At 43.4% G+C, this 72089-nt stretch overlaps 1 protein-coding gene across 1 annotated transcript; it reads right to left on the bottom strand.

Moving 5' to 3' along the window:
* Positions 1-29618: 29618 nt before the first annotated feature.
* On the bottom strand, positions 29619-30516 carry LOC147985572 (uncharacterized). Its single transcript, XM_087539901.1, has 2 exons — positions 30351-30516; positions 29619-30271 (listed from the first exon to the last, which is right to left on the bottom strand). The coding sequence occupies exons 1-2, from the start codon at positions 30514-30516 to the stop codon at positions 29619-29621; spliced, it is 819 nt and encodes a 272-aa protein (XP_087396027.1).
* Positions 30517-72089: the final 41573 nt, after the last annotated feature.

Below are 72089 nucleotides of genomic sequence, written 5' to 3'. Positions count from 1 at the left end.
AAATCTTATGCCTAGCTAAAAGGTTTTAAAGAAAAGCGCTTGTTGGGAGACAACCCAATATTTTTCCTTGCTGTTATACAATAAATAATTCATCTAGACTCTGTTTAGATGTGGTTTTATGCTTTTAATTAGTGTTTGTGCCAAGTAGAACCTTTGGGAAGACTTGGGGGAAGTTTTTGCGATCTTGCTGTGAAAAACAGAAACTTTAGCGCTCACGAGATTTGCTGCCATTTTTTACTGGAGAGTGAGATTAGGTTGATTATTTTTGAAGATGATTAATAGACAAATTACTCACGTCCACAATTTATCTCAGAATTTTTGGGGTTATATAAGTAATCTAAACATACAGATTACTACAGACCGTTCTGTTTTTGACAGATTCTATTTTTCGTGTGTTGTTTGCTTATTTTGATGAATCTATGGCTAGTATCGGAGGGTATGAACCATAGAGAAGTTGGAATACAGTAGGTTTAACACCAATATAAATAAATAATGATTTCATTACAGTACCTTAAGTGGTGGTTTGTTTTCTTATACTAACGGAGCTCATGAGATTTTCTGTTGAGTTTTGTGTTGTGAAGTTTTCAAGTTTTGGGTAAAGATTTGATGGATTATGGAATAAGGAGTGGCAAGAGCCTAAGCTTGGGGATGCCCAAGTAACCCCAAGGTAGAATTCAAGGACAACCAAAAGCCTAAGCTTGGGGATGCCCCGGAAGGCATCCCCTCTTTCGTCTTCGTCCATCGGTAACTTTACTTGAGGCTATATTTTTATTCACCACATGATATGTGTTTTGCTTGGAGCGTATTCTATGATTTGAGTCTTTGAATTTCAGTGTAACACAATCATACTTGCTGTACACACCTTTTGGGAGAGACACACATGAATTGGAATTTATTAGAATACTCTATGTGCTTCACTTATATATTTTGAGCTAGATAATTTTGCTCTAGCGCTTCACTTATATCTTTTAGAGCACGGTGGTGGTTTTATTTTATAGAAATTGTTGATATCTCATGCTTCTCTTATATTATTTTGAGAGTCCTTTAGAACAGCCTGGTAATTTGCTTTGGCTATAAAATTGGTCCTAATATGATAGCCATCCAAGATTGGTATAATAAAAACTTTCATAAAAAGGTGCATTGAATACTATGAGAAGTTTGATACTTGATAATTGTTTTGAGATATAAAGATGGTGATATTAGAGTTGTGCTAGTTGAGTAGTTGTGAATTTGAGAAATACTTGTGTTGAAGATTTCAAGTCCCGTAGCATGCACGTATGGTAACCGTTGTGTAACAAATTTGAAACATGAGGTGTTCTTTGATTGTCTTCCTTAGGAGTGGCGGTCGGGGACGAGCGATGGTCTTTTCCTACCAATCTACCTCCCTAGGAGCAAGCGCATAATGCTTGGTTTTTTATGACTTGTAGATTTTTGCAACAAGTATGTGAGTTCTTTATGACTAATGTTGAGTCCATGGATTATACACACTCTCACCTTTCCATCATTGCTAGCATCTTCGGTACCGTGCATTGCCCTTTCTCACCTTGAGAGTTGGTGCAATCTTCGCCGGTGCATCCAAACCCCGTGATATGATACACTCTATCACACATAAACCTCCTTATATCTTCCTCAAAACAGCCACCATACCTACCTATTATGGCATTTCCATAGCCATTCTGAGATATATTGCTATGCAACTTTCCACCGTTTCATTTATTATGACACGCTCCATCATTGTCATATTGCCTTGCATGATCATGTAGTTGACATCGTATTTGTGGCAAAGCCATCATGCATAATTTATCATACATGTCACTCTTGATTCATTGCCCTTCCCGGTACACCACCGGAGGCATTCATATAGAGTCATATTCTATTCTAGTATCGAGTTGTAATAAATAGATGTGTGATGATCATCATTAATAGAGCATTGTCCCAAATAAAAGAAGGGGAAGGCCAAATAAATAAGAAAGGCCCAAAAAAAGAAATAAAAATAGGCAATGCTACTATCATTTTTCCACACTTGTGCTTCAAAGTAACACCATGATCTTTATGATAGAGAGTCTTGTGTTTTGTCACTTTCATACACCAGTGGGAATTTTTCATTATAGAACTTGGCTTGTATATTCCAACGATGGGCTTCATCAAATGCCCTAGGTCTTCGTGAGCAAGCAAGTTGGATGCACACCCACTTAGTTTCTTTTGTTGAGCTTTCATACATTTATAGCTCTAGTGAATCCATTGCATGGCAATCCCTACTCCTTGCATTGACATCAATAGATGGGCATCTCCCTAGCCCGTTGATTAGCCACGTCGATGTGAGACTTTCTCCTTTTTTGTCTTCTCCACATAACCCCCATCATTATATTCTATTCCACCCATAGTGTTATATCCATGGCTCACGCTCACGTATTGCATGAAAATTGAAAACAGTTTGAGATTACTAAAGTATGAAACAATTGCTTGGCTTGTCATCGGGGTTGTGCATGACGAGAGCATTCTTGTGTGACAAAAATGGAGCATGGCCAAACTATATGATTTTGTAGGGATGAACTTTCTTTGGCCATGTTATTTTGAGAAGACATGATTGCTTAGTTAGTATGCTTGAAGTATTATTATTTTTATGTCAATATTAAACTTTTGTCTTGAATCTTTCAGATCTAAATATTCATGCCACAATAAATAAAATTACATTGAGAATTATGCTTGGTAGCATTCCACATCAAAAATTACGTTTTTATCATTTACCTACTCGAGGACGAGCAGGAATTAAGCTTGGGATGCTTGATACGTCTCCAACGTATCAATAATTTTTTATTGTTCCATGCTATTATATTATCTATTTTGGATGTTTAATGGGCTTTATTATACACTTTTATATTATTTTTGGGACTAACCTACTAACCCAAGGCCCAGTGCAAATTGATGTTTTTTGCCTATTTCAGTGTTTCGCAGAAAAGGAATATCAAACAGAATCCAAATGGAATGAAACCTTTGGGAGAGTTATTTTGGGAACAAACGTGATCCAGGGGACTTGGAGTAGACATCAAGAAAGGAGCGAGGAGGCCACGAGGCAGGGAGGCACGCCCCCACCCTCGTGGGCCCCTCGCAGCTCCACCGACCTACTTCTTCCTCCTATATATATCCACATACCCCAAAGACATCCAGGAGCACCACGAAACCCTATTTCCACCGCCGCAACCTTCTGTACCCAAGAGATCCCATCTGGGGCCTTTCCGGAGCTCCCCCGGAGGGGGAATCGATCACGGAGGGCTTCTACATCAACACCATAGCCTCTCCGATGATGTGTGAGTAGTTTACCACAGACCTTAGGGTCCATAGTTATTAGCTAGATGGCTTCTTCTCTATCTTTGGATCTCAATACAAAGTTCTCCTCGATCTTCTTGGAGATCTATTCGATGTAATTCTTTTTGCGGTGTGTTTGTCGAGATCCGATGAATTGTGGGTTTATGGTCAAGATTATCTATGAACAATAATTGATTCTTCTGTGAAATCTTTTATGTATGATTTATTATCTTTGCAAGTCTCTTCGAATTATCAGTTTGGTTTGGCCTACTAGATTGATCTTTCTTGCAATGGGAGAAGTGCTTAGCTTTGGGTTCAATCTTGCGGTGCTCGATCCCAGTGACAGAAAGGGAAACGACGCATATTATATTGTTGCCATCGAGGATAAAAAGATGGGGTTTATATCATATTGCTTGAGTTTATCCCTCTACATCATGTCATCTTGCCTAATATGTTACTCTATTCTTATGAACTTAATACTCTAGATGCATGCTGGATAGCGGTCGATGTGTGGAGTAATAGTAGTAGATGCATAATCGTTTCGGTCTACTTGTCGCGGATGTGATGCCTAGATATTCTCATAATTATGCACTTTTCTATCAATTGCTCGACAGTAATTTGTTTACCCACCGTAATACTTATGCTACCTTGAGAGAAGCCACTAGTGAAACCTATGGCCCCCGGGTCTATTTTCCATCATATAAGTTTCCAATATATTTTACTTTACAATCTTTATTTTTCAATCTATATTATAAAAATACCAAAAATATTTATCTTATTATCTCTATCAAATCTCACTCTCGTAAGTGACTGTGAAGGGATTGACAACCCCTTTATCGTGTTGGTTGCGAGGTTCTTATTTGTTTGTGTAGGTGCGAGGTGACTTGCGTGTAGTCTCCTACTGGATTGATACTTTGGTTCTCAAAAACTGAGGGAAATATTTAAGCTACTTTGCTGATCACCATTTCCTCTTCAAGGGAAAACTAACGCAGTGCTCAAGAGGTAGCATAAGCCAGACAAGACGGTGCGCCAAGATATTTTATATCACATCCCACACGATTCTTTCTAGTAAATTGTTTTTGGTATACCTGATTTTTTTCATTATGTTTTTAAAGACAAAATGGTGTTATGGAGGGAAAGGACGGTGTTTGAATTGCTAGAACATTTACGTACAATGAAAATGCAACTAGTACATGAGTGTCGTGTTTAAATTTGGAATTATTCCGGATTCGTTTGGCATTTTTAAGCATTTTTTGAGTTTCTGGGCATTTGATGTAATTCAAATTTGAACTACAAGCACGTGCTCCAGTGCACCAAAGTTTGTTGAAAAATCACATGTGTGTCTTTGGGTGAATTTATAGGTCCAATGCAAGAAATGGGGATGAAATTCAAACATGTGGGCGTCGTGGCTCGACCGGAAAGATTGAGAAACTTGGTTTTTTAATTCCTGTAAATCCAAAACACACCTGAAAATCAGGAAACTTGGCATGGTGTCATGACATGGCACCAACATGTTGCGGTAATTTTTTTGGCCGAATTAGGACAAGCTTTAGTGTAAGCTTCTTGCAAATCGGGGCTTCCCTCAAGAAGGCTCGTGGTTCCGAGAGGGAACGTGTCACCTCCGTGTGCGAAAGGACATACGTACATTGTCTTCTCCCGCCTTAATTTTTTTTACACAGGCAGATTAGACCAAATAGAAGTATCATGCTAAATTTCGGAATTATTCCGGGTTCATTTGGCCTTTTTATACATTAATTGAGTTTCTGGGCATTTAATGTGCATAATTAAAATTTGAACTACAAGCACATGCTCCAGTGCACAGAAGTTGGTTGAAAAATCACATGTGTGTCCTTGGGAGAATTTCTAGGTCCCATGCAAAAATTGGAATGAAATTCAAACATCTGGGCGTTGTGGCTTGGCCGAAAAGATTGAGAAACTTGGTTTTTTAATTCCTGTAAATCCAAAACACGCTTGAATATCATGAAACATGGCACCAACATGTTGCGGTAATTTTTTTGGCCGAATTGGGATAAGCTTTGTGATACGTCTCCAACGTATCTATAATTTTTTATTGCTCCATGCTATATTATCTACTGTTTTGGATGTTTATGGGCTTTATTATACACTTTTATATCATTTTTGGGACTAACCTATTAACCCAGAGCCCAGTGCCAGTTTCTGCTTTTACCTTGTTTTAGGGTTTTGAAGAAAAGGAAAATCAAACGGAGTCCAATTGACCTGAAACTTCACGGAACTCATTTTTGGAAGGAAAGAAGCCCAGAAGACTTGGAGTGCACGTCAGGGGACCTTCGAGGACGCCACGAGGTAGGGGGCGTGCCTACCCCCCTAGGGCGTGCCCTCCACCCTCGTTGGCCCCTCGTGGCCCCCCTGACGTACTTCTTCCACCTATATATCTCCATATACCCTAAAAACATCGGGGGAGCACAATAGATCGGGAGTTCTGCCGCCAGAAGCCTCCGTAGCCACCGAAAGCCAATCTAGACCCGTTCCGGCACCCTGCCGGAGGGGGAATCCCTCTCCGGTGGCCATGTTCATCATCCCGGTGCTCTCTATGACGAGGAGGGAGTAGTTCTCCCTCGGGGCTGAGGGTATGTACCAGTAGCTATGTGTTTGATCTCTCTCTCTCTCGTGTTCTTGAGGTGATACGATCTTGATGTATCGCGAGCTTTGCTACTATATTTGGATCCTATGATGTTTCTTCCCCCCTCTACTCTCTTGTAACGGATTGAGTTTCCCCTTTGAAATTATCTTATCGGATTGAGTCTTTAAAGATTTGAGAACACTTGATGTATGTCTTTTCGTGCATATCTGTGGTGATAATGGGATATCACGTGATTCACTTGATGTATGTTTTGGTGACCAACTTGCGGGTTCCGCCCATGAACCTATGCATAGGGGTTGGCACAAGTTTTCGTCGTGATTCTCCGGTAGAACTTTGGGGCACTCTTTGAGGTCCTTTCTGTTGGTTGAATAGATGAATCTGAGATTGTGTGATGCATATCGTATAATCATGCCCACGGATACTTGAGGTGACATTGGAGTATCTAGGTCACATTAGGGTTTTGGTTAATTTGTGTCTTAAGGTGTTATTCTAGTACGAACTCTAGGGCTGTTTGTGACACTATAGGAATAGCCCAACAGATTGATTGGAAAGAATAACTTTGAGGTGGTTTCGTACCCTACCATAATCTCTTCGTTCGTCCTCCACTATTAGTGACTTTGGAGTGACTCTTTGTTGCATGTTGAGGGATAGTTATGTGATCCAATTATGTTATTATTGTTGAGGAAACTTACACTAGTGAAAGTATGAACCCTAGGCCTTATTTCCTATCATTGCAATACCGTTTATGCTCACTTTTATCATTAGTTACCTTGCTGTTTTTATAATTTCATATTACAAATACCTTTATCTACTATCCATATTGCACTTGTATCACCATCTCTTCGCCGAACTAGTGCACCTATACAATTTACATTGTATTGGGTGTGTTGGGGACACAAGAGACTCTTTGTTATTTGGTTGCAGGGTTTCTTGAGAGAGACCATCTTCATCCTACGCCTCCTACAGATTGATAAACCTTAGGTCATCCACTTGAGGGAAATTTGCTACTGTCCTACAAACCTCTGCACTTGGAGGCCCAACAACGTCTACAAGAAGAAGGTTGTGTAGTAGACATCAAGCTCTTTTCTGGCGCCGTTGCCGGGGAGGTGAGTGCTTGAAGGTATATCTTTATATTTTGCAATTGGGTCTTTTAGTTTCTTGTTTTATCACTAGTTTAGTTTATAAAAGAAAACTATAAAAAATGGAATTGAGTTTGTCACATACGCTTCATCTTTTTAATATCTTTCGTGAGTATGATGGAAAGGATAATTGTGCTCAAGTGCTAGAAGAAGAAATCTATAAAATGTTTGGCACAAAATATGTGAATGATGAGCATCATCGCAATGTTGTTAGTACGAATTCTTTGAATATCCATGATACTAATGATGATTGCACTAGTTATGATGAAAATGTCTCCTATAAACATGTCAATTTTTGTAGAGTGCATTGGGTTTGTAAGTACACACCAAATAGGGAAGATAGATATTGCAAGAGGCATAAGTACTTAGAAACTAAATTGTTGCAAGAAAGGCTAGATGATTGTGCTGAAGATTTAAATTTTCTTGGTCGTGCTTGTATACTTTGCAATGAACAGGATCATTTAGCTATCCGATGCAAATTGTTTCATGATCTAATTGTGTCTAAAAATTGTGATGACTTGATTTCCCTTGCACATTATAATGAACTTAGTTTGCTTATGGGTTATGAAGAAATGAAACGTTTAACTAATCATCTTCCAGAATTTGCCCGTTACTTCTTGGCTTTGATCTAGAGGAAATTTATATGTATTGTGCGGTGAATTGCATTGAAAATCCTCATATTGCCAATTACATAAAGAAAATAAAACAAATAGAAGATGAAGAGAATACTAATGAAAGGGAAGAGGCTTCCCAATACCCTCCTATTATTTCTTATGATGAATCAGGTAACGAGGAGGAGCCTCCTATTCAACCAATCTCATTAATAAGGAGCTCCAAAAAGAGGATTGAACCCACATATGATGTGGTGAAGAAGAAGAAAAGAAAAAGGAAGAGAGGTAAAAAGATATCTCTCCCAAACAATGCTGCTCCTATTACTATTGTGCCTCATGAAAATATAATTGTGGAAGATAATGATACTTCTTATGATCTTGAAAATCTTTTTGGCACTTGGTTGGAAGAATATGATAATTGCTATACTATTGGTGCTATTCATACTATTAATGATGAGAGTGATTATGCTTATGATATGAAATGCCCAAGCTTGGGGATGCTATGTTTGATGAAGATGATGTTTTTGAGAATATATTTGCTGCAATTAATGTTTGTCCCAAGCTTGGGGATGCTACGTTTAATGAAGATGATATTTTTAGTCTCCCAAGTTTTGATATGCAAATTTATAATGATGATAGCATGCCTCCTACTTATGATGATTATTGTGATGATACTTATGCTATAAAAAGTAGTGATTATATTTATAGAACTTGTCATGATTATGATTACCCCTTCTCTGAACATTACTCTTTTAATGTGGAAACAATTTATAGTATTCGAGTCTCTTATGATACTCCCACTATTCCGATTGAGAAGAATTTTGCTTGTGTGGAGAATAATAAAATTTCTATGCTTATGCATCATGAAAATAATGCTTTAGGAGCTGGTTATATTGTTGAATTCATTCATGATGCTACTGAAAATTATTATGAGGGAGGAACATATGCTTGTAGGAATTGCAATAATATCAAGTTTCCTCTCTATGTGCTTAAAGTTTTGAAGGTATGCTTGTTTTGCCCTCCTATGCTAGTTGATTATTGTTCCCACAAGTTGTTTGCTCACAATTTCCATATGCATGGGAAGTGGGTTAGGCTTAAATTTTCTAGTCATATTCTTTATGATGCTCTCTTTATGTTTCAATTCTTATCCTTTATGTGAGCATCGTTGAAATCATCATGCCTAGCTAGGGGCGTTAAACGATAGCGCTTGTTGGGAGGCAACCCAACTTCATTTTTATTCCTTGCTTTTTTTTTCTGTTTAGTAATAAATAATTCATCTAGCCTCTGTTTATATGTGGTTTTATGCTTTTAATTAGTGTTTGTGCCAAGTAGAACCTTTGGGAAGACTCGGGGAAAGTCTTTGCGATCATGCTATAAAAAATAGAAACTTTAGCGCTCACGAGAATTGCTTTCATTTTTATTTGGAGAGTTCTATTTAGTTAATTCCTTTTGCAGATGATTAATAGATAAATGCCTCAGGTACATCAATTTATTTGAGAATTTTATGAGTTCCAAAAGTTTGTGTTAGTTACAGATTACTACAGACTGTTCTGTTTTTGACAGATTCTGTTTTTCGTGTGCTGTTTGCTTATTTTGATGAATCTATGGCTAGTAAAATAGTTTATAAACCATAGAGAAGTTGGAATACAGTAGGTTTAACACCAATATAAATAAATAATGAGTTCATTACAGTACCTTGAAGTGGTGTTTTGTTTTCTTTTGCTAACGGAGCTCACGAGTTTTCTACTTTAAGTTTTGTGTTGTGAAGTTTTCAAGTTTTGGGTAAAGATTCGATGGAATATGGAATAAGGAGTGGCAAGAGCCTAATCTTGGGGATGGCCAAGGCACCCCAAGGAAATATTCAAGTACAACCAAGAGCCTAAGCTTGGGGATGCCCCGGAAGGCATCCCCTCTTTCGTCTTTGTTCATCGGTAACTTTACTTGGAGCTATATTTTTATTTACCACATGATATGTGTTTTGCTTGGAGCGTCATTTTATTTTATTTTGCTTTGCTTTCTGTTTGAATAAAATACCAAGATCTGAAATTCTTAAATGTTAGAGAGTCTTCACATAGTTGCATAATTATTCAACTACTCATTGATCTTCACTTATATCTTTCGGAGTAGTTTGTTGTTGCTCTAGTGCTTCACTTATATGTTTTAGAGCACGGTGGTGGATTTGTTTTATAGAAACTATTGATCTCTCATGCTTCACTTAGATTATTTTGAGAGTCTTAAATAGCAGGGTAATTTGCTTAAAATCCTAATATGCTAGGTATTCAATAATAATAAAATTTTCTTATGAGTGTTTTGAATACTAAGAGAAGTTTGATGCTTGATGATTGTTTTGAGATATAGAGATAATAATATCAAAGTCATGCTAGTTGAGTAGTTGTGAATTTGAGGAATACTTGTGTCGAAGTTTGCAAGTCCCGTAGCATGCACGTATGGTAAACGTTATGTAACAAATTTGAAACATGAGGTGTTATTTGATTGTCTTCCTTATGAGTGGCGGCCGGGGACGAGCGATGGTCTTTTCCTACCAATCTATCCCCCTAGGAGCATGCGCGTAGTGCTGAGGTTTTTGATGACTTGTAGATTTTTTCAATAAGTATGTGAGTTCTTTATGACTAATGTTGAGTCCATGGATTATACGCACTCTCACCCTTCCATCCTTGCTAGCCTCTTCGGTACCGTGCATTGCCCTTTCTCACATTGAGAGTTGGCGCAAACTTCACCGGTGCATCCAAACCCCGTGATATGATATGCTCTATCACACATAAACCTCCTTATATCTTCCTCAAAACAGCCACCATACCTACCTATTACGGCATTTCCATAGCCATTCCGAGATATATTGCCATGCAACTTTCCACCATTCAGTTTATCATGACACATTCATCATTGTCATATTGCTTTGCATGATCATGTAGTTGACATCGTATTTGTGGCAAAGCCACCGTTCATAATTCTTTCATACATGTCACTCTTGATTCATTGCATATCCCGGTACACCGCCAGAGGCATTCATATAGAGTCATACTTTGTTCTAGTATCGAGTTGTAATCATTGAGTTGTAAATAAATAGAAGTGTGGTGATCATCATTTTCTAGAGCATTGTCCCAAGTCAGGAGTAAAAACTAAAAAATAAAAAGAAAAAAGGCCATAAAAAAGAGAAGGCCCAAAAAAAGAAGAGAAAGGCCATAAAAAAAGAGAAGGCCCCCCAAAAAATGAAAATGAGAGAAAAAGAGAGAAGGAACAATGCTACTATCCTTTGCCACACTTGTGCTTCAAAGAAGCACCATGATCTTCATGATAGAGAGTCTCTTGTTTTGCCACTTTCATATACTAGTGGGAATTTTTCATTATAGAACTTGGCTTATATATTCCAACAATGGGCCTCCTCAAGTGCCCTAGGTCTTCGTGAGCAAGCAAGTTGGATGCACACCCACTTAGTTTCTTTTGTTGAGCTTTCATACATTTATAGCTCTAGTGGATCCGTTGCATGGCAATCCCTACTCCTTGCATTAACATCAATTAGTGGGCATCTCCATAGCCCATTGATTAGCCTCGTTGATGTGAGAGTTTCTTATTTTTTGTCTTCTCCACATAACCCCCCTCATTATATTCTATTCCACCTATAGTGCTATGTCCATGGCTCGCGCTCATATATTGCGTGAAAGTTTATAGGTTTGAGATTACTAAAGTATGAAACAATTGCTTGGCTTGTCATCGGGGTTGTGCATGATGATAGCATTCTTGTGTGACGAAAATGAAACATGACTAAACCATATGATTTTGTAGGGATGAACTTTCTTTGGCCATGTTATTTTGAGAAGACATAATTGCTTAGTTAGTATGCTTGAAGTATTATCATTTTTATGTCATTGTGAACTTTTGTCTTGAATATTTTGGATCTGAATATTCATACCACAATTAAGAAGAATTACATTAAAATTATGCCAAGTAGCACTCCGCATAAAAAATTCTGTTTTTATCATTTACCTACTCGAGGACGAGCGAGAATTAAGCTTGGGGATGCTGATACGTCTCCAACGTATCTATAATTTTTGATTCCTCCATGCTATATTATCTACTGTTTTGCATGTTTATGGGATTTATTATACACTTTTATATCATTTTTGGGACTAACCTATTAACCCAGAGCCCAGTGCTAGTTTCTGTTTTTACCTTGTTTAGGGTTTCGAAGAAAAGGAAAATCAAATGGAGTCCAATTGACCTGAAACTTCATGGAACTCATTTTTGGAAGGAAAGAAGCCTAGAAGACTTGGAGTGCACGTCAGGGGACCTTCGAGGAGGCCACGAGGTAGGGGCGTGCCCACCCCCCTAGGGCGCGCCCTCCACCCTTGTGGGCCCCTCGTGGCCCCCCTGACGTACTTCTTCCGCCTATATATCTCCATATACCCTAAAAACATCGGGGAGCACAATAGATCGGGAGTTCCGCCGCCAGAATCCTCCGTAGCCACCGAAAGCCAATCTAGACCCGTTCCGGCACCCTGCCGGAGGGGGAATCCCTCTCCGGTGGCCATCTTCATCATCCCGGTGTTCTCCATGACGAGGAGAGAGTAGTTCTCCCTCGGGGCTGAGGGTATGTACCAGTATCTATGTGTTTGATCTCTCTCTCTCTCTCGTGTTCTTGAGGTGATACGATCTTGATGTATCGCGAGCTTTGCTATTATATTTGGATCCTATGATGTTTCTTCCCCCCTCTACTCTCTTGTAATGGATTGAGTTTCCCCTTTGAAGTTATCTTATCGGATTGAGTCTTTAAAGATTTGAGAACACTTGATGTATGTCTTGCCGTGCATATCTGTGGTGACAATGGGATATCACATGATTCACTTGATGTATGTTTTGGTGACCAACTTGCGGGTTCCGCCCATGAACCTATGCATAGGGGTTGGCACAAGTTTTCGTCGTGATTCTCCGGTAGAACTTTGGGGCACTCTTTGAGGTCCTTTCTGTTGGTTGAATAGATGAATCTGAGATTGTGTGATGCATATCGTATAATCATGCCCACGGATACTTGAGGTGACATTGGAGTATCTAGGTGACATTAGGGTTTTGGTTGATTCATGTCTTAAGGTGTTATTCTAGTACAAACTCTAGGGCTGTTTGTGACACTTATAGGAATAGCCCAACGGATTGATTGGAAAGAATAACTTTGAGGTGGTTTCGTACCCTACCATAATCTCTTCGTTCGTTCTCCGCTATTAGTGACTTTGGAGTGACTCTTTATTGCATGTTGAGGGATAGTTATGTGATCCAATTATGTTAGTATTGTTGAGGGAACTTACACTAGTGAAAGTATGAACCCTAGGCCTTATTTCCTATCATTGCAATACCGTTTATGCTCACTTTTATCATTAGTTACCTTGCTGTTTTTATAATTTCAGATTACAAATACCTTTATGTACTATCCATATTGCACTTGTATCACCATCTCTTCGCCGAACTAGTGCACCTATACAATTTACCATTGTATTGGGTGTGTTGGGGACACAAGAGACTCTTTGTTATTTGGTTGCAGGGTTGCTTGAGAGAGACCATCTTCATCCTACGCCTCCTACGGATTGATAAACCTTAGGTCATCCACTTGAGGGAAATTTGCTACTGTCCTACAAACCTCTACACTTGGAGGCCCAACAACGTCTACAAGAAGAAGGTTGTGTAGTAGACATCACTTTGATGTAAACTTCTTGCAAAACGGAGCTTCCCTCAAGAAGGCTCATGGTTCCGAGAGGGAACGTGTCACCTCCGTGTGTGAAACGACATGCATACACTGCCTTCTCCTGCCTTAATTTTTTTACACAGGCATATTAGACCAAATAGAAGTATCATGCTAAATTTTGGAATTATTCCGGGTTCGTTTGGCCTTTTTATACATTAATTGAGTTTCTGGGCATTTAATGTGCATAATTCAAATTTGAACTACAAGCACATGCTCAAGTGCACCAAAGTTGGTTGAAAAATCACATGTGTGTTCTTGGGTGAATTTCTAGGTCCCATGCAATAAATGAGAATGAAATTTGAACATCTGGGCGTTGTGGCTCAGCCGGAAAGATTGAGAAACTTGGTTTTTTAATTCCTGTAAATCCAAAACACGCCTAAAAATCATGAAACTTGGCAAGGTGTCATGACATGACACCAACATGTTGCGGTAATTTTTTTGGCTGAATTGGGACAAGCTTTAGTGTAACCTTCTTGCAAACCGGAGCTTCCCTCTAGAAGGCTCGTGGTTCCAAGAGGGAACGTGTCACCTCCATGTGCAAAACGACATACGTACACAACCTTCTCCCGCCTTAATTTTTTTACACAGGCAGATTAGACCAAATAGAAGTATCATGCTAAATTTTGGAATTATTCCGGGTACTTTTGGCCTTTTTATACAGTAGTTGAGTTTCTAGGCATTTAATGTGCATAATTCAAATTTGAACTACAAGCACATGCTGCAGCGCATCAAAGTTGGTTGAAAAATCTCATGTGCGTCCTTCGGGTGAATTTTTAGGTCCCATGCAAGAAATGGGAATGAAATTTAAACATCTGGGCGTCGTGCCTCGGCCGTAAAGATTGAGAAACTTGGTTATTTAATTCCTGTAAATCCAAACCACGCCTGAAAATCATGAAACTTGACATGGTGTCATGACATGCAACCAACATGCTGCGGTAATTTTTTTGGCCAAATTGGGACAAGCTTTGGTGTAAGCTTCTTGCAAACCGGAGCTTCCCTCAAGAAGGCTCGTGGTTCTAAGAGGGAACGTGTCACCTCCGTGTGCGAAACTACATACGTACACTGCCTTCTCCCACCTTAATTTTTTTACACAGGTAGATTAGACCAAATAGAAATATCGTGCTAAATTTTGGAATTATTTTGGATTCGTTTGACCTTTTTTATACATTAATTGAGTTTCTGGGCATTTAATGTGCATAATTCAAATTTGAACTACAAGCACATGCTCCAGTGCACCAAAGTTGGTTGAAAAATCACATGTGTGTCCTTGGGGTGAATTTCTAGGTCCAATGCAAGAAATGGGAATGAAATTCAAACATCAGGGCATCATGGCTCGATTGTAAAGATTGACAAACTTGGTTTTTTCATTCCTGTAAATCCAAAACACTCCTAAAAATCATGAAACTTGGTATGGTGTCATGACATGGAACCAACATGTTGTGGTAATTTTTCTGTCCGATTTGCGAAGGCGCACACATTTACAATCAACAAAGTCATTTAGGAACAAGTGATGTCATGTTACAAATCGAAAACACAAGTATTATTGAAACCGTGGGCATTCTACTTACCAATTATGTGCCGCCACGCGTCCCCTTTTTTTATTGGCTAGGAGGTGTTGTGCGGGGTAGCTATTTGAGTACGGGAGGCATACGATCAGACCCCTACGCGTGCTCATTGGGAGGAGAGCCCTTTGACCTCTATCCGCCGCGCACCTCCCTCCCAATGTCTCCATTAATGGCGCCCAAGCCCCTGTTCTACGGCGTGGCTATATGTCTCACTGGACTGAGATTTAAGAGAGAAAAATGAAAATCTGAAAAGAAAGTTTTGTACGGATTGATGTAAGATCCGACGGACCTATATAGCATCGACTGCAACTTATAGCAAGCATGATGATATAAGGACAATGAAAGTGGATAATAATTGTCTTACATATTTAGGAACATAATTAATAAAGCCACATGCGGCAATGCCCGAAATACACAAGAGCAAATGAAGAAGGAAGACAATGATCTGGCTCGCCGATCTCTACTTTCTTGATGCGTGCTACAGGCCGCGGGAACTAGTCTCCATGGCAAGCGGCGATGAGCTCTTTCTTGTCCTCAAGATACTGCTTGACAGCATCCATGGATTCCTACACCAGCCTTCTGCGCTCGATGCGCAGCATGGCATTCTCGTCCATAAGTTTCTTGACGATGACACCGGTCCTCTTTCACAAGGCAGTGGTCTCCTCCTGCTACTCCGCACTTCCGACGATCTTCGCCCTCAGGAGGTCGCGCTCGGCCAAGAGCTTAGCATTGCTCTCATTTAGTTGCCGGATGACGCCGGTAGCCTGTTCAAAAGAGACTTTTATGTCGTCCTGCAACCTCTCCCAACCGAAGATTTGATCCATCTGGCTATGGACGATCACATGAATGCGCCTATAAGAGTCCTCACCTGCCCGCGAGACATTTTCCCAGGCTGCCTCGGCGCGGGAGGACATCTCTGCTGCATTCATGGCGTGGCGGGAGATTTCTTCTGCTTCCGCGGTGCGGCCGCACCAGTCAGCTGCATCGATGGCGCGGCGGCTTCGGCGGCACAGTGGGACCTCTGTGCTGCTTCGGCGACGCAGCGGGACCTCTGTGCTGCTACGGCCGCGCAGCGGGACATGCCGGGTGCGTTCGCGGCGAGGCAGGACATCTCTCGTGCGTCCGCTTCCATGCTCGCATCTCCCTGGTGGCAATCTCTTGACCCGGAACTCACACTGGCCATGGCAGATGCAAGGGAATGAAGATGAATGACTAATTTGTTTTTGTGGATGAGGAATTGAGGAAGAATGTGCAGTCATCTTGGACTAGTAGTATTTATAACCGAGTACAAATACGCTCCTAAGTGGGAAACCGTTTAGGTTTTGATCGATGTGAACATGTTTGCAATTTGGAATGTGACAGGACGCAGGCACAAAATTTATTGACGGTTATAAGTGCGACACTATTCTCGGAAGGCGTAACATGGGCACGCCTTCTCGACCGCGTACGTGGCGTTTGCACCATAGGGTGCGCCGCAATACGCAATGTTAGCACACGTCTTGTTCCAACAACCGTGCATGCTTGTTATTACCATCATGCACGCTTCTTTTAATTAGAATGTATGTGCCCGTCTAGCGCACACACGTTGATCTATCTAACTGTTTCAGTTTGTTGTGGCTAATCGCAAATAGTTCATCCGTGTGAAGTGTATGCCATCAATCGCAGAGACTTTGATCTGGGTGACCCGTTTTTGTTCTGTTGCCTAATCGCAAACAGTTAATCCTTCTGAAGCGTATGCCCTCAATTACACACACCTTTATCTAGCTTCCCGTTTCTATTGTTCCTCCTCATCACAAACAATTCATCCGAGTGAACCATATGTTGTATATCGCACACGCCTTCATCTGGCTGCCCGTTTATTTTATTTTGCCTCATCACAAACAGTTCATTGAACTGAACCGTATGCCCTGCATCGCACACGCAACTAAAATCTGAATCGTGTTTGATGGCTCCTCCATCGCAAATGTTTTGCACCTTTTTTACGGTTCTTTTACACCACGGTTTGCGATTATTGCATCGCACACAGTTTCGTTGAAGGGTCTCTGATCGTAGTGTCGCGTTAGCAACATCCTGCAGTAGTGATTGGGCATCAAGATCTATAGAGATAGATCAAGATGCTTAATAGAACTTTCACAAAGCACATACCTTGACAAAGTTTTGAAGAAGTTCAAAATGGATCGAACCAGTTGGAGAACCAAGGTTATCGAACCAGTAGGAGAACCAAGCAACACTACGTAAACAACACCTGCACATAAATAACAAATACTCGCAACCCGACGTATTAAAGGGGCTGTCAATCCCTTTCAGGTAATGGCGCCATAAATTGGCAAATAGATGTTAGAGAGTTGTAATAATTTGATAGATAGATCGCGCGGGAACGCGATATAAAATAAATTGCAGCAAGGTATTTTTGTATTTTTGGTTTAATAGATCTGAGAATAAAATCAAAGGAAACTAGATCGCAAAGGCAAATGTATTAAAGAAGAGACCCGTGGGACGTAGATTTCACTAGTGGCTTCTCTCGAGAAAAATAGGAAACGGTGGGTAAACAAATTATTGCTGGGCAATTGATAGAACTTCAAATAATCATGACGATATCCAAGCAATGATCATTGTATAGGCATCACGTCCAAGATTAGTAGACCGACTCCTACCTGCATCTACTACTATTACTCCACACATCGACCGCTATCCAGCATGCATCTAGTGTATTAAGTTCATGGAGAAATGGAGTGATGCAATAAGAACGATGACATGATGTAGACAAGATCTATTTACGTAGAAATAAACCCCATCTTGTTATCCTTAATGGCAACGATACATACGTGTCGGTTCCCCTTCTCTTACTGGGATCAAGCACCGTAAGATCAAACCCATCACAAAGCACCTCTTCCCATTGCAAGATAAATAGATCGAGTTGGCCAAAAAAACCAAATATCGGAAAAGAAATACGTGGCCATAAGCAATCATGCATATAAGAGATCAAAGAAGACTCAAATAACTGATACGTCTCCAACATATCTAGAATTTTTTTATTGTTCCATGCTATTATATTATCTGTTTTGGATGTTTTATATGCATTAATATGCTATTTATATGATTTTTGGGACTAACCTATTAACCTAGAGCCCAGTGCCAGCTCCTGTTTTCTTGTTTTAGAGTTTCGCAGAAAAGGAATACCAAACGGAATAAAACTTTCGAGATGATTTTTTTGGGACCAGAAGACACCCATGAGACTTGGAGTGCAAGTCAGAAGAGCCACGAAGCGGCCACAAGGGTGGAGGGCGGCGCGCCTAGGGGGTGGGGCACGCCCCCAACCTTGTGGGGCCCTCGGTGACCTCCTGACCTAGATCTTCCTCCTATATATACTCATATACCCTAAAAACTTCCAAGGGGGCCATGAAACCACTTTTCCAGCGCCGCAACCTTCTGTACCCGTGAGATCCCATCTAGGGGCCTTTTTCGGCATCCTGCCGGAGGGGGATTCGATCACGGAGGGCTTCTGCATCAACACCAACCTCTTCGATGAAGCGTGAGTAGTTTACCACAGACCTACGGGTCCATAGCAAGTAGCTAGATGACTTCTTCTCTCTCTTTGATTCTCAACAAAAAGTTCTCCTTGATGTTCTTGGAGATCTATTCGATGTAATACTCTTTTGCGGTGTGTTTGCCGAGATCCGATGAATTATGGATTTATGATCAGCTTATCTATGAATATTAATGGAATCTTCTCTGAATTCTTATATGCATGATTTGCTATCTTTGCAAGTATCTTCGAACTATCGATTTGGTTTGGCCAACTAGATTGGTTTTTCTTGCAATGGGAGAAGTGCTTAGCTTTGGATTCAATCTTGCGGTGTCCTTTCCCAGTGACAGCAGGGGCAGCAAGGCACGTATTGTATTGTTGCCATCGAGGATAAAAAGATGGGGTTTTCATCATATTGCTTGAGTTAATTCCTCTACATCATGTCATTTTTCTTAAGGCGTTACTCTGCTCTTATGAACTTAATACTCTAGATGCATGCTGGATAGCGGTCGATGTGTGGAGTAATAGTAGTAGATGCAGAATCATTTCGGTCTACTTGACACGGACATGATGCCTATATTCATGATCATTGCCTTAGATATCGTCATAACTTTGCGCTTTTCTATCAATTGCTCGGCAGTAATTTGTTCACCCATCGTAATAATTCCTTTCTTGAGAGAAGCCTCTAGTGAAACCTATGGCCCCCGTGTCTATTTTCCATCATATAAGTTTCCGATCTACACTTTTAATTTCCTATTTACTTTCTTTGCAATCTTTTACTTTCCGTTCCATAAACCCAAAAATACCAAAAAAAATTACTTTGCCATTGATCCATCTCTATCAAATCTCATGTTGCAAATAACCGTGAAGGGATTGACAACCCCTTTATCGCGTTGGGTGCAAGTTGGTGTTTGTTTGTGCAGGTATTCGGTGGCTTGCGCGTTGTCTCCTACTTGATTGATACCTTGGTTCTCAAAACTGAGGGAAATACTTACTCTACTTTCCTACATCACCCTTTCCTCTTCAAGGGAAAAACCAACGCAAGCTCAAGAGGTAGCAATAACTTTCATGGATAAAAAGATAGATCTGATCATAAACTCAAAGCTCATTAGATCCCAACAAACACATCACAAAAAGAGTTACATCATATGGATCTCCAAGAGACCATTGTATTGAGAATCAAACGAGAGTGAGGAAGCCATCTAGCTACTAACTACGGACTCGTAGGTCTACAAAAGACTACTCACGCATCATCGGAGAGGAACCAATGGACATGATGAACCCCTCCGTGATGGTGTCTAGATTGGATTTGGTATTTCTGGAACTTGCGGCGGCTGTAATTGATTTTCGTCGACTCCCCTAGGGTTTCCGGAATATTGGGGTATTTATAGATTAAAGAGGCGGTCTGGGGGGCACCCGAGGTGGGCACAACCCACCAAGGCACACCTGGGCCTCCAAGTGCGCCCTAGTGGGTTGTGCCCCCCTTAGAGTACCCCCCCCCACGTGCTTCTTCGGCCCACTGGATGTCTTCTGGTCCATAAGAAATCCACAAAAAGTTTGCTGCATTTGGACTCCGTTTGGTATTGATTTCCTGCGATGTAAAAAACATGCAAAAAACAGCAACTAGCACTTGGCACTATGTCAATAGGTTAGTACCAAAAAATGATATAAAATGACTATAAAATGATTATAAAATACCCAAGAATGATAATATAACATCATGGAACAATAAAAAATTATAGATCGTTGGAGACGTATCAGCATCCCCAAGCTTAATTCCTACTCGTCCTCGAGTAGGTAAATGATAAAAATAGAATTTTTTATGTAGAATGCTGCCTAACTTGTCATCTCAAATTCTTTTCTTTATAGCATGGACATTTGGACTTTTATATGATTCAAAGCAATAGTCTAGTTTTGACATGAGACTTAAATACTCAAGCATATCAACAAGCAACCATGTCTTTCAAAATATCAATGCTCAAGTACGATCATAGTGCCCCTAGTTGGTGCTTTATAAGAGAACATGGAGACTCAAATTAAAAAATTGCATAAAGTGAAAGAAAGGCCCTTCGCGGAGGGAAGTAGGGATTTGTAGGGGTGCCAGAGCTCAAAGCGAAAATTGAGAGATAAAAACATTTTGAGAGGCATACTTTTCGTACCAATGAAAACGACTTAGAGCTCCCAACACTTTCCATGCTAGATATATCATAGGTGGTTCCCAAACAGAAAATAAAGTTTATTCCTTTTTCCACCATACTTTTACTTTCCATGGCTAACCGTATCCACAGGTGCCTTCCATACCAACACTTTCCAAGGAATTTATTATTTGACAACATAAAGTAAAATCATTTTTCAATTCCGGACTGGGCATCCCTAATACCTTTGCCATACTCTCATGCAATCACAAGTGAATAAACACTCATCGTGAGAATAACACATCTAGCATGGAAAATATTGGCCACCCCTCACCGCCTTGTGAGCGGTACGAGCACACAAAAGAGAAATTTATTTTGAAAATTAGAGATGGCACATACAAATTTTCTTAGTACGGCAAAAGAATACCGCATATAGGTAGGTATAGTCAACTCATGTGACAAACTGGTTTAAAGGATTTTGGATGCACAAGTAGTGATCATACTTAGTGCAAAATGAAGGCTAGCAAAAGATTGAGAAGCGACCGACCAAGAAACAAATAATCTCATAAGCGAGATTAAGCATAATTAACCCCGAATAATGCACCACAAGTAGGATGTAATTTCATTGCATAACTATTGACTTTCGTGCTTGCATAGTGTTAATTATGGAGGTAAACCGGCCTTATGTAGCCGGGTTGACTCTTTGAAGATTAGAAGCCCATGAAGATGTAAAGATGCTAGCGCTTTACGGAGGGCCCAAAGGCGAGTTACAGTATGTAAATGTAAAGCGGCCTAGTCATGTAACTTGTATAGTAAGATAGAAAGAGAGAGGCCGAACCAGATACGTTTATAAACCGGCCTAGTCATGTAACTTGTCATGTAACTTGTATAGTCAACCTATGTATATAAAGGGATGACCCGGCCGCGGTTTAGAGACAGACAACAATAACTCGAAAGCCAGACAAAGCGGATTCGCTCCCTGGCCTTCGAAACCCTAGCAATACCAATCACAACTAGACGTAGGCTTTTACCTTCATCGAAGGGGCCGAACTAGTATAAACTCCCGTGTCCCCTTGTCCGGTTTAACCCCTTTAAGCTAACCCGTTGTGATGGCTCCACAACTAAGTCCTTTCATGAGGACATCTGCCGTGACAAACCCATGACAGTTGGCACCCACCATGGGGCTATCGCACGATGGTTTCGAGTTCTTGAAGGGCAGCTTCGATGGACTTAAGGGATACGCTGTGGGCCGGATGACGAAGAGTCGCCGCGGCAAGCTCTACATCGACAACGCAGGATGGGGTCCCGAGGCCGATTCAATCGAATACGGGTACCGGGTCCCCTTTGGTGGGATTCACGTCTTCATCGGCAAGATCGGCGAACCGGCCCCCGAGCCGGACATCTGCACCGACATCATCGAAACGGCTCGGCGTGCAAGTTCTTCGCCGGTTCAGCCCGAGGCAAGGCATGTTTTCGTAGGTGTCGTCCATGGATCAGGGCACGAGGACAGACCGGTGTCCGAAGGAGAAACCGTGGTCTGCTTTGATGACGAGTCTTCTGGAGAAACCGAATCGCTTTACCAGTTGCAGGACGGACGGATTGAGGGAGGATCCGAGGGCAACAGTATTCCGGATTCCCCGGTCTGCCAAACTGGGCCGCCATCTTCATGGCCGGCACACAATCGACGCCTCATTCATCTACCGTTGCAGCAATGCTCTTCGGTTCAACAACGGCCACACCAGCAGGGGCAGGAAGCTCGGCGCCACCTTCGGCCCAAGTCTTATCTGATTTGTTCGACGCTTTGGCAACATTGATGTCCGCGGAGGTAGACGCAGCAGCCAGGGATCAACACGGTGCGGAGATTGCAAAGGTGAAAGATCAGATGGCCCAGGCCAAGGCGGACCTGGCAGCAGAGAACGCCAGGATGGCTACGGAGCGGGCCGAGTTGGAAGCACAGGCTTACCGGATTAGACTGGATCAGAATGCTTCAGAGGAAGTCATGAGAAGAAGGTACCGATCACGTCTCCCATCGGTTTATGAGTCGCAGAATCTTTTCAACACGCCAGGTGTAGGAGCGGGTAACCAACCCACACTAAACCAGGCGGGGGCGCCGGAAGCAGGAGCACCGGTTCAGCCGCGCACGACGGACCTGCCTCGCCAGAACAATGTTGTACCATCAACGCCGCCCGGGCATTATTCCAACCCGTTGGACAACATTGTGGCCGCTGCGTCACGCCTGGCGGCCCTCCCAACCGACGGAGAGTCACTAGTTGCAGTGGAAGCACGTTGGGCCAGGGATCTCCTTCAGACAGCACTAAATCAACAGCAAGCATATTCACACAGCCGTGAGAGGATTCAGTCCACTCCCCGTCCAAGCCGGAGTTATAGCAGACACGTGGAAGACGAACCGGCCGTGTCCAGTAGTGCACGCCGCCGAAATTCGCCACGAGGGAACAACCCGGCTGGGGGAGGTGCTAATGCGCAAGATGTTGTGGATCATGGCCGCGCATGTCGAGAGGCCGAGTTGACAGCTCGACACGAGGCACGACAGCATACTCCGGTTCACCCCACTGCCTCCGTGGAGCCAGGGTGATGTTCAGTTCCTTAGGGGTACCGTGTTTATCTCCTACTTTGCGTAATGTGCAACTACCCAAGGATTTCAAGGGACCTCGTAAGGTACCAAATTATACCGCCGATTTGCAGCCAGAGGCATGGGTGGAGAGCTATGAGATGGCAATGGAGATGTTAGGTGTGGACGAGGCGGTGTGTGCTAAATATTTCACCATGATGTTGGAAGGAATAGCTCGCACTTGGTTGAAGAGCTTGCCGACCAACCCTATTGGATCATGGGCCGAATTAAAGCGCCGGTTTATCCAGAACTTCAAGGATACGTGTAAGCAGCCGATGTCAATTGTAGATCTGGCCGCTTGTGTCCAAGAGGAAGGGGAGTCCACGACCCATTGGGTCAAACGGGTCTCGGCGATTTTGCATTCGTCAGATCGTATCAACGCAGACACCGCAGTGTTAACGTTTAAGGGTAATTGCCGATTCAAACCGTTGAAACAAAAGTTGGGAAGGCTCAAACGTTACTGCAACGACATGTCAACACTCATGGCTGCTTTGGTTAAATATGCCGATTCAGATAATACCAAGGATCCGGATTCAGAGGAGGACAAATCGGAGAAGGGTAAGAAGACCGGCAATGCCAAAGGCCAACAACACAATCCGGCAGGCCATGGAAACGCTGGTAAGCGCAAGGCCGACAGTGGTTTGGACTTTTTCGCAAATACCAACGCACAGGAGAATGGCCAGCGCCGTAAAGGCAAGCAACCCCAGAGGGGTGGAGGTCCAGGCAACAATTTGGAGCATTTGTTAAATCAGCCATGTCCAAAGCATGGATCAAAGGAGAAACCGGCATCACATCTCTGGAAAGATTGTTATATCATGCGGGATTTCAAGAATTCCAATATGTTCCAATATGACAACGGCCCGCCCGGCGGTTCAGGAGGAGGTTTCCATGGGCCGGGTTATGGAGGCGGTGGTTCCGGTTCAGGGTTTCCAGGCAATCAAACCGAACACATCAATCAAGGACACCAAGGCAACCAGGGAGGTTACAACCATCAGGGGAGTCAGCAGCAGCAGCAGTAGTCGGGTTATCAGAGCAATCCCAAACAGCTGAACAGCGGGCAATATCATGTATTCACTACTAGTTTGTGCAAACGTGATCAGAAGCTTCACAAAAGGGTAGTCAACTCTGTTGAGCCGGCAGTACCTCAGTATTTACGCTGGTCGGAGCAACCTATTTTGTGGAGCAGAGAGGATCACCCGCCCCGGGTTGATAATCCAGGTCATTTGGCCTTGGTGGTAGCCCCTCAAGTTGGGGGATACAAGTTCACTAAAGTGCTCATGGATGGGGGAAGTAGTATCAATATTTTGTATTATGATACATTCCGCCATATGGGGTTGACAGATAAGGATCTTAAACTGTCGAATATGGTATTTCATGGTGTGGTGCCTGGTAAGTCTGCATATCCTATTGGTAAGATAGCTTTGGAGGTAGCTTTTGGAGATGACTATGATTCAAGGTCAGAAATAGTGACATTTGAGGTGGTGAAGATCAAAATTCCGTACCACGCTCTGTTCGGGCGGCTGGTTTATGCTAAGTTTATGGCAAGGCCATGTTATGTTTACCTGCAGCTTAAAATGCCAGGTCATAAGGGGACCATCACTGTACATGGAAGTAGAAAGATTGTTTTGGAGTGTGAAGAAGGCGATGCGGCTTATGCTGAGTCGGTTTATGCCACGGAGGAGTTAAAATTCTATAAGGAGCAAGTTGATCCGGCAGACATGACCTCCTTAAAAAAGCCAACCACGGAACATGATCCAGCATTGAAGTTCAAATCAGCTACAGACACTAAGATGGTTGAATTTGTCCCTGGCGATTCATCCAAACAGTTCAGCATCAGCGCTAACCTGGATCCCAAATAGGAAAGCGCGCTCGTCGAGTTCATCCGTGAGAATCGGGACATCTTTGCATGGAAACCTTCTGACATGCCAGGTGTACCAAGAGAACTCGCTGAGCACACACTCAACATTGATCCGAAATTCAAACTGGTCCGACAGTTCCTCCGCCACTTCAACGAGGAAAGGTGCAAGGCTATAGGTGAAGAGGTCGCCCGTTTGTTGGTTGCTGGGTTTATTGTTGAAGTTTTTCATCCAGAGTGGTTAGCCAATCCGGTGCTGGTTCTTAAGAAAAACGGCACTTGGCGCATGTGTGTGGACTACACAGATTTAAACAAGGCTTGCCCTGCAGACCCCTTTGCTCTCCCTCACATTGATCAGATAATTGATGCTATGGCGGGTTGTGACCGTTTGTATTTTTGGATGCTTACTCTGGTTATCATCAGATCAAAATGGCAGTTAAGGACCAGGAGAAGACAACCTTTATAACTCCCTTTGGAGCCTTCTGCTATGTTTCCATGCCCTTTGGACTCAAGAGTGCCCAGGCAACTTACCAGCGATGTGTTCAGAATTACCTTCATAAGCAAATTGGGCTCAATGTCCATGCGTATGTAGATGATATTGTGATCAAATCCAGAAAGGAGGAGACTTTGATAGATGATCTACGGGAAACTTTTGACAATCTCCGGGTCTACAAGATGATGCTCAATCTGGAGAAGTGTGTTTTCGGTGTCCCGGCAGGCAAGCTCTTAGGCTTTCTGGTTTCAAACAGAGGCATTGAGGCTAATCCGGAAAAGATTGCAGCGATTATGTCCTTGGCTAAAACGGCGTGTATTAATGATGTGCAACGTCTGGCCGGCCGGATTACAGCCTTGAGCCGGTTTATCAGCCGCCTTGGAGAGAAGGCCATTCCCTTATATCAGATGCTCAAGAAAATGGATAGCTTTGTCTGGAGTGAAGCAGCTGATAAGGCATTTGAAGATCTGAAGAAACAGCTCGTGGAACCGCCCGTGCTGGCAGCACCGATCGATAAAGAGCCCTTACTATTATATGTGGCTGCTAATGCCCGGGCTGTCAGCGTAGCCATTGTGGTAGAGCGCAAAGAGCCTAGCAAAGAGTATCCGGTTCAACGGCCAGTTTATTATATCAGTGAGGTGCTCATTGAGTCAAAGCAGAGGTATCCGCATTGGCAGAAACTGGTGTATGGGGTGTTTATGGCAAGCCGGAAGCTCAAACACTATTTTCAGGGCCATCCTATCACAGTAGTCAGTTTAGCTCCTCTGGGTGACATCATTCAAAACAGAGAGGCAACTGGCCGGTTTGCCAAGTGGGCCATTGAGCTTGGACCCCACGGGCTCAGATATATACCCCGCACGGCGATCAAGTCCCAGGCACTCGTAGATTTCATCAACGATTGGACGGGGTTACAGGCACCTGAGGAGAAACCAGATAATACATATTGGACTGTTCATTTTGATGGGTCTAGACAGCTAGAGGGTTCGAGGGCTGGAGTCATATTAACTTCCCACGAGGTGATAAGTTTTGTTATGTCCTCCGTTTAATGTTCCCTTGTACTAACAATGCAGCTGAATATGAGGCTTTACTCCACGGTCTTCGGATGGCTAAAGAGATGAATTTGAGTCGGGTTAAGTGCTTCGGCGATTCAGATCTAGTGGCTCAGCAAGTGTCTGGCGCTTGGGATTCTAAGGACCCACTCATGGCTGCATATCGGCGAGAGGTGGACACAGTGGCTGGTCACTTTAAAGGTTATAAGGTGGACCATATAGACCGGCGGAAGAATGAAGCGGCGGACGCTTTAAGTCATCTTGGTTCCCAACGTAAACCGGTTCCACCCAATGTCTTTCTTGATGTGTTGCACAATCCGTCAGTCAAAATACCAACCGAAGAAGATTTGGCTGTTCCTGTTCCGGAGGCTCAATTGGTGGCAGCTTTGCATGCCATACCAGATTGGATGATCCCATATCTTGATTACATGAACCGGGGCGAGTTACCAGCTGAGGAAACGTTGGCTCAACAGATAATCCGGCGTTCCAAGTCCATGACCATACTCAACGGGGAGTTACATCGTTACAGTATTTCAGGGGCGATTCAACGATGTGTTTCTCCTCAAGAAGGTTGTGAGATTTTGCGAGAAATTCATGAAGGGGATTGCGGTCATCACGCCGGTTCAAAGTCGTTGGTTGCTAAAGCTTTTCACCATGGTTTTTACTGGTTGACGGCGCATGCTGATGCAGAGGATTTAGTCAAAAGATGTGATGGATGTCAAAAGTTTGCCTGTCGTGCGCACGTTCCGGCTCAAGAGTTGCGGATGATTCCAATTACGTGGCCGTTTGCCACTTGGGGGCTGGATATGGTTGGACCCTTCAAGCGTTCCAAGGACAAGAAGACCCATCTGTTAGTAGCAGTTGATAAATTCACTAAATGGGTAGAGGCAGAGCCAGTCAGAAAGTGTGATGCAGCCATGATGGTTCAATTTCATCAAAAAGGTGATATTCTGGTTTGGCTTTCCACATAGCATTATAACAGATAATGGCACTAACTTGTCAAAAGGAGAGATGGAAGATTTCTGTCAACGTGAGCACATCCGGCTTGATCTAGCATCAGTGGCTCACCCCCAATCTAATGGTCAAGCGGAAAGGGCAAATCAAGAAATTCTGCGGGGTATCAAACCAAGGCTTACGGTTCCCTTAAAGCGGACGCCGGGTTGTTGGGTCGAGGAGCTACCTTCTGTGTTATGGAGCATCAACACCACACCCAATAGGTCTACGGTTTACACGCCTTTCTTCATGGTTTATGGAGCAGAGGCGGTTCTTCCTAGTGACATCCGTCACGATTCTCCCCGTGTGGCAGCTTATGTTGAAGCTGATAATGAGAAGGCACGTCAGGATTCTCTGGACCTGTTGGATGAAGAGCGGGATCTTGCAGCAGCGTGTTCGGCGATTTATCAACAAGATCTTCGACGTTATCACAACCGCCGGGTTCAAACTAGAACCTTTCAAGAAGGTGATTTGGTGCTCCGGCTCATCCAGGATCAGACTGATATGCATAAGTTATCCCCCCCTTGGGAAGAACCCTTTGTGGTCAGCAAAAATCTGCACAACGGATCCTACTACCTCATTGATGTTCGAGAGCATGAAGACTCACGTCAATAGGAGGAGGAGACAAAGCGGCCATGGAACATAGCTCTCCTTCGGCCTTACTATACTTGAAGCCATAGGCTTTTTCACCTGTACATATTTATGACAGTGTATATACCATATAATAAACCGGAGCCTCCGTTATAAGCGGGGTATCTGTTCTTTCTTATATCATATGTGTGCTTTTACAAGTTAACGGTCAAAGCGGAGTCTTTGTTAAACCGGATTTAGCAACTACATAAAAATTAAGAAAATCACTAGGGGGCTTGGTCATGTTTGAACCACAGCTACACCTCTTGATAGGCGTTTTAGCCACACAAGGAAAAATTTGTGGAGCCAAAGAGAGTATTGTACGCCGTACAAACTCAAACATAGGCACACGCTGAGCATCGCTCACAAAGTTACTTGGGGGCTCTTTTTTGCAAAACAACAAAGAGTTTGAAAGGACCCTCATAATTGGCTATCAAGCCACGGCTTGGAAGCCTGGTGTATTCACCTAAAACCCCGGGTTAACCTGCCTTCATCAAGTAAGCCACTCCTATCCAGGTAATCCTGGCATGACCCATCGAACATTTGACAAGTCAATCTTTTACAGACCCTGAACTTGTCATAGTTAAAACGGTGATTGGTTAATTGGAGGCCCATCTTAAAAGGCTTTGTTAAATGGTTTAACTCAGAGGCCTGGCAGCCCATGAAAAGCCTCGATTTGGAGCCTGGCAGCTCGTAAAAAGCCTCGCATATTTTCCTGTTTGAATTTTGTTTGTTGACAATCATAAGTATTTTTTGATAAACCGGCATCCTTGATCCGGCTTGCTTTCCAACCACCAGCTGTTGGCTCATGATCAGTAATAAACCGGTGGTCACTGACCCGGTATAGTTTGACTAAATCACCAGTGTTATGAAGAAAATCCGGTAGTTATACCGGTCCGGTTTAATAGATAGACCAGCATTATGAAGATGAGATTATCAAACGTACCGGGTTGGTGTTAAACACCTTTGCTGTATACACATTTGCTCACTCAATGAGGTATGCTCTGTACATTATTTTTTGTGCAAACACTTGATTATTCAGCTCAAGTACTATATACTTCTTGGATATTATGGCATGTTTAGCAGTAAACCGCTAGACACTTTTAAGTTTTTTGTACCCAGGAAGGCAAGTCATCATAGACTATGCATAAAATATATCCTGAAGGGCGGCACAGATTGTCACAAAGGGCTATGAAGCATGCTCGATGGCATGGTAGATAAACAAAGTTTCAGCTATCCTATTACATGAAGCTTTAAAGCGGCTCAACAGTGCCATTGTTTTTCACAGTAGACATATAAACCGGCGACCGGATCAGGACTCTTCATCACAACGCTTTGACGGTTGTGGATCAGTTGGTGTACGCACTTCTTCATCCCTCCCCAGCCACTGGAAATCAGCCGTTGACCAATCGATTCCGGTTAAAGCTTGGAATACTGCTTCTTCATGGATAAGATCAGAAGGGTTAATATCAGGGGCATAAGTGTGCTTACGAATCAGAGGCACAAGTTCTTCGACTTCATGGATCTCGGCCGGCTGTCTTTTCCCTTCTGCATCATAAAACGGTTGAAAATGGGACAAATCTGTGTCTTCAGCTAATTTGCTGGCCGCTGGCCGCATCTGTTTGGTCAACCGCCGAAGATCATCATTGTCAAAGTTTGAACCATCTTCTTTAACGCCTGGATACCCTTTAATGATATCCTCCGCTTCAAGATCTGGAATCCAGGCCTTGGCTCGAATAAGGGCAGTTAATGCTCCGGCTCTTGCAGCGGCTCTTTTCAACTCGGCAATACGCGCCGGTAACATGCCCAGCTTCTCAAGGGTTTCCTTAATCAACGTTGGCGCCGGTTTGTTATAAGCTGCTATACTAATGGCTCGCTGAGATCCAGAGTATAGCTGCTCAACCAATGTGTATGCCGCTTTGAGCTTCATCTGCATATCTGCACCAAGATGAGTGATCCGAGTTCCTGCCAAAGATTTTTTTTCAACATCATGGTCAGTTTTAAGATTTATTGACTGATGCAACATACATAAGCAGATACTTACCAAAGATAGCAGAGGTCATAGCATTGATTTGGCGCTTCAAACCGGCTAGTTCTTCAGCCACCGGTTTCAAGGCTTCCTCGGCATCTACGGCTCTTTTGGTCAAACCGGCTTTTTCGGTTTCCCATGCAGCACGATCCTGATTGAAGGATTCTTTCAATTTTTCCATTCCGGCCAGGGCCTGGGTCAGCTCCTCTTTGGCTTTTGCAGCTTCGGCTTGTTGCGACTTCACATTTTCTTGCAAGTCAGAGTTTTTGGCATCTTTGCTTCTCAGTTCAGCCTGCAACATTGAAGGTATCTTCAACAAAACCACATATATATGCACTAAGTATAAAGCATATAACAAGTTATCCACTTCATACTTGGGGGCTAATGCTTATTTGCTCTCAAATACTACCTTCTATGCAAGTCTCCAGAACAATGCAAGCATTATCCTTGACACTTGGGGGCTAATGTACGTTTGTTCTAAACTGGCGGTGTGGATTAAAAATTGGATTAACTTGCCAAGTTAAACCGGCCTTTGGGGCTATGCTACAGAACGTTATCTAATTTTTCAAACATGAGTTTTATCTATGATTGAAGACACGCCTTGGCAACGATTAATGATGGGATGCTTAAAGTGTTACAAAGACTCGGTTTATGATTGACAATCATAAAACGGCTCTTGGGGGCTACTTGGAATAGTATTTCAGCTATAAATCAATGTGCAAGGGAGAAGAATTTACCTCATATCGTTCTTTCATCAAATTCACCAAACCGGCTTCATAATCCCGGTTTGAGTGCAGACGGTTCAAGAAGCCGGAATGAAGCTCATCAGCGTTAAGACGAGCATAGTTTGATAAGTCGCTGCTCCATTTACCTTTATCCCTGGCAATTTGCTCTTCTTTGGCACTATGCTGAGCCAAAATGACGGGATGACCAGGAGAACTGTGGCCTGCTCCAGTAATAATAACATCATGGCCTTGGCCTTCAGGATTTTGGGCGGATGATGATGGAATTTCAGTATCTTTCATTGGATTAGCCCGGTTTGGTTCTGCCGGTTCAGCATTAGGGGCGGCAAGCTCAACATCTGTGGATTCGTCAGTATGTTGGCCGTCAAGGGGCGGATCATCAAAAGTTGTTTCAGGATGGAGGCCTTCCGGTTCACCTGTTTGCTCCGGTTCACCTCTTGGTTCTTCTTCTTCAGCAACAGGGTCTTCTGGCGGATAGGTGACCCGAGCTTTCTTGCTGGGTCTGGCTTTGGCCCTGCAAACAGAATAAAAGGGGTTAACATCCTGTTCAAAAGATGTAGGACGCATTGAAAGAAAGGTTTTTCGTAACTCACCCAGCCACAGTTTTCAAAGTGGGGAGTTGAGTTGTTGTCGATTCACCAGAAGAGGAAGGAGGTATCACCTGATAATTTGAATCGGACGGATTAAGAGGCTGTATGAAATAACCTGCCTTGGGGTAAGAATGGTCAGAAGTAGGAGAGACCTCAGACCGATGCTTCCGAACCGGAGTATCAGGTAAACCGGTAGAGGTGACCTGTTGGCCACTGTGCCGAGTTGTCCGGCGAGCCTCATGCTGTTGAGTCTTCAAAATAAATGTTGGATCCAAGTGAGCAAGAGGATGAGAAAAGCTTACTTTCCGGATTGTTTGGCGAGTTTTTTGTGTTGGCATAGAGTCTGAACCGAAGGAAAGGGTAATTACCTCTACATCCTCAGCCTGACTAGCTTCGGCCTCCTCCTGAGGAAGATCATTGTTAACAAGATGCATAAAAAGAGAGCCAAGTGAGTCAAGTTCTACCTCAACTTCCGGGTCATCAGTATCATCATCAAGTCCCATAGTAACCCAGTCAGCCATTTTCCGCTTTGATGTCCGTTTTACGGCTTTGGTCTTTGGGCGGGTTGGTTTGGCCACTTTATCTCCAGTTGGCTTTGCCGCTTTCTCTATGGATTTTCGTTTCCAGAAAGGGTCATCACCCTATACATATAAAGAAGAAGGGTTACAGCTTGTATAAGTCAAAGATATTAGAGAGGAAAAGGAAGTGTAATGCTTACACCAGGCGGTTTGTTCTTGGTGTAGAAGGGGTTCAGACCGGTTTGACTACAGACCAGTTCCGATTCATTCAGAATTTTCTTTACCCCTTCAGTAACTTCTTCCTCGGATAATTGGATATTGCAGTGGCGTTGAGGATCGTCAACCTCACCGGTATATTTGCACATTAAACCGGGACGCCGGCTTAGCGGCAAGATACTCCAGGATATCCAACAGCGTACAAAATCCACACCTGTTAAACTGTTTGCCATAAAGGCCCGGAGCTTCGCGATTTGAGGAGCGTATTTGCCCTTTCTGAGGAGCTCAGGCGTTGTGGCATTGGGTGAGTATTGGATAATCTATGATCTCGGAAGCCGGGAAGGGGATTCTCATCTTCAGGCGAAGTGTCTCTACAATAGAACTATGTTTGGTTCCATTCCTTTGGGTGGCTATGGTGTTTGGCATGAGGAAATTCCACTTCTTTCCGCTTTTGAATCGAGACACCACCAAGCTCGGTATTCGGGCCATTCACAAACTCTGTGCGCCGGTTTAAGTGAAAAAAATCCCGGAACAATTCTGTAGTTGGTTCTTCTTGTAAATAGGCTTCACAGAAGACTTGGAAATTTCATAAGTTGGAGACTGAATTGGGACCAATATCTTGTGGATGCAGTTGGAAGCTGGCAAGCACATCTCGATAAAATTTTGACCCTGGCGGTTTGTAACCACAACCTATATGGTCAACAAAGATTACCACTTCGCCTTGTCTTGGGGTTGGAGGATTCTCAGTTCCTGGGGCTCGCCATTTGATCTAAGTTTTCTTAGGCAGAGAGACGATGCTAACCATCTCATCCAGCTGAGCCTCAGTAACCCGGGAACGAGCCCAGTTGCAGGCAGTGAATTGTTTGGCCATTGCAAAGCGAACAGACTGAAAATGAAAGGCCGGTTTATAAATTATGCATGATCATACACAAGAGACAAGGGAGTAAGAAACGTACTGATATAATAAATGGTACAACCCAGAGACTAGTATAATGAGAAAGAAGTTAATGCTAGCGCAGGATTGATCAGACACTGTTAAACTGGAGCGTAATTATTAAGGTAACATGCTCTTCCGGTTTATCAGAGGGCTAATGGCATAGACTATTTATCCAATGTCAAATCGCTTATATTGGTGCAAGGAGAAACAGATCTCACAGTGATGTATAAAACTTTCGGATCTAGAGATAAGACAGAAAAGCAAAAATAATTGGATCTTGAAGGGGTGCAGAACTGAAGCAATTTTTGTCAGACAGATCAGTTCTTTGCGCATAAAGATTTGTGATGATCATGGTAGGTAAGCTACGGTAAGAGATGTATCAAGCATGAAGTGTCCATCTATTAAAGGAAGAACATGGAAGAATAGCACTGATGAACTTCGGAAGAACTGCGAGGAATATCGAAACCCTAGAACAGATCTATGGTGAAAAAAGCAGAGAACTTACCGGAGCTAGTGAGGAAGCGGAAGGGCGCCGCAGTTCTCTGGTGCGTTCAGGACGATGCAGCAGCCGAGGTCGGAGCAGAAACGACGGTCGACGGTGGCAGCGGAGTTCCAGAGGCTGAGCGACGCGAGGAAGACGATGCGAAGAGGCACGGGGGGAAATGGTGAAAATGACCCCTCGGTCCTATTTATAAGGCGAAGTGAAAAATGGCAAGTGTGGGAATTGAGGAGTCCAAAAATGGATAAGTTAATAAAGGTGTCGCCTCGATAACTGGATATATATTAAATGAAGGAAATCTCCGATATCAACGGATGGATGACGTCAGGACGGTTTATCGTAATTTTGAAGTATGACGTCACGGTGGTTTACAAGATCAAAAATGAAGACAAGAGAGAAGATTTTTTCTAAAGCGTGGAAGATTGACATGAACAAGTTCAAACCAATCTGGGGCCTAATGTTGGGGATATTACTACTGGAGGTAAACCGGCCTTATGTAGCCAGGTTGACTCTTTGAAGATTAGAAGCCCATGAAGATGTAAAGATGCCAGCGCTTTACGGAGGGCCCAAAGGCGAGTTACAATATGTAAATGTAAACCGGCCTAGTCAGGTAACTTGTATAGTAAGATAGAAAGAGAGAGGCCGAACCGGATACGTTTATAAACCGGCTTCGGGACTCTGTAGCCCGGCGGGCGTCAACCTATGTATATAAAGGGACGACCCGGCCGCGGTTTAGAGACAGACAACAACAACTCGAAAGCCAGACAAAGCGGATTAGCTCCCTGGCCTTCGAAACCCTAGCAATACCAATCACAACTAGACGTAGGCTTTTACCTTCATCGAAGGGGCCGAACTAGTACAAACTCCCGTGTCCCCTTGTCCGGTTTAACCCCTTTAAGCTAACCCATTGCGATGGCTCCACAACTAAGTCCTTTCACGAGGACATCTGCCGTGACAAACCCACGACACATAGGGAATCACAAACCTTAACACCAATATTCTTACTAAAGCACAATTACTCATCAACATGAGTCACATATCACATCATCATATCTCAAAACTATTACAAGGAATCAAGTTTATTTTGTCCAATGGCCTTCATGAAAGTTTTTATTATATCCTTCTTGGATATCTATCACTTTGGGACTAATTTCCATGTGTTGCTTTTGATAAGCTAAAACAAATATGAGTGAAGATCAATAGCATAATATTTCTTTCTCTCAAATTAATTGAAGTGAAGCAAGAGAGAATTTCTTGAAATTTTCAATAACTCTCAAATAAATCTAAGTGAAGCAAGAGAGCATTTATTCAAAAATACTAAAGCACACCGTGCTCAAAAAGATATAAGTGAAGCACTAGAGCAATTCCATAGCTCATAAAAATTTAAGTGAAGCATAGAGAGCAATTCTAACAAGTTACGGCATAATTTTGGCTCTCTCAAATATGTGTTTACAGCAAGGATTCATGACTTAAAACACAAAGCAAAACAAGCAAAGACTCATATCATACAAGATGCTCCAAGCAAAACTCATAGTATGTGACGAATAAAAATATAGCTTCGAGTAAAATACCGATGGTCGTTAGAAGAAAGAGGGGATGCCACTCGGGGCATCCCCAAGCTTAGTTGCTTGCTTCTCTTTGGATAATAGCTTGGGATGCCATGGTAATCCCCAAGCTTAGGCTCTTCTTACTCCTTATTCCCTCATCCATCGTAACATCACCCAAAACTTTATAACTTCAATCACACAAAACTCAACAAAACCTTCGTGAGATCCGTTAGTATAAGAAAGCAAATCACTACTATAAGTATTGTTGCAACCCATCCATATTTTATTATTGCATTAGATACTGTATTCCAACTTTTCTATGTCAAAAACTCTTCAAATAAAACCATAGAATCATCAAAAGAAGCAGACAGCGCAAAAAAAACAGAATCTGCCAAAAACAGAACATTCTGTAGAAATCTGGATATTTCGAATACTTCTGTAACTCAAACAATTCTGAAAAATTAGGATGAGCTGATAAATTTGTATGTTAATCCTCTGCAAAAAGAGTTGGTACTTTATCACGATCTGTCTAAAAATGAGAATTATTTTCATGCGCGCCAAAGTTTCTGTTTTCAGCAAGATCAAACAACCATCACCCAAGAAGATCCTAAAGGCTTTGCTTGGCACAAACACTAATTAAAACAAAAAAACACAATCATAACAGTAGCATAATTGTGCAAGCACTCAAGAACAGAAAGCAAAAGGCAAAAATAAAGTTTATTCATTGGGTTGCCTCCCAACAAGCGCTATTGTTTCACGCCCCTAACTAAGCATAAAGCAAGAATCTAAGTTTTATCATCCGTAGTTTTGGCAACTTCTGTAAGGGTTTTCTCAAACCCGGGAGGCTCTTTGCGCTTCCCTAAATTCTCAAGAAAAGAAACCATCTTTAGATCTAAAATATCCAATCGCTTATGGTAGAGAGTAATCAAGGTATGCATGCGATTGATACTACCATTGAGATGTTTGAGGGGTTCGCTATATTTTTGCAATTCAACCATATGTTTATGCAAATCACCAAGTTTGTCCAACATTTGAACTCCCTCAGGGGTGAAAGAGAACCCATTCTTTTGAGGTGGAACCCCCAGAATTCCTTCTAAAATTTCATAGGCATCATTAGCAGCAAGCTCAATAAAATTCCCTTTAGCGGCAAAATCTAGGAGTTGTCTATGATGCAAAGCCAATCCTATGTAAAAATTGTGAAGCAAGATCTTAGCATCCCCCTTTAAATTGCAAATACGATATGATTCCATAAGCCTATACCAATCATCTTTCAAATTTTCTCCTTGTCATTGCTTGAAGTATAAAACTTCAAAATCTGGTGACAAAGGAGGAGTAGACACGCTAGCCATCAGGACTAGAAAGCAAGAAAACGGCGAATGAAAAAGAGGGCGAATAAAATGACAATTTTTTTGAAGTGGGGGAGAGGAAAACGAGAGGAAATGGGCAAATAATGTAAATTTCAAGGAGATGAGATTTGTGATTAGGAACCTGGTAGATGTTGATGATCTCTCCCCGGCAACGGCGCCAGAAATTCCTTTTGATGTCTGCTAGACTACATCGGTATTTCCCCAAAGAGGAAGGGATGATGCAGCACAATGACGGTAGGTATTTCCCTAAGTGATGAGACCAAGGTTATTGAACCAGTAGGAGAACCAAGCAACACTACATAAACAGCACCTGCACACAAATAACAAATACTCGCAACCCGACATATTAAAGGGGTTGTCAATCCCTTTCGGGTAACGGCGCCAGAAATTGGCAAACAGACGTGAGAGAGTTGTAATAATTTTATAGATAGAACACGCGGGAACGTGAGGTAAAATAAATTGCAGCAAGGTATTTTTGTATTTTTGGTTTAATAGATCTGGAAATAAAAGTAAAGGAAAATAGATCACAAAGGAAAATATATTAAAGAAGAGACCCGGGGGTCGTAGATTTCACTAGTGGCTTCTCTCGAGAAAAATAGCAAACTGTGGGTAAACAAATTACTGTTGGGAAATTGATAGAACTTCAAATAATCATGATGATATCTTGGCAATGATCATTATATAGGCATCACATCCAAGATTAGTAGACCGACTCCTGCCTGCATGTCGTGGAATTGTCACGGCAGATGTCCTAGTGTGAGGACTTAGTCGTGGAGCCATCGCGATGAGGTTAGCTTAAAGGGGTTAATCAGGACAAAGGACACGAGGAGTTTATACTGGTTCAGCCCCTTATGGTGAAGGCAAAAGCCTAACCCAGTTGGAGGTGGTATTGCAAGTGTTTCGATGAGTAGGGAGCGAATACGCTTGACCTGGCTCTTGATCTGTTGTCTCTTGTTCTAAGCTGCCGCTGGGTCATCCCCTTATATACACGGATTGACGCCCTGCGGCCTACAAAGTCCCGTCTGGCTTATACAACGTATCCGTCTCGGTGACCTTTCTTACATGCCTTACAATACAAGTTTATGTACATGGCGATTTATATCCGTGGGCCTTAAGCCGCCTTCGGGTTTGGGCCCTCTATTAAGCCTATCTATGAACCGCCATTTGTTAATATGCTCTTGGGCTTCATATGAGATGAACCGCCATAGGGATGACCCGGCCCCTCCTGGGCGGGTCATACCTGATAGTTATATCCCCAACATTAGGCCCCAGGTTGATTTGAACTTGTTCATGTCAATCTTCAAGACTTAGAAAAATCCTTCCTCCTCGTACTATGAAATATTGTAACCCACCATGACATCATCTCCAAAAATTGTGATAACCCGCCATGACGTCACCTGCGATTAATGCTACACAGAGTCCCAATCTTAATAAATCTCTTTCTTTACTGACCCTCCGAAAATCGATGCGCCCGGGCCGACACATATCCATTTTACTGTTCATCGATTCCCGCACCTGCCTTTTGTACTTCCAAGCCTATAAATAGGGCCATGAAGTCACCTTTCATTCTTCTCCTTCTCCTTCTCGATTTCTTCCTCCTCGCGACACACCAACCTGCACGAACCCCGCCGCCATCGACCTTCGTCTCCAACCTCAACTCCGGCCGCTGCATCACCCTGAACGGACCAGAAAACCGTGGCGCCACTCCGCTGTCCTGTTAGCATCAGTAAGCCCTCCTTTTTTCGTCATAGATCTGTCATTAGGTTTCATCGGTGTTCGTCGCCACCGTTCTTTCTCCTTGCTTAGATCCATGGATTAGATCCAAAACCACATAAATCTTGCGCAGTAGTAGTTTTAGCACCTATTTTTGATACTAGAATATATCCTCATCGCGACAGATCTCCTCTAGGGCACCTCCGCTTTTCTACTGTCGCCTCTGTAGGTTTGGAATTTTATTCCCTTTTCTGAACAGCGGTAGATCTGAATTTACAGCTTCAACCTATGGAACCTGTTTGTCCCAACACTTAGCAAATTTTTACTCTTGGTAGCTCTTGAATATCTTAATCATGGCGGCTTATCCTGTCGGCTTATCATTACTTCATATATCATTAGCCCTCACTTAAGCCGCCATTCTGAACATGCACTGCAATTGTTAAATTGTAATCCCATCAACTAACTTGAGCCGGCAAATTATGTCCTTTCTTTAGGTTGTCCTTTCACCATGCCGCCAAAGACAATTATGACCTGTAACTGGGTTCCCTCCATCGTCACTGAGAGCACTTTGAAGGATTTTTTCACTGTTGGATATTTGCCAGAGAAAAGTGTCATGCATTATCGTGCTCCTGACCAGGGTGAAGAGAGACCTCAACCAAAAGACGGTGAAGTTATTGTCTTTACTGATCATATGAACCGGGGCTTCTCGCCGCCCAGCTCTAAGTTCTTTAGGGATGTCCTGCACTTCTTCAAACTCCATCCGCAAGACATTGGACCCAACTCCATATCAAACATTTGCAACTTTGAAGTTTTTTGTGAGGTATATCTGCAAGAAGAGCCTAGCGTTGAGCTTTTCAGGGAATACTTCTACCTGAACCGGCAGAATGAGTTCACCAACGGGCCTAGCTTGGAACTTGGTGGAATTTCAATTCAGCACAGAAGAGATGCCATCTTCCCTCAAGTAGCTCTGCCGAGTCACCCCAAGGACTAGAATCAAACATGGTTCTACTGCAAAGATATCTCGCCGTCTGATGAAAATCCATTGCCGGGTTATCGTGTTGAACGTCTCGACTCAAGTTATCAACTCCCTGATAAACTTACTGCCGCCAAACGCAAGAAACTCGTTCCTACCATCAGAAAAGTCCAAGCCTTGCTAGGAAATGGTTTAACCGGAGTCGATTTAATCTGCTGCTGGGTCGCATGGCGGATCATACCCTTAAGCCGCCGATTCGGCTTAATGTGTACTTATACTGGAGGAACGGACGATCCCTTACACCATAGCTCTCTGCGTTTGACTGAAGAGGGCATCATTGAAATGGCAACGACGCTTGTAAATAGCAAATTTGAAGACTGCAGCAAAGTGGGCTTGAATCCTTTCTGCAAGCTTAACCCGCCGCCAGATGTAAGTCTCTTGATTTCTTTTACCTTACTTCATCACCCAAACACTGCATGAACTCAACTATGTTATTCTTACGTAGGCTAAATCTGACTTCTGGAAGGCCAAATATGACCATGAGGCTGCCAAAAAGGCTAGGGCTGCCGCAAAAGCCGCCAAAAAGACCATCAGGAGGTCTAGGAAGAAACCAAGTGCCTTTGATCTGCTTAAGCTGGACGAAACCTCTGAGTCGGAGGTAGCCCTTGACTCTCTTGGCTTGTTTTTAACCACCTTATTGACACTGATTATTGCAAGGATGACACGGGAGCCAGCCAAGCAGTTGAAGAAGAGGTAACTATTATTTCCTCCGACTCAGAACCTTTACCAAGGCAGAAACTTCGGCGGGTAACCCGGAAAGTAAGGTTTTCACACCCCTTGGCTTATTTAGATCCTCATTTTCTCTTAAAACGGTAGCGACATGAAAGCCGCCACCAGACCCGGACCAGTGGAGGTGAAGATTTATCCTCCGGTTTACCAAACACTCCTCGAAAATGGCAAAATGAGGTTCTTTTTAACCTTAAATCTTTTATTTACCAACGGGTTTCTTTCGTTAACCACTCAATTCTTTTGATTCCATCTTTGCACGAGATTTCCCGTTCTTCCTCTAGCAATTCATCGCAGACTCAACTGCCAGCTTTCAAGACTGCCCCTGGGTAAGAATAAGTATCTCTCTTCTGTACCTTTATATCTTCATCATTATGTTGACTTGTTCAAATTCCTTTTAGCGGTCAAGCAAAGCCCAACAAGAAAGCGAAGGTGACAAAGCCGGCTGAGGATCCGAGAGGCGCTGAACCGGACCAGCCAACCTTTGTACCAGAACACCCTGAACAACCAGAAGATCCTGCTCCCAATGCTAAACCTGAGATATCTGAGCCGTCTGTTGATGAAACCACTATTGATCCGTCAACTACTGAACCTTCAAGCTCAGTTAACCCACCAGAGACTCATGGTGATGACGTTTTAATCATTGGCACCGGATTTATTGAACCGGGGAATCCAACTGTACTAGCGAGACATTCTGCCAAACAAGAAGTCATGGAAAGACGGAAAGTGAGGTCCGATGTCTCCCACTATGCTCAATTGAGTAATAGTGAAGTATTATCTGGTTCTCTCAATCAAAGTACACTCCATCCGTGACTTAGAAATTGAGATGGTCAAACAAATGCACCAGAAGTATGAGGTACGTTCTTCGGCTTATATAAGTTATATATCCTGCCAGCCCCCAAGTCTTTTGATTATGATAAGATTGAATAATCTGTAGACTTAAAAAACTTACAAGCCTCTGTCTTAGACTCCCTCCAAGTCTGGTTTACAACTAAACTGGATGCTGATAGTATCACAATTTTGCATGTGTAGTCCCCAAGGGCCAGTTTAATCAGTATGAATGAGCCGGTCCTTTTGATCATTGTATAGAACTGAACTGTATAACCCCCATGAGTCGGTTGAGACTGTTGACAGCTCACCCGACTCATCTTTAGGAAGAGACAAGCAATATGCATTAGCCCCCAAGTGCAAGTGCTGTTGCTTGCAAAGCACTTGGGACTTTAGAAAATTCATTTTCGTTGAAAAATTGCGTTGACAGACATTAGCCCCCAAGTGCCAAGTGGTTTCGCTTGCAAAGTGCTTGGGACTTAACTGTTGTAATCCTCCTTGAAATATGTTTGATAAACTTGTGTTGTATGCAGGCTGTTACTGCTGAACTAGAGTCTCAACTGAATGATGGCAAGACTCAGCTGGCGGCTCAAGAAAATGAGACCCGAAAGGTTGAATCAAAATTGCAGTTCAGTGTGTCTGTGTCGGAAAAATTGAAGACCGGTTTGGCTGAGGATAAAAAGGCTCGGGCTGAAGAAAAAACTGCCTTGATACAGCGTGCTGAAAAGGTAGAGGCAGCTCTTGAGGAAGCTACCACTGAACTCGCCGGTTTAAAACATAGTGTGTCTTAGATGGTTTCTACTATCTTCGGTAAGTCCCCTTGTTATTTATCCAAAGTAAGTATTTGTCATCATAATGTAAGCCGCCACTTAACCAATCTTTGAACTTTTTCAGGTCCCAGGAGCAGCAACCTTAGCCAAGACACATTGGTGAAGCTCAAGGCGGTTTATACTCTTGTTGAGCAATTATACACTGGAGCTCAGCGGACTCTCGCTACTATCTCTCCAACGAATCAAGGACTAAATCTGTTAAGCGATGTCTTGAAGAAGCTGCCCATCTTACCCACCATATTTCAAGAAATCAAACGGTCTTGTGCTAGAGCCGGAGCTGTAACAGCCTTGAGCCGTGCCAAAGCATGGGTACCCAAACTTGACCTAGCAGATGTAGCTAGTGGGTATCCTAGTCTGAAGGAAGATGGAACCTCTTTTGACCAGCGAGACTTTGCCGCCTGTGTCAAAGAGATTCGTCTGCATGCAACAATCATCGCTGAAGAGACCAATCTCACCAAGTACCAGCCAGCTTACGATGCAGACAATCAGAAGATGCAGACTCCTTCGTATAAAGTGATTGATTTAATTTCGCCAATTCGTAAGCACACTTTCGCCCCTGATATTGACCCGTCTGATCTGATTGACGACGAAGCTGAATTCGTCGCCTTGCGTGGCTTTTACTGGTCCAAACCCAACTTCCAGACGATGGAGGAGGAAGATGAACCGGCAAGGGATGAATTGCAACCTTCAAGCCAGCCAGGCCAAGATTCATGAACCGGGGACGGTGTATCATCTGCTTTCATCAAGACTTAAAAACAATTATCCTTGTGGGCACCAAGCGCCTTGTAATAAGCTAGTTTTAAACTCTTATTATGCTATGCCATCATGCATATTGGCTATGTATGACACTGTTCATCTGCCATGTTAAGATATGGCATGTATGCTTTTATGATATTAGCAAATTTGAATCTGTTGCTGCGTACAGCAGGTGAAAAAGTGTCTTGTGATATTTGATCACACTGTTGGTTTACCAAGCCAGTGCGGTAAGGGTGATAACCCAAAACTTGAGCACTGGTAATTATCAGAAATTGTTGGTTCAGAAACAAAGCCGGGCCGGGTTAATAAACACCGTATATTATCTTATCTCAAACTGGCGACTTATAGTCAAAGCCAGGCTGGGTTAATAAACACTGGATAGTATCTCATCTCATACTGGCAACTTATAGTCAAAAGCCAGGCCGGGTTAATAAACATCGTTGAATTATCATAATAAAGCTTTATAAGCCTCATCAAATAAACCTCAAAAAAGAAAATCTGTCGAATAAAAACAAACAAAAAATGAGGCTTTTCATGGGCTGCCAGGCCAAAAATCGAGTGCTTTCATGGGTCGCACAGCCACTGAGTTAAACCTATATACAAACCTTATAAGATGGACATCACATAACCAATTGTCGTTTTAACTTTGACAAGTTCAGTGTCTGCATAAGATTGACTTGTCAAACGTTCGGCGGGTCATTCTAGGATTACCTGGGTGGAGTGGCTTACTTAAAAAGGCAGGATAACCCGGGGTTTTAGGTGAATACACCTGGCTTCCAAGCCTGGATTTTAAGCCTATTACAAGGGTTATAAAAACTCTTTGTTCTTTAGAACAAAAGAGCCCCCAAGCAATATTTTGAGCTGTGCTCAAGGGCACCTATGTTTGAGTTGTGCTTTTGCAACAGACTCTCTTTGGTCCCTTTAACTTGGGAAAAAGCCCCCAAGTTTTTTTTGTGTGGCCAATAAGCCGGATCAAAGGGTAATCATAACTTTGCTCTATAAAGCAAAAGCCCCCAAGTGACCAAAAATTCATTTATTTGAAAGAAAAAAGCAACAGAGGCCCTGCTTTAGCAGGGGTGATGGTTTATTATATTGATCATAATATATACATTGTAAAAAATATGTACATCAGAAGAGCCAGTGGCTCAGGTGTAGTAGGGCCGAAGATGAGCAATATTCCACGGCCGAAGCATCTCCTCCTCCGGCTTACGTGAGTCTTTGTGCTCTCGAACATCGATAAGGTAGTAGGATCCATTGTTAAGATTCTTACTGGCCAAAAAAGGTCCTTCCCAAGGTGGGGATAACTTGTGCATATCAGTTTGATCCTGGATAAGCCGGAGCACCAGATCGTCTTCTTGGAAAGTTCTGGTTTTAACCCGGCGGCTGTGGTAACGACGCAGATATTGCTGGTAAATCGCCGAACGAGCCGCTGCGATGTCACGCTCCTCATCCAACCTGTCAAGTGCTTCCTGACATGCTTTTTCATTATTCGCTTCAACGTAAGCCGCCACACGAGGTGAATCATGACGGATGTCACTAGGGAGAACCGCCTCTGCTCCGTAAACCATAAAAAAGGTGTGTACCCCATCGATCTGTTGAGGGTGGTATTAATACTCCATAACACGGAAGGTAACTCCTCCACCCAACAACCCGGTGTCCTCTGTAAGGGAAGCATAAGCTGGGGCTTGTTGCCTATCAAGATATCTTAATTAGCTCTCTCAGCTTGACCATCAGATTGGGGTGAGCCACTAACGATACATCAAGCCGGATATGCTCACGTTGACAAAATTCTTCCATAGCACCTTTAGAGAGATTATTGCCATTGTTTGTTATGATGTTGTGTGGAAAACCAAAACGGAAGATCACCTTCTTCATGAATTGAACTACCGTTGCTGCATCACACTTACTGACTGGCTCTGCCTCTACCCACTTAGTGAACTTATCAACCGCCACCAAAAGGTGGGTCTTCTTATCCTTGCATCTTTTGAAAGGTCCAACCATATCAAGCCCCGAACTGCAAACAGCCAAGTGATTGGAATCATCCTCAATTCTTGAGCCGACACATGAGCTCGTCGTGAAAATTTCTGACATCCATCACACCTGCTGACCAGGTCCTCCGCATCCGCATGAGCTGTTAGCCAATAAAACCCATGATGAAAAGCTTTAGCCACGAGAGATTTTGAACTGGCATGATGACCACAGTCTCCTTCATGAATCTCACGCAGGATCTCACAGCCCTCTTCTGGAGAAACACAACGTTGAAACGCCCCTGTGACACTGCGATGATGTAGCTCTCCATTAACAATTGTCATTGACTTAGACCACCGGGTTATCTGCCTGGCTAAGGTTTCATCCTCAGGTAACTCGCCCCGGGTCATATAGGCCAAATAAGGGACCGTCCAATCCAGATACATGAAGAGCCGCCACCAACTGAGCTTCCGGGTCAGGAATAGCCAAATCCTCCTCTGTAGGTAACTTGACCGACGGGTTATGCAAAACATCAAGAATGACATTAGGCGGCACCGGTTTACGTTGAGAACCCAACCGGCTTAAAGCATCCGCCGCTTCATTTGTCCTCCGATCAACATGCTCAACTTGATAACCCTTGAAGTGACCAGCAATAATGTCCACCTCTCTTCGATAAGCCGCCATGAGTGGATCCTTGGAATCCCAAGTACCAGAGACTTGCTGAGCCACCAAATCTGAGTCGCCAAAGCACCTAACCCGGCTTAGGTTCATCTCCTTAGCCATCCGAAGACCGTGGAGCAAGGCCTCATACTCAGCTGCATTGTTAGTGCAAGGAAACATCAAACGAAGAACATAACAGAATTTATCACCTCAAGGGGAAGCAAGCACAACTCCAGCCCCCGAGCCTTCCAATTGTCTGGACCCATCAAAGTGAATAGTCCAATACATGTTATCTGGCTTTTCCTCAGGCATCTGCAGCTCTGTCCAATCATTGATGAAATCCACCAGAGCCTGAGACTTGATGGCTGTGCGAGGCACATACTTTAATCCATGAGGTCCAAGCTCAATAGCCCACTTAGCAACCCGGCCAGTTGCTTCCCTGTTTTGGATGATATCTCCCAAAGGAGCAAAGCTAACCACAGTAATGGGATGACCTAGAAAATAGTGTTTAAGCTTCCGGCTGGCCAAGAACACTCCATATACAAGCTTCTGCCAATGCGGATATCTCTGCTTGGACTCAATAAGCACCTCACTGATATAGTAAACCAGACTTTGAACCGGATATTCCTTGCCTGCCTCCTTCCTTTCTACCACAATGGCTACACTAACAACCCGGCTATTAGCAGCCACATATAACAACAAAGGCTCCTTATCAACAGGGGCAGCAAGTACGGGCGGCTCAGCCAGCTGTTTCTTCAAATCCTCAAATACTTCATTAACAGCATCACTCCAGACAAAATTATCTGTCTTTTTCATCATCTGATACAAAGGGATAGCCTTCTCTCCCAACCGGCTTAACACCGCAATACGGCCCGCTAGACGTTGTACATCATTGACACACATCGGCTTAGCCAGAGAAGTAATGGCCTTGATTTTCTCCGGATTAGCTTCAATGCCCCTGTTAGATACCAGAAAACCCAAGAGCTTGCCTGCCGGCACACCAAAAACACACTTTACTGCGTTAAGCATCATTTTATAAACCCGGAGATTATCAAAGGTTTCATTCAAATCATCTATCAATGTCTCTTTCTCTCTGGATTTCACCACAATATCATCCACATAAGCATGAACATTGCGCCCAATTTGATCATGAAGGCAATTTTGAACACATCTCTGATAAGTCGCCTGGGCGCTCTTGAGTCTAAAAGGCATAGGCACATAGCAGAAGGCTCCAAAGGGAGTTATGAAAGATGTCTTCTCCTGGTCCTTAACCGCCATCTTGATCTGATGATAACCAAAATAAGCATCCAAAAAACTCAAACGCTCACAACCCGTCGTAGCATCAACAATCTGATCAATACGAGGGAGAGCAAAAGGATCGGCTGGACAAGCCTTGTTTAAATCCGTGTAGTCTACACACATAAGCCAAGTGCCGTTCTTCTTAAGTACCAGCACCGGATTAGCCAACCACTCAGGATGGAAAACTTCGACAATAAACCCAGCTGCCAAAAGCTGGACCACTTCCTCTCCAATGGCCTTCCGCCTCTCCTCATTAAACCGGCGAAGAAACTGTTTAACCGGCTTAAATTTTGGATCAATATTAAGAGTGTGCTCAGCGAGTTCTCTCGGTACACCCGGCATGTCTCAAGGCTTCCATGCAAAGATGTCCCAGTTCTCACGGATGAACTCGATGAGCGCGCTTTCCTATTTCGGATCCAGATTAGCACTGATACTGAACTGCTTGGATGAATCGCCGGGAACAAAATCAACCATCTTGGTATCATCTGCCGATTTAAACTTTAAGACCGGATCATGCTCTGTAGTCGGCTTTTTCAAAGATGTCATATCCGCCGGATCAACATTGTCCTTATAGAATTTTAACTCCTCCGTTTCACAAACCGACTCAGCATAAGCCGCATCACCTTCTTCGCATTCCAGAGCTATCTTAGTAGACCGACTCCTGCCTGCATGACGTGGAATTGTCACGGCAGATGTCCTAGTGTGAGGACTTAGTCGTTGAGCCATCGCGATGAGGTTAGCTTAAAGGGGTTAATCAGGAAAAAGGACACGAGGAGTTTATACTGGTTCGGCCCCTTACGGTGAAGGCAAAAGCCTAATCTAGTTGGAGGTGGTATTGCTAGGGTTTCAATGAGCAGGGAGCAAATACGCTTGACCCGGCTCTCGATCTGTTTTCTCTTGTTCTAAGCCGCCGTTGGGTCGTCCCCTTATATACACGGGTTGATGCCCTGTGGCCTACAGAGTCTCGGCCAGTTATACAACGTATCCGGCTCGGTGACCTTTCTTACATGCCTTACAATACAAGTTTATGTACATGGCGGTTTATATCCGTGGGCCTTAAGCCGCCTTCGGTTTTGGGCCCTCTATTAAGCCTATCTATGAACCGCCATTTGTTAATATGCTCTTGGGCTTCATATGAGATGAACCGCCATAGGGATGACCCAGCCCCTCCTGGGCCGGTCATACCTGATAGTTATATCCCCAACACTGCATCTACTACTATTACTCCACACATCGACCGCTATCCGGCATGCATATAGTGTATTAAGTTCATGGAGAAATGGAGTAATGCAATAAGAACGATGACATGATGTAGACAAGATATATTTATGTAGAAATATACCCCATCTTATTATCCTTAATGGCAACGATACATATGTGCCGGTTCCCTTCTGTCATTGAGGTCAAGCACCGTAAGATCGAACCCATCACAAAGCACCTCTTCCATTGCAAGATAAATAAATCGAGTTGGCCAAACAAAACCCAAATATCGGAGAAGAAATACGAGTCCATAAGCGATCATGCATATAAGAGATCAAAGAAGACTCAAATAACTTCCATGGACAAAAAGATAGATCTGATCATAAACACAAAGTTCATCGGATCCCAACAAACACACCGCAAAAAGAGTTACATCATGTGGATCTCCAAGAGACCATTGTATTTATAATCAAATGAGAGAGAGGAAGCCATCTATCTACTAACTACGGACCCGTAGTGTGACAGCCCCGGTTCAATCGTACACTAAACATACACGCAAACGTGTACGATCAAGATCAGGGACTCACGGGAAGATATCACAACACAACTCAAAAAATAAAATCAGTCATACACGCATCATATTACAAGCCAGGGGCCTCGAGGGCTCGAATACAAGAGCTTGATCATAGATGAGTCAGTGGAAGCAACAATATCCGAGTACAAACATAAGTTAAACAAGTTGACACAAGATGGCTAGCACAAACTGGGATACAGATCGAAAGAGGCGCATGCCTCCTGCCTGGGATCCACCTAAACTACTCCTGGTCGTCGTCAGCGGCCTGCACGTAGTAGTAGGTGCTTCCTCTTAAGCACTGCGTCTGTTTGTGTAGGTAGCGTAAGTATTTCCCTCATTTTTTGAGAACCAACGTATCAATCCAGTAGGAGACTACACGCAAGTCCTTCGTACCAACACAAACAAATAAGAACCTCTCAACCAACGCAACAAAGGGGTTGTCAATCCCTTCACGGTCACTTACGAGAGTGAGATCTAATAGAGATAATAATAATAAGATAAATATTTTTGGTATTTTTATGATATAGATTGAAAGTAAAGATTACAAAATAAAATAGATTGGAAACTTATATGATAAAAGATAGACCCGGGGGCCATAGGTTTCACTAGTGGATTCTCTCAAGATAGCATAAGTATTATGGTGGGTGAACAAATTACTGTTGAGCAAAATTCAATCCGGCATAAATTTTTTGTATAATCAACCAAAGATTCAAACCATGTGTAGGGCAATTACGTATCATTAATTTCATCCTCTCCCAAGCTTGTGCGACATGTTCATAATCAAGTTGCTTAAAATTCATAATATAGTTTCTAAGAGAGGTGATCTTAGCGGGAGGAAAGTACTTAGAGATAAAAGCACCTTTGCACTTATTCCATGAATCGATACTATTTTTAGGCAAAGACGAAAACCAAGTTTTAGCACGATCTCTAAGCGAAAATGTGAATAGCTTCAATTTAACAATATCATTATCCACATCTTTCTTCTTTTGCATATAACACAAATCAACAAAGCTGTTTAGATGGGTAGCAGCATCTTCACTAGGAAGGCCGGAAAACGGATCTTTCATGACAAGATTCAGCAAAGCAGTATTAATTTCACAAGATTCAGCATCGGTAGGTGGAGCAATCGGAGTGCTAATAAAATCATTATTGTTTGTATTAGAAAAGTCACACAATTTAGTATTATCTTGAGCCATCGTGACAAACAATCCAACACACAAGCACACAAGAAGCAAGCGAAAAGAGACGAACTAGAAAAGAGAAGGGGCATGGAAAAAGAGGACGAATAAAATGGAAAGGGTGAAGTGGGGGAGAGGAAAACGAGAGACAAATGGAAAATAATGTAATGCGAGGGATAAGAGTTTTATGATGGGTACTTGGTATGTCTTGACTTGATGTAGATCTCCCCGGCAACGGCGCGAGAAATGGCTTGTTGACGGGAGATCAAATCTTGACTTGACTTGGTGCAACCTCCCTAGCAACGGCGCCAGAAATCCTTCTTGCTACCTCTTGAGCACTGCGTTCGTTTTCCCTTGAAGAGGAAAGGGTGATGCAGTAAAGTAGCGTAAGTATTTCCCTCAATTTTTGAGAACCAAGGTATCAATCCAGTAGGAGACTACACGCAAGTCCCTCATACCTACACAAACAAATAAGAACCTCGCAACCAATGTGATAAAGGGGTTGTCAATCCCTTCACAGTCACTTACGAGAGTGAGATTTGATAGAGATAATAATAATAAGATAGATATTTTTGGTATTTTTATGATATAGATTGAAAGTAAAGATTGCGAAATAAAATAGATTGGAAACTTCTATGATAAAAGATAGACCCGGGGGCCATAGGTTTCACTAGTGGCTTATCTCAAGATAGCATAAGTATTACGATGGGTGAACGAATTACTGTCGAGCAATTGATAGAAAAGTGCATAATTATGAGAATATTTAGGCATGATCATGTATATAGGCATCATGTCCGCGACAAGTAGACCGAAACGATTCTGCATCTACTACTATTACTCCACACATCAACCGCTATCCAGCATGCATCCAGAGTATTAAGTTCATAAGAACGGAGTAACGCATTAAGCAAGATGACATGATGTAGAGGGATAAACTCAAGCAATATGATATAAACCCCATCTTTTTATCCTCGATGGCAACAATACAATACGTGCCTTGCTGCCCCTACTGTCACTGGGAAAGGACACCACAAGATTGAACCCAAAGCTAAGCAGTTCTCCCATTGCAAGAAAGATCAATCTAGTAGGCCAAACCAAACTGATAATTCGAAGAGACTTGCAAAGATAATTAAATCATACATATAAGAATTCAGAGAAGAACCAAATATTGTTCATAGATAATCTTGATCATAAACCACAATTCATCGGATCTCAACAAACACACCGCAAAAAGAGTTACATCGAATAGATCTCCAAGAAGATCAAGGAAAACTTTGTATTGAGATCCAAAAGAGAGGGAAGAAGCCATCTAGCTAATAACTATGGACCCGAAGGTCTGAGGTAAACTACTGACACGTCATCGGAGAGGCTATGGTGTTGATGTAGGAGCCCTCCGTGATTCATTCCCCCTTCGGCAGAGCTCCAGAAAAGGCCCCAGGATGGGATCTCTTGGGTATAGAAGGTTGCGACGGTGGAAATAGGGTTTTGTGGTGCTCCTGGATGTTTTCGGGGTATATGGATATATATAGGAGGAAGAACTAGGTCGGTGGAGCTACAAGGGGCCCACGAGGGTGGGGGTGCGCCTAGGGGGGCAGGCGCGCCTCCCTGCCTCATGGCCTCCTCGTTGATTTCTTGACGTCTACTCCAAGTCCCCTGGATCATGTTTGTTCCAAAAATAACTCTCTCGAAGGTTTCATTCAGTTTGGATTCCGTTTGATATTCCTTTTCTGTGAAACACTGAAATAGGCAAAAAAAACATCAATTTGCACTGGGCATTGGGTTAGTAGGTTAGTCCCAAAAATAATATAAAAGTGTATAAATAAGCCCATTAACATCCAAAACATGTAATATAATAGCATGGAACAATAAAAAATTATAGATACGTTGGAGACGTATCAGTAGGCACCTCCAGTGTAGTAGGAGTCGTCATCGACGGTGGCATCTAGCTCCTGGACTCCAACGTCTGGTAGCAACAACCGGGTATAGAAAGGGGAAAAAGGGCGGAGCAAAGCAACCATGAATACTCATCCAAAGTACTCGCAAGAAAGGAGCTACACAACATATGCATTGGTATCAATGAAAGGGGTAGTATATGTGGACTGAACTGCAAAATGCCAGAATAAGAGGGGGGTAGCTAGTCCTATCGAAGACTACGCTTCTGGCAGCCTCCATCTTGAAGAAGAAGAAGAGAGTAGATGGTAAGTTAACCAAGTATAAACGCATAGCATAATCCTACCCGGCGATCCTCCCCTTATCGCCCTGTGAGAGAGCGATCACCGGGTTGTATCTGGCACTTGGAAGGGTGTGTTTTATTAAGTATCCGATTCTAGTTATCATAAGGTCAAGGTACAACTCTGGGTCATCCTTTTACCGAGGGACACGGCTATTCGAGTAGATAAACTTCCCTGCATGGGTGCACCACATTTCCCAACACGCTAGATGCCCTTTGGCCGGACACACTTTCCTGGGCCATGCCCTGCCTCGGAAGATCAACACGTCACAGCCCCACCTAGGCACAACAGAGAGGTCAGCACGCCGGTCAAAATCCTATGGCGTCGGGGTCTGGGCCCATCGCCCATTGCACACCTGCATGTTGCGTACGCGGCCGGAAGCAGACCTAGCCCCCATAATACAAGCGCAGGGTTACGGTCCAATCCGACGCGCGCCGCTCAGTCGCTGACGTCACGAAGGCTTCAGCTGATACCACGACGTCGAGTGCCCATAACTGTTCCCGCGTAGTTGGTTAGTGCATATAGGCCAGTGGCCAAACTCAGATCAAATACCAAGATTTTGTTAAGCTTCTTAATTGAATTAACCGCAGACGCCGACCAGGGCCAGGCCCACCTCTCTCCTAGGTGGTCTCAACCTGCCCTGTCGCTCCGCCACAAAGGTCCACTCAGAGGGCCGCCAGGACAAACGTCCTTTCGGTCCTAATCCGTGAATCACTCGCGGGTACTCTACGAGCCGACCCGACTTTGGTCACCACATATATCATGTATTATGTATATAAGTATATACCCGTGATCACCTCCCGAGTGATCACGGCCTGAAAGTATAGCATGGCAGACGGACAAGAATGAAGGGCCACTGATGGAATACTAGCATCCTATACTAAGCATTTAGGATTGCAGGTAAAGGTAACAACAGTAATAGCAAAGACAGGCTATGCATCAGGATAGGATTAACGGAAAGCAGTAACATGCTACACTACTCTAAGCAAGCAGTAGAAAGAAGAATAGGCGATATCTTGTGATCAAGGGGGCTTGCCTGGTTACTCTGGCAAGTAGGGGTCATCAACAACATAGTCGACCGGGGCACCAGCAGCGGCGTTAGTCTCGTAGTCTACTGGAGAGAAGAGGGGGAAGAAACAATGAATACAATGCAACCAGATGCATAACGATGCATGGCATGACAACGAACGGTGCTAGGCGTGCCCTAACGCGGTAGGACCGGCGAATGGGGGAAATATCCGGGAAAGTATCCCTGGTGTTTCACGTTTTCGGAGAGATGAACAGGAGGGGGAAAGTTGCGTGTTCACTATGCTAGGGACGTTTGCGGGCCGCGTATTCGGATTCGTCTCGTCGTTCTGAGCAACTTTCATGTACAAAGTTTTTCCATCCGAGCTACGATTTATTTTATATTAATTTTAAAAGATTTAATCATTTTTAGAATTTATTTAATTATTTTAAATCAACATTATCTAGAATAGTGTATGCTAACGTCATCATGATGTCAGCATGACGTCAGTAGTCAACAGGGTGTTGACTGGGTCAAATTGACGTGTGGGTCCCAGCTGTCATACTCTGTTTATCCTAATTAGTGTTTAACTAATCTAATTACTGCTTAATTAATTAACAATAGTTAATTAGGTTAATTAAACATAATTAATTAAGTTAATTAATATAACTAATTAATTATTTAATATTTTTATTATATTTTTAAAAATCTTTTTTATAACGTTCTTGGGTGGGGCCCCCTTGTCATAGGCCCCGGGGGCCTTAACGATGCGGGGGCGCTGGCGGGCGATGGGCGCTGGCACCCAGCCCGAACGGGCGTCGATGCGGGAGCAAGCACCGGCAGCGGGCAAGCAAGGGCCGGAGGCAGCGGGCATGCGAGCGCACGGCGGCCGCGGCGTGCGGGAAGGGGAGCCCGGGGGTGCGGCGGCGCGGGGCAGGACGCGAGCGGGGGCTGCAGGGCGGCGCGAGCTGGCGGCCAAAGCAGCAGCTGCGGCGGCAGCGCAGGCGGGCGCGGCCAGCAGCCGGCGAGTACGGGGAACGGGGAAGCCGGGGCGTGTACGCGCGGGGCCGGGCGACGAGCGCGGTGGCGATGCGGCGGGGCGCGGCATGCGGTGGCCAGGGGCACGCACGGCAGAGGGAGGACGGCGCACACGGCGACATGGGGTGGTCGGGGTGCCGGCGGTGATGCGGCGGCGATGCGGTGCATGGGTATGGCACGAGGCGCAGGGTGCGCGCGTGCGTGGGTGCCATCCCCGGGCGCAGCCATCCTGGGTCGCGGCGAGGCCGGTGCGTGCGTGCGTGGCAGGGGGAACGCGGGAGCGTCGAGCACCGCAGTGGGCGGCGCGGGCACGCGTGGATGGGCAGGAGAGGCCGCGGGAACGTCGCAGTCGCGGCCGTAGGCGACGGCGAGCGGCGTAGCGGGCGGCTGCAAGGGGAGGAGCAGCTGGAGCAGGAGCAGGAGCAGGGGCGAGCGAAAGGAGCGACCGGGGGCCTCACCACAGGGCGTAGGGACTAGGGCAGCGAGGCGTGGGGAGGACAACGGGGACGGTTCGACGCAGGGTAGGAGGCGGCGACGGCGTCCGGCGAGGTGGGCGGTCCGGGCTGCGGCGGCATCTAGCGCCGAGGCGAGCCCCCGATCTCGATCCGGTTCGGGGGGAAGAGAGCGAGGCGGAGTGGGGGTTGTGGGGTGTTGGTCGAGCTAGGGTTGGGCACCGCAGGCCATATAGCCCAGGGGCGCGGGTAGGCCGGCTGGGCTAAAGCCCAGGTGGGCGAGACGTTTTTCTTTTGTTTTATTTTACTTTTATGTCTTGTCTGCTCTTTCTATTTATTTTATTTTTACTGTTTACTTTATTTTCTATTTACTATAGTTTTATAAAATATAAAATTAGTTTCTAAAATAGTGTTACTACATATTCTAAAGCAACAAAAACTTGGGCAACTAAATAAAATAGTTTAATATTTTATTAATTGGAAAAGACATTTAATTAATTGTTTTCGTACTGTTTTGTTTACTTTAGGGCAATCAAACACTTTCAAAGAGGTTGGTTTCTCCACCAATATTACTTATGAATTATTTTTCACATCCAAAACATTTTAGTTTTATCATGTGAAAACTTTACGGTTTGACTCGATTTTGAATTTAAATTCGAGCGGGATGTGAATCACCGTGAGATTAACATCAGTAATCGTGGTGACGTGGCATCATTAGGAGAGGGTTACTGTAGCATAATTATCCGGGCGTCACAATTCTCCTCTACTACAAGAAATCTCGTCCCGAGATTGAAGAAGTGAAGTAAGTGAGAAAGTTTTGGTTACGAAATTCTAACGAATCTTCTAGGTCTTGGTTGCTCTTCTCAAAGAAATTGATCCCTTTCGTTGAGGTATTCATTTCTCTACTCCAGGTCATCATGACGAAGCCGACATCCTTTCTTCAGGATCTTCATCATACTTACAGAAAGTTAAGTGGAAAAACTCGGGAAGGACGGAGTTCAACACATGTTAGGTACCTAGGGGCTATCTCGGTGAACGAGGTATAGATGCATCTCTCGAATTGACATTCGAGAAAGTCATCAAGAGTTGACATTTCAGATCCAGTGATTTTATTCAAACAGCAAATAAAATCGAAAATATTCTCCAAGAAAAACACATATCATGTGACGAATAAAAATATAGCTCCGAGTAAGGTATACCGATAGTTTTGAAGACGAAAGAGGGGATACCTTCTGGAGCATCCCCAAGCTTAGGTGCTTGAGTCTTCCTTGAATATTACCTTGGTGTGCCTTGGGCATCCCAAGCTTAGGGTCTTTCCACTCCTTATTCTCCTCATATCGATATCTCACCCAAAGCTTGAAAACTTCAATCACACAAAATTTAACGGAACTTCGTGAGATAGGTTAGTATGATAAAGAATAAACCATTCAATTTGGTACTGTCAAAGACAAGGTTCATAATTTTTCTCACACAATGCCTACTGTACCATATCATTTCCACAATTTATATTGAGAAATATAAGCCATAGAAACTAAAAAACAAGCAAACTATGCAATAAAAACAGAATCTGTCAGAAACAGAACAGTCTGTAATGATCTGGCCACCAACCATACTTCTTCTACTCCAAAAATTATGAAATAAATTGGTGGACGTGAGGAATTTGTCTATTAATCTTCTGAAAAAAGAATCAACTCAATCACACTCTTATGTAAAAAATGACAGCTAATCTCGTGAGCGCAAAGTTTCTGTTTTTTACAGCAAGATCACATTAACTTTCACCCAAGTATTGCCACAAGTCTTACTTGGCACTTTATTGAAACAAAAGGTATAATACATGATTACTACAGTAGCTTAATCATGAGAACACACAAAAACAGTAAGTATAAATATTGGGTTGTCTCCCAACAAGCGTTTTTCTTTAATGTCTTTTAGCTAGGCATGATGATTTCAATGATGCTCACATAAAAGATAAGAATTGAAACATAAAGAGAGCATCATGAAGAATATGACTAGAACATTTAAACCTAACCCACTTCCTATGCCTAGGAATTTTATGAGCACACAATTTATGGGAACAAGAATCAACTAGCATAGGAAGGCAAAACAAGTATAACTTCAAAACTTTAAGCACATAGAGAGGAAACTTGATATTATTGCAACTCCTACAAGCATGCATTCCTCCCTCATAATAATTTTCAGTAGCATCATGAATGAGTTCAACAATATAACCATCACATAAATCATTCTTTTCATGATCTACAAGCATAGAAATTTTACTACTCTCCATATAAGCAAAATTCTTCTCATTCGAAATAATGGAATCATTACTAACTAAAGTTGACACTCTTCCAAACCTGCTTTAAATGATAGCATTATTCATACTCCAAAAGATATTAGTGAAGTTTATGGAGCATTCTACAATTAATATAGACTAACCAATATCCAAGCTCAAAATATATAAGTGAAGCACACGAAGCATTCTATAAAACCGTACTCAAAAAATTTAAGTGAAGCACAAAGAGCAATTCTATAAGATCATACTTAAAAGATATAAGTGAAGCACATGAAGCATTCTATAAATAAATTAAGGGATATCTCATACTATCATGGTTCTTTAATGGAAAAACAAAAACACAAAGGACACAAATCATGTGAACAAAACAAAAACCAAGGTATACCGATAATTGTTGAACAAGAAAGATGGGATGCCAACCGAGGCATCCCCAAGCTTAGATGCTTGAGTATCCTTGGAATATTTACTTGGGGTGCCTTGGGCATCCCCAAGCTTGAGCTATTGCCTCTCTTTATTCTTATCATATTGATAGCTCCTTGATCTTCGAACACTTCATCCGCACACAACTTTAACAAAAACTTTGTGAGATCCGTTAATATAATAAAGCAAATCACTACCTTTAGGTACTATTGCAAACTCATTCCAATTTCATATTAGAACTATATCTAATGTATTCCAACTTCACCATGGTTCATATCCCCCCGATACTACCCATAGATTCATCAAAATAAGCAAACAACTCATAGAAAACAAAATCTTCCAAAAACAGGACAGTCTGTAGTAATCTGGAAGTTTAGTAAACTTCTGTAACTCCAAAAAATTCTAAAAAATATGACAATTTAAACAATTTGTACAGAAGTTATGTGCAAAAAGTTTCAGACCCACTTGACTTTCCAGTAAAAATGTAAAATCACATGCTACAACCAAAGTTTCTGTTTTTGTACTGCACAAAGTAAACAAGCAATCTAATCATCCTAAAACCAAGGCCTGGCACATTATTTTTATAATACAATGGATATATACAAGGGGATAATTATTTTCAGCGAAGCTTCCATGAATTTTTTTACATTGTTTCCATGAGCATGAACACAAGTGCTCAAGGTCGACCCTCATTTCTTTAATGCATAATCTTCCAATCACTTGTCTTATTGAAAAACTTTTTAGGCATGAGAGGCAAGTAAATTATTTTTGTGTTTTCATTCTTTTAAATTTTCTTGTATGTTTCACACACAACTAAACAGAAAAAAAGGAAAAACAAAATCTACTTAGTGAAGAAAGCAAACAAGCACACACGAGAATATCAACCCCACGCTATTGCTCCCCGGCAACGGCACCAGAAAAGAGCTTGATAATCCCCAAGTGCAGGGAATCATCATAGCAATTCCCAATGGTGGAAGTGATAAGTATGGAGTGTCGAATCCACAAGGAGCTCAAGGTAAGATCAATATTATCTCAAGCCCTATCTGCCACTGATACGACTCTACATACACCGAACGTTTGCTTCCGACTAGAAACAAGAAATAAAACTACGTTGTGGGTATGAAGAGGATAACTTTGCATGATATCGGAGAGCTAAAACATAAAAGTAGGTGCTGTTATCATAAAGTTAGAATATATTACTAAATATTATAAATAGCGAGTGTGGAATAATGATGGGTCGGTTTGCGGAATTGTCCTAGGCAATTGTTAACAAGACCGATAGTCGTCATTGCAATTTCATATGAGGGAGAGGCATAAGCTAACATACTTTCTCTTCTTGGATCATATGCACTTATGATTGGAACTCTAGCAAGCATCTGCAACTACTAAAGATCATTAAGGTAAAACCCACCCATAGCATTAAAGCATCAAGTCCCCTTTATCCCATACGCAACAATCCCCTTACTCGGGTTTATGCTTCTGTCACTCAAGCAACCCACTATAAGTGAATCATAAATGTATTGCAACACCCTACAGCGGGAATCCCTCACGCTTGTGCGACACAGAGGGCACAATAGGACAGCACCAAAATAAAACATACAACTCATACCAATCTAGATCAACAATCAACCCAAAGACAAAGGATATCTACTCAAATCATCATAGGATGGCAACACACCATTGGATCATAATATGTGGCATAAAGCACCATGTTCAAGTAGTGATTACAGCGGGGTGAGGGAGAGTGGACCGCGTAAAAGATATGAGGATGGTGATGATGATGAAGTCGATCACCGCGGCGATGATTCCCCTCCCGAGGGCACTTCGGTGCCACCGAGAGAGAGGAAGCGAGGTTCTCCCCATTTTGCTTCCTCCTCCATGGCCTCCCCCTGGATGGGAAGAGGTTCTCCCTTTGGATCTTATCCTTCATGGCGATGATGGCCCCTTCGGGATCCTCCTCCATAGCCTCCGGTGATGATGGCCCCCTCCGGCAGGGTGCCAGAGAGGGCCTAGATTGATTTCTCGTGGCTACAGAGGCTTGCGGCGGAGGAACTTCCAATCTAGGTTAATTTCTGGAGGTTTGGGTATTTATAGGAGAGGTTGGCGTCGAGAACAAATCAGGGGGGCCCCACGGGTAGTCCACCCCGACCCTTGTGGGGCCCACGGGACTCCCCTCTGGTAGATTTTTGTTCCAGTATTTTTTATATTTTCCAAAAAAATCTCCATTGATTTTCATGGCATTCCGAGGACTTTTATTTCTGCACAAAAACAACACCACGGTAGTTCTACTGAAAACAGCCTCAGTCTGGGTTAGTTCTAATCAAATCATACCAAAATCATATAAAACTATTGTAAACATGGCATGAATAATTCATAAATTATAGATACGTTGGAGACGTATCACTGTTCGAGGTGAACGATAAGACGAGGAAGATCGACGTAAGCTTAGCTCATCCTCGAAAGATGTGCTCTGGGAATAAGGACCAGGTGGCACGGTTTAAAATTTAGCACAAGATGATAGCCGATCAGGCTAGGATTGACATGCTCAAGTTCAAACTAGTGAGTAAAGGAGATTACTAAGAGTTGTTTAATCATGATGCAGACCCGATTTAGTTATCGGTGTCCTCGAGTGACTAACAACTCGGAACCAGGAAACATTGGAATCGATGAGGAATAATACTTGATGAAGACTCATAATAAGCAACATGGTTCGGTGATATTATCGAGATACAGAGGATAATACTCGGAGGTAGAGCAAAATAGAGGGTTGAAAAGTGTATTGATCTGCAAAAGACAAGTACTTTAACTTGTCCGAGAAAAGGAATCAAGGAATATCAATATGGCCGAAACCATAGTCGCCAGGGATCCAATTCAAAGACACCAGAATAATTATCCAACTGATTAAAAGTTTTGCAAGAAGCTTCCATGATAAGTTCCACATCGGGTCCATGGGCATGAACACTAAGTTCAAGGTCGACTCCCACTTCTTCAATGCATAACCTTCCATTCACTTCTCGTGTTTCAAAAATGACATTAGTTGTTGAAAGTTTTACCTGGTGCAATACTAGATAAGTACGACCCGTGAAATCTTATGGGTTCAAACAGATTAGGGAAGGTGTTGGTTCAACCCATCGGGCATCTTAGGAACATATACCACAAACTTGAAGAGTAAATATCACCATCTCGAAAGCAGAGTATGGTTGGTCAAATCAGAGAATAGGATTTACCAATGGCATTATGTATCAGGGAAAGAACTTCCAAAGTGATTGAATATGAGGGACGTTGTCAGATAAAACCCAACAAAGGATCTGGTGGTGATGTGAGCATTGGTACTCAACCAGAGGAAGAAGGGATGCAAGGAGATCAGATTATAGAAACAACTGACTAACTCAAAGCTCAATGAAAAAGAATTATGATTTCCAAATCAAGGGATCAGAAGCAAACACTATGATTAAGGATGGATAAGCTGAGCAGGCTTAGGGGTACAATCGATGGCAATTTGATTGGGCGAGATCCAGCCCATGTTAAAAATGACGTCTGAGCCGGAAGGATGAATTCTAGGATCTGATTGAGGATTGCGAGCATCCGCAACATATTGAATCAATAGACTCAAAATGATAATGACAAAGGATGTCAACGGAGATTACTAGAATTATGAAATTAACCATAATGCAGGCAGACGAGTATTTGCAGAGCAACAATGGGCAGAGGATTACCGGGAGATCAGATAGTATTCCAATGTATCTTGTGAATCATATGAACAACGAGGGAAGAACAGATACTCGGTATTAATGTGGAAAAGGGGCTGCAAAGAAGTGGGAACAAAGGATTCTCGGAACATCGAAGAATTTTTCAGGGTATCAAGTAATAACAAGGGCAACTGGGATCGAAGGTATGAACAACAAGTGTAAGTAGTTATACATAAGGATTTATTGGTGGTCGGGAATTTTTAAAGTGATGGGAACATGTACTCGGGAGAACCTCGAAGAATATCTTTGAAGTGTTCTGGTGAAGCAGGTGATCATCTGTAATAAAGGGCTTTCCGGGTAGATGTGATCACGTGATCCTAATGTTAGAGTTAGTAAATTCATTTTAACCCGAATAGAAGAGATATGAGTCCGAGAGTATAGATGAAGAATAAAAGATCCTAATACCACCCAATGGTGACGTGGTCCTGTAAGCCACACATCCATGTTAGTAAAAGTTTTGCAATGTCTAGACTCGACTTCGGCCAAGGAGTGTGGAAGGGGGATTCCTACAGGCAGTTGGCTCTGATACCAACTTGTGACGCCCCCAATTCAATCGTACACTAATCATACATGCAAACGTGTACGATCAAGATCAAGGACTCACGTGAAGATATCACAACACAACTCTAAAAATAAAATCAGTCATACAAGCATCATATTACAAGTCAGGGGCCTCGAGGGCTCTAATACAAGAGCTCGATCATAGACGAGTCAGCGGAAGCAACAATATCTGAGTACAGACATAAGTTAAACAAGTTGCCATAAGATGGCTAGCACAAACTAGGATACAGATCGAAAGAGGCGCATGCCTCCTGCCCGGGATCCTCCTAAACTACTCCTAGTCCTCGTCAGCGGCTTGCACATAGTAGTAGGCACCTCAAGTGTAGTAGGAATTGTTGTAGACGGTGGCATCTAACTCCTGGACTCCGACGTTTGGTCGCAACAACCGAGTATAGAAAGGGGAAAAAGGGGGAGCAAAGCAACCATGAGTACTCATCCAAAGTACTCACAAGTAAGGAGCTACACTACATATGCATTGGTATCAATGAAAGGGGTAGTATATGTGGACTGAACTGCAGAATGCCAGAATAAGAGGGGGGTAGCTAGTCCTATCAAAGACTACGCTTCTAGCAGCCTCCACTTGAGGCAGAAGAAGAGAGTAGATGGTAAGTTAACCAAGTATCATCGCATAGCATAATCCTACCCGGCGATCCTTCCCTCGTCGCCCTGTGAGAGAGCGATCATCGGGTTGTATCTGGCACTTGGAAGGGTGTGTTTTATTAAGTATCCGCTTCTAGTTGTCATAAGGTCAAGGTACAACTCCGGGTCATTCTTTTACCGAGGGACACGGCTATTCGAATAGATAAACTTCCCTGCAGGGGTGCACAACATTTCCCAACACGCTCGATCCCCTTTGGCCGGACACACTTTCCTGGGTCATGCCCAGCCTCGAAAGATCAACACGTCGCAGCCCCACCTAGGCACAACAGAGAGGTCAGCATGCCGGTCTAAATCCTATGGCGCAAGGGTCTGGGCTCACCACCCATTGCACACCTGCACGTTGCGTACGCGGCCGGAAGAAGACCTAGCCCCCTTAATACAAGCGCAGGCTTATGGTCCAATCCGGCGTGTGCCGCTCAATGGCTGACATCACGAAGGCTTCAGCTGATACCACGACATTGAGTGCCCATAATTGTTCCCGCGTAGTTGGTTAGTGCATATAGGCCAGTGGCCAGACTCAGATCAAATATCAAGATCTCGTTAAGCGTGTTAATTGAATTAACCGCAGACGCCGACCAGGGCCAGGCCCACCTCTCTCCTAGGTGGTCTCAACCTGCCCTGTTGCTCCACCACAAAGGTCCACTCAGAGGGCCGTCAGGACAAACGTCCTTTCGGTCCCAATCTGTGAATCACTCACGGGTACTCTACGAGCCGACCCGACTTTGGTCACCACATATATCATGTATTATGTATATAAGTATATACCCGTGATCACCTCCCGACTGATCACGGCCCGATAGTATAGCATGGCATACGGACAATAATGAAGGGCCACTGATGGAATACTAGCATCCTATACTAAGCATTTAGGATTGCAGGTAAAGGTAACAACAGTAATAGCAAAGACAGGCTATGCATCAGGATAGGATTAACGGAAAGCAGTAACATGCTACACTACTCTAAGGCAAGCAGTAGAGAGAAGAATAGGCGATATCTGGTGATCAAGGGGGGGCTTGCCTGGTTACTCTGGCAAGTAGGGGTCGTCAACAACATAGTCGATCGGGGCACCAGCAGCGGCGTCAGTCTCGTAGTCTACCGGAGAGAAGAGGGCGAAGAAACAATGAATATAATGCAAACATATGCATAACGATGCATGACATGACAACGACGGTGCTAGGCGTGCCCTAACGCTGTAGGAGGTGATACCGGCAAAGGGGAAAAACATCCGGGAAAGTATCCCCGGTTTTTCACGTTTTCGGACAGATGAACCGGAGGGGGAAAGTTGCATGCTCGCTATGCTAGGGATGTGTGGTGGACGAACGGGCTGTGTACCCGGATTCGTCTCGTCGTGCTGAGCAACTTTCATGTACAAAGTTTTTCCATCCAAGCTACGATTTATTTTATATTAATTTAAAAAGATTTAATCATTTTTTGAATTTATTTAATTATTTTAAATCAACATTATCCGGAAATAGTGTATGCTGACATCAACATGATGTCAGCAAGACGGCAGCAGCCAACAGGGCATTGACTGGGTCAAACTGACGTGTGGGGCCCAGCTGTCATACTTTGTTTATCCTAATTAGGGTTTAACCAATCTAATTACTGCTTAATTAATTAACAATAGTTAATCAGGTTAATTAAACATAATTAATTAATTTAGTTAATTATTTATTATATTTTTAAAAATCCTTTTTATAACGTTCTGGGGTGGGGCTCCTTGTCATAGTCCCAAGGGGCCTCAACGGGGCGGGCGCGCTGGCAGGGGACGGGCGTTGGCACCCAGCCCAAACGGGCGTCGATGCGGGAGCGAGCGCCGCAGCGGGCGAGCAAGGGCCGGCGTGTAACATCCCAAATTTCCAATTTGGAATGTTATACTTAGATCATTTATGCATATCATATTTTATTGCATTTCGTTTCGCGATCCTCAAAATTCTAAGCAACTCAAGGACCCACGGAGAGAGTTGGGGATTTCATCGTTTTCATATTTCAATTTTTCTCAAATATCAAAACAAGGATCATTTGGGTTTTAATTATTTTTCCTCTCCGAAAATATTTCTAATTAAAATATATGAGAGGAGATAATATAACTTCTCCAAAATAAATGAAATATTAGAGGAAAAATATTGAAATCAAATAAGTAATTTTATTTGGATTTTTTGCAATTTTATTTGAATTAGAAAAAAAATTACATATTTTAAAATTGCATTTTTTTAGGCCAAGAAAATATTCATCCTGTTCTAAATATTTTATTTAGACGGTGAAAATTTGTTTTGGCATTTTTAGTTTTTTATTTTAATTTCTAAGATTTTTCCGGTGAAACCTGTTTAAAAAAAAGAAAACTCCCCGCCGGACCGAACTGGGCCGAGGCCCAGCTGGCCCAACTGTCGCGCCGCCCTCCTCGTCCCGTGTCGCCATCGGACTCGGATGAGTCTGAGCCGTGCCCGCCGCGCCGACCCCCTCCCCAAGTCGGGCATCGCCGCCACCTCGCCCCCCCCTTTAAAAGCCCACCTCGGGGCCCCCCAGGAGCCCTGAGTCGCCGCCGCCGCCGCTTGCCCACGCTGCTGTAACATCCCAAATTTTCAATTTGGAATGTTATACACTAGATCATATGCATATCATATTTTCTTGCATTTTGGTTGATCCTAGAAATTTCACGCAACTCAAGGACCCTCGGAGAGAGTTGGAGATTTCATTATTTTCATATTTGGGAGTTTTCTCGAATTTTGAAAATAGGATCATTTGATTTATTTATTTTATCTTCAATAATTTTTCTGGTGTCGAAATATATGAGAGAGGGAATAATATGACTTTCCCAAAATTTAGGAAAAATGAAGATTTAATAAATAGATCAATTTTTGTTTGCCGGAGTTTTATTTGCATTTTTTTTGATAGGGAAAAATGCGCGTTTTCAAAAATTGCATTTTAGGCCCGGAGAAAAGTTCATTTTGTTCGACTCATTTTTAGGAGTCGGGAAAAATTTATTTTTTTTAGATTTGGAGTCCGGTAGATTTGTTTTTCTGTTTTTTTATTCGAGCACGAAACCGTTTAAAAAAAATCCCAGCGACTTGGGCCAAAGGCCCAAGCCGCCGCAAGCCAAGCCGCCGGCCAGGAGGGCCAAAGGCCATCGCCGCGCCAGGCGCAAGGCGCCAGGGAGCCACCGCCTCTTTCGTTTAGGAAATCCTAGTAGGACTTTGGTCCTACTTCCGTATATTCCTTTTCTATTTCTAGATCTTTTCCTTCCCTCTTTTCTATTCCTATTCCTAGTTTAATTCTTGCCTTCTACCCCAAGTAAACCCCATCCCTCCCCAATATAAATACCCAAGCACCCCTCTCTAAACACATCAAATCAAAGCCGCAACAAGCAGCAGTACGCAGCTCCACCCCGCGCCCTGCGTCACCCGTGCCGCGCCGCCGCCATACACCACCGCGCCGCCGCCGCCCCTCACCCACGCCACCGCCGCCGCCGCCCAACGCCGCCGCCGCTGGAGCCCCGTTCGCCGGAGACCTCGCCAAGGTTGCCCCGCGCTACATCTATTCTTTTTCCTCGGATCGTTTTCTTCCAATCGTTCCGATTCTTTTCTTCTCTAAACCGTTCCGGTTTTTTAGATCAGTTTTTCGATCGGTTTTCTTTTCTGAAACCCTAGATCGGATTCGTTTTCTTCTCCGATTTAGTTGCCTTTGGACCGTTCGCCGGACCGTTCGTCCTAACGAACGTGATTACCGGATTCTTCTAGGTTAACGACGTCCGTTCGTTTAACCGTTCTTCTTTTTTCTTTTCTTCGGATTTATTCCGCGATCGCGATCTCAGATCCGATCTTCTTTCTAGTCTTTCTTTTCGCTCGTTTATCGGAATCAGGTGATTCAAGCGCCTGGAGTTTCGTCTCGAAACCGCCGTTCCGTCTAATCAACTTGAACAAGATTTTGCTACAGTAAAATTTTGACCTAGTTTCAACTTGCTAGAACCGAGTTGTTTTCTTTCGCCGTTTGTTTCTTTGTTCGGTTCTTTCTTTCTTTGCAACCGGAGTTCTTAAATTGAACTTTCTGGTTCGTTCTCTTGTTCGAGTTTTACCTGTGCATTAGATGAGTACTTATTGTATGCTTGTTGTTTGTCTGCGATAGATTACCCGGATTGCGCCGCTTGTTACTTCGAAACCCTAGGACTCGCGGATCATCAGCAAGGCAAGTAACACTTTGATCATACCTTTTCTACAACCCATGTTTTATTGCATTAGATCAATCCTCACACATTGCATGATTAGGATCTAATTAAATTGTGGGATGGGAAGTAGATGAGGTAGTACCTATTACCTGTATTATTATGAAACCTTTGGGAGTTACTTCCACGTTTGCTTATTACGCTATGCTATGCTAGTAGACGTGGATTGGGTGAGTGATATCCATGACAGATGTGAGATTGATAATTTTAATGGTTTATCTAAGGTGGCAACATAACACACATCTGGGTGGATTGAGGCACCTGATGTCTATCAGGACTTGCCTGTTTTTTTTGGACCGCCACCCAGGCTCAAAGGGATCATAAGATCTTTCATGCTAGAAACTTCCGTGTGCAGCCACATGCTACTATGGGCTCTGGCATAGTTGACTAAGTTGTGTGAACTCTTACGGGGTGGACTAGCAGATGTAGGGGTTGTAGGTGGTACGGTCTACCCCACATGTAAGGTGCTAGCGCTTCTGAAAGACTATGTCTCGGTCATCCGTTTCTCAAACACCATGTAGTGTGAGAAAACAAACGGAGGCGATCGAGTCATGTGGGGAAAAGTGCACAAACCTCTGCAGAGTAACAAACTAATCATGATTAGCCGTGTCCCCGGTTATGGACAACTTGAGTATCTAGTACTTGAATATCGAGTGAATCTCAACATGTTACTTCTAATTAATGTTGTTGGGTTTTAATTATTTTTAATTGGGATCGAGAATGTTGTCAACCATTCTCAATGTTTCACAACCACCATAATAGTTAAATAAAATTTATTCCTTTGCAGTAGGGAAAAACTGGCTTTACGCAAAACTGTAACCATAGAGCTTTCCACCAGCCATATATGCATATAGTATAGTTGTTTCATTCCATTACTCTCTATGTGTTACTTTGCCAGCATATTCCATGTGCTGACCCGTTTTCGGGCTGCAACGTTAATGTTGCAGACTTTTCAGACGACGATTGAGGTGCGTTTAGGTCGTGGCCCTATACTCAGTGATGCCGCTGGAGTTGATGGACCCATTTATCTTCCGAGTCTTCCGCTGTTATCGATATTAGATGGCCTTCAGCCATATTTATTGTAATAAGTTCTTTTTGAGCCATCGATGTAATAAGTGTGTGATTGCAACTCTGCTATAAAACCTCGATGTACTATGTGGTGTCAGCATTACTGATCCAGGGATGACACCGTAGCACAGTAGACATGATCCATTCGGGTCAGGTCGCTACAGAGATGGTATCAGAGCACACGCTGACTGTAGGACACGACCACTAAGTTAAAGCCATAGATCACCCTTCTCTCCTCATTTTCTAACTCCTCATATTTTCTACTCTATTAGGATGACGCACGCGAAGATTAAGTACGCTCAACCGGATGAAGGCACACCTCTTGGATTTCACCTGAAGGAAGTCACCAAGTACCTGAACATTGGATTACCAAGCTTCACGGGAACTTTCAACGCCACTCTGCCTGAAGAGGAGCGCTGGAAGATTCAAGCTCACGTTCCGGGAAGAACATTCGCGCCAATCATGAAGCCCATAGATAGTGTTTTCAATGCACCAACCTGGAGTCTAGGAAGGAGCATGGCAGCTCATATCACCATAGGACGCATTGGAGAAGTTTATCAAGAAGACCTCAAGGACACTATCTAGCAGATTTGTGGACGCCGTGATGAACAATGGGAGTTAGTCAGCACCAAGAAGGATAGATCCATTGCATCTTTCATCCAGGAGTTAAACCAGCACATTCGACGCCACGAGAACCAGATGTGCAATGATATGGTAGAGTTGAAGAATGCGAAGGCAAGGATCATCGAGCTAGAAGGAGAACCGAAGTCTACACGCAAGGACTACATGGACGAGATCGTAGCTCTAGCAAGGCACAATTGCGATCTTAAGCAGGAGATTGAAGAACTCAAGAGCAAGTTAGCATCCCAGGAGGACGAGAGTACGTCGCATGTCCGGACAACTACATCATCATCGACGAGACCGATTCGGATCCAAGTGAACCCGACTTTGAAGACGAAGCTGGAGAAGATATCATGGAGTCTTCCACCGGTTCAACTTTCTAGATGACCACCAGATAGTAGTAGTATTCCCCCATGTAAACATTATAGTCGAGCACTTTTGCGATAGTTTTAGACCGTTTGTAAGCCCTTGTTTGATTGATTGAAGTGATTTTGTGTGCATTTGCCTCATGTGCATATGGGTAGTGTTTTCCCTTTAGACCTCATTCTATTCTCAATTCTCGTCTTTTCTAAACCCTCGGATGCCTCCGAGACGTGACAATGGATTTCCACCGGAGCTCACTCAGTTGATCCAGCAGCAGAATCAATTGATGCAGATGTTAGTCCAGAACCAGCAGAACAACAACAACAACCCACCACCACCACCACCTATTGACCACTTAGCCCGTTTTCTTAGGCTGAATCCGCCGGTGTTTTCCAGTAGCACCGAGCCAATAGTAGCAGACGATTGGCTTCGTAAGATAGGAAGGGAGTTGACCACTGCAGGATGCACGGATGGTGAGAAAGTGAAGTTTGCCGCACACCAGCTTGTCGGACCCGCGGCAGCATGGTGGGAGAATTTCACAGCCACTTACCCAGTTGACACGGTCACATGGGATCAGTTTCAGCAAGCTTTCCGCACTGCCCATGTTTCAGCAGGAGCTATGGCCATAAAGAAGCGTGAGTTTCACAACTTACGCCAAGGAGGAAGGACTATTGGCCAGTATGTGGAGGAGTTTAGTAAGCTAGCCCGTTATGCCCCAGATGACGTTGCTACGGATGCAGCTAAGCAGGAGAAGTTTCTGGAAGGACTGAATGATGAACTAAGCATGCAGTTGATGGTAGCGAGTTTCAACAACTACCAGGAGTTGGTAGATCGTGCCATCATGATTGAAGGGAAGCAACAGCAGATTGAGAACCGTAAGAGGAAGTATGGACAGGGGAAGTATAACTCTGGAGCCCAGCAGAAGCCCCGTTTTACCCCCAAACCGGGATTTCAGTTCTAGCACACCCATGGAGGAGGTAGCTCGCACAACCATAATGGCCACAAGAATGGTAATGGGAATGGAGGAAGCAACGGCCAGAACCGGACCACCCCATCGACCCCAACCAAGAGAGACCTGAGCCACGTCACCTGTTTCAAGTGTTCCAAGATCGGACATTATGCCAATGAATGTCCTGAAGGCCAGAATGGAAATGGCAATGGAAGCTCTGGGAAGAAGCCGAACCCTTTCAATAGGGGACAGGTGAACCACATAAATGTGGAGGAGGTTGAAGATCAGCCCGATGCAGTAATAGGTAAGTTTTTGGTTAAGTCATTTACTGCACTCGTTCTTTTTGACACTGGAGCATCGCATTCATACATATCAAGGGGATTTGTGGATAAGTATAACCTGCCAACCCAAGCCCTTAGGTCACCCATGTTAGTAAGCTCACCAGGAGCGGAGTTTATGGCCAGACGATGGTGTGATCGGTTACCATTAAGGATTGGTAACTATGTGTTTCCCTCAGACCTAATAGTATTGGAATCTCAAGGATTGGATGTGATATTAGGCATGGATTGGTTATCAAAGTATGAAGGGAATATTGAGTGTGCTAGTAAGTCAATTTTGCTTACCACACCAGAAGGAAGAAGGATCAAGTATGTATCCCGGCATGTGCCAAAAAGGACACAAGTGAATTGCCTAACAGGAGTTGTGCAAGAGGAAGTACCAGTGGTAAAGGATTTTCCTGATGTATTTCCTGAGGAATTGCCAGGCATGCCACCGGATAGAGACATTGAGTTTTTGATAGAGTTATTGCCAGGTACAGGCCCAATGTCGAAGCGACCGTATCGGATGCCAGCAAAGGATTTGGTGGAAATTAAGAATCAGATTAAGGAGTTATTGGATAAAGGTTACATTCTCCCAAGTTCTTCGCCTTGGGGATCACCCGTACTTCTAGTGGAAAAGAAGGATGGATCATTAAGGATGGTTGTAGATTATCGGGGATTGAATGAAGTAACCATCAAGAATAAGTACCCACTGCCAATGATCAACGATCTGTTTGATCGATTGCAAGGAGCTAAAGTATTTTCCAAGATCGATTTGCGATCAGGGTACCATCAATTGAAGATTCGGGAGCAGGACATACCTAAGACAGCATTCACCACGAGATATGGACTGTATGAGTATACCGTTATGTCATTTGGATTGACTAACGCACCTGCCTATTTTATGAACCTGATGAACAAAGTGTTTATGGAGTTTTTGGATAAGTTCGTCGTAGTGTTCATCGATGATATTTTGGTTTATTCAAAGAATGAAGAGGAGCATAAGGAACATTTGCGTTTGGTTTTGGAGAAACTAAGAGAACATCAGTTATATGCCAAATTCAGCAAATGTGAGTTTTGGTTGAAGGAAGTTGGATTCCTCGGACACGTTATATCCGGAGAAGGTATAGCAGTTGACCCCACAAAGGTCGAGACCGTAACCGAATGGGAATCACCAACGACAGTTGGAGAGATCCGGAGTTTTCTTGGACTCGCAGGATACTACCGGAGATTCATTGAGAATTTCTCAAAGATTGCGAATCCTATGACGGAGTTGTTGAAGAAGGATACTAAGTTCAAATGGACTGAGGAGTGTGAGGCTAGTTTCCAGGAGTTGAAGAAACGATTGGTTACCTCACCAGTATTGATTTTGCCAGATCAGACCAAGGATTATGAGGTGTACTGCGACGCTTCACGTCGAGGACTTGGAGCAGTGCTTATGCAGGAAGGAAGAGTTGTTTCGTATGCTTCACGACAACTGAAGCCTCATGAGTTGAATTATGCCATGCATGATTTGGAGTTAGCAGCCGTAGTGCATGCATTGAAGACATGGAGACATTTCCTCATTCGAAATCATTGTGAGGTGTACACGGATCATAAGAGTTTGAAGTACATTTTCACGCAGAAGGAGTTGAATCTCAGACAAAGGAGATGGTTGGAGCTCATCAAGGATTATGATATGAGATTGCACTACCATCCCGGAAAAGCTAATGTAGTAGCTGACGCATTGAGCCGTAAGAGCCATGTCAATACCCTAATGACAGGAGAAATACCCAAGGAGTTAGCAGAAAACCTTCGTGAGCTATGTTTGGAAATAGTTCCGAGAGGCTATGTAGCAGCATTGGAGATTCAGTCAACATTGATGGATAAGATCAGAGAAGCTCAGAAATCTGACAAGGAGATTGCTGCCATAAAAGAGAAATTGAGCGAAGGAAAAGCTAAAGGATTTTGTGAGGATGAGCACGATACCTTATGGTTTGAGGACCGTGTTTATGTGCCCAATGACCCGGAGATCAGGAAGATGATTCTGCAAGAGGCACATGATTCACCATATTCGATTCACCCAGGGAATACCAAGATGTATTTGGATTTGAAGGAAACATTTTGGTGGACCGGAATGAAGGAGGATATTGCAGCATATGTAGCAGTTTGTGACGTATGTCAGAGAGTAAAGGCAGAGCATCAGAAGCCAGCAGGATTGTTACAACCATTGCCAATACCCGAATGGAAGTGGGATAAGATAGGCATGGATTTTATCACAGGACTACCCAGGACGAAAGCAGGCTATGACTCGATATGGGTAGTAGTTGATCGTTTGACGAAGGTAGCACATTTCATTCCAGTTAAGACCACTTACACCAGTGCTAAGTTGGCAAAGATATACATGACTAGGATCATTTGTTTGCATGGAGTCCCGAGGAGTATCGTATCAGATACCAGTTTCGTTCCGTGACAACAGTTACGAAGTTGGAGACCGACAATTCTTTGGACCAAATTTGATTAAGGAGTCTGAACGGAAGGTTAAGTTGATTCGCGATAGGCTCAAGGTAGCCCAGTCCAGGGAGAAGAGCTACGCAGATTCAAAACGCAAGGAGACAATCTACGAAACCGGAGACAGAGTTTATC

The sequence above is a fragment of the Triticum urartu genome, chromosome 2A (assembly GCF_056163025.1).
Source record: "Triticum urartu cultivar PI428250 chromosome 2A, HENAU_Tu73, whole genome shotgun sequence".
Lineage (NCBI taxonomy): Eukaryota > Viridiplantae > Streptophyta > Magnoliopsida > Poales > Poaceae > Triticum > Triticum urartu.
This window is presented reverse-complemented; position numbering and strand designations above follow the sequence as displayed.

Coding starts and splice junctions, on each gene's coding strand:
- LOC147985572 (XM_087539901.1), bottom strand. CDS start 30,516: ATGGAAAAATTGAAAGAATCCTTCAATCAGGATCGTGCTGCATGGGAA. Junction 30,272..30,350: donor TATGACCTCTGCTATCTTTG/GTAAGTATCTGC, acceptor AATCTTTGGCAG/GAACTCGGATCACTCATCTT.